This window comes from Mytilus galloprovincialis, chromosome 13 (genome assembly GCF_965363235.1).
Source record: "Mytilus galloprovincialis chromosome 13, xbMytGall1.hap1.1, whole genome shotgun sequence".
In the NCBI taxonomy this organism is placed as follows: Eukaryota; Metazoa; Mollusca; class Bivalvia; order Mytilida; family Mytilidae; genus Mytilus; species Mytilus galloprovincialis.
The window spans coordinates 37,499,291-37,571,379 of NC_134850.1; the positions used below are offsets into that span (position 1 = coordinate 37,499,291).

Consider the following 72,089-nt stretch of genomic DNA (forward strand, 5'->3'; position numbering starts at 1 on the left):
AAATTTTTGTATTAAGCTTCCCGTTAATGATATAGATATCAAGATCGAGGAAAGGAAACATACCTTGTGTAATGAATTGTATTAGGGTACTATAACAGTTTTAACCAATGTCGAACCCGTAGACATGTAACCACTACATTAGGAAAAGTTGGTGTCAGATAATCAGGGTTCAATAATTAATTGCCTCTGGTGTTATGGAGATTTATTTCCCCGAGGGTCTCACCAGCCCAGTAGTCAGCACATCTGTGTTGACTTGAGTTATTATTGATAGGTTCATAATAATAAATTAACTGTCCACAAAACTTTGAATTTTTGAGATTCTAATTAGGCTTTTCTACCTCAGAAATAGATTACCTTAGCTGTATTTGGCAAAACCTTTAGGAATTTTTGGTCCTCAATGCAATGCTTTTCAACTTCGTACTTTATTTGGCCTTTTAATCATTTTTTTTATTCGAGCGTCACTGATGAGTCTTTTGTAGACGAAACGCGCGTCTGGCGCAAATATAAAATTTTAATCTTGTCATCTATGATGAGTTTATATGCAAAAACACATAGTGGGGAAAATGTCAGATTTCTGATGCAGTGACATTTCACACATTGGATTTCCAATCTGCACCAAAGTAACACTCCCAAGAGTTAGTTGAAGTCATCCCTTTTTAAATATTTACTGAGGCCATCATGAGTTGGTGAATCGTTATGGAGTATCTGTATCATAGATGACGACGGATATGTTCATATTGTCGTTAACAGTATCCCGCCTTACCCCTAATACAACATATCGAATAAGACTTTTCACCGAATGGTTACTAACATGAGCTACACTACGGGTGCCATATGTTGAACAAGATCTACGTAATCCTCCTTCTGGAGCATCTGCGATCACCACCGGTTGTTTATTTTATGGGGTTCGTGTTGCTCAGTCATTTGTTTTCTGTGTTAAATGACCTATTGCTTGTCTTTTGTTCCTTTTCATTTTTTTTTTGTTGGCGTTTTCATTTTATTTATTTCATTGATTGATTAATTTGAGTGTCTCTTTGGTATCTCTCGCTTATCTTTTGAAAAGATGTAAATAAGTTTTACGTTGTGGCATTTTTTTGATTATTTAAACATAAAAGCAAGATTCCATCATCCTTAGTCAAATATGTCCTCTTAGTTAAATAATTGGGTTATTCCTATATAAGTATCATATAGCTCTTTAGATGTCTAAAAACTTATACGGCTCTGGCTTTCAATATTTTATGTATGAGCGTTCCTCATGAATAAATCCTGAAAAGCACTACAGACAAATCAAAAGTATAAAGTTTTATTTTGTTCCATTTCTGATCGTTAATTCGTCGTGTATTATATTATGCCGCAACCTTTAACACAAATGACCACAAATAATTAGTTCAAATTTGAACTAAAAATATATTATTATGAAGCCGAAATGCAATTAACAAGAATTTGTATTTTATAATTTGCCTTAAAACAATTTTATAAATGTTATGAATGTACATTGTAGAAGATATTTGCATTGATTAATTAAATATCACATACTATCGATTTGTTCTATAATTAGGGGTTATTTAATAGATGTAACCATGTAAAATCTTAGAAGGAGTATATGCTAGGTATGCCCAATTTTGATAGAGGAAGACTTATAATTAAAAATAATATAAAACAAAACTATATTAGTTCATGCGTCTGCAGCGCTTTACTTGAATTGTCCTCATCGGGAACGCTCAAAGCCGAATATTTGATTTGTACCTTCCTCAAAATGAAGTATTTCACACTTAACATTTTCAAATTAAAAATTCTTCACTTTTATTTACCTTGATTGCATTTTCTTTAACTTTGGAGCTGCCGCCATCCCGTGTCATGCATAGCAAGCACACAAGCTTGTGGCATACTACAACGTGGATATAGATTTCATAATACGACTTAACAAAACATTACTATCAACGACATAAAAAACACAATGTGAAAGAAGTAATGTCCCGTTTAATATACAAATTGAGTATGGATATTAACATTAGAAATTGTACATCAAGATCTAAAACAATGCAGTGGTCACTTAATGACTGTCCCTCTGGTATATTTCGTCCCTCTTTTATGATTATTTGATTTAACAAATATTTACTGTTCAGAATACTCTCAATAGTTGAAAGAGAACATACAAACTAAATATCATCTTGTAGTATTATTGTTGTTTTCGTTTAAGCTTTTTTAAATTTACAAACTAACTTCACGGTGTTAGTTAGGAAGCAAATGATGAGAACCGTATGCTATGAAGCAGTTGTTTCCATTTCAATCGTCTTTCAATCATGTTACATGTAATCTGCTGAATGTCCATTATTAGTATACATTGTCGCTATAAACATATTCGAATGAGTTATTTTAGTATAAGATACTAAAATGTTAGTGTTTACGTCAAATAGAAAAAGTTATAATTGTTTTATGCTTTGTAAGTAGGTCCAAACACAGAACTCTTTACAGTGCTATATTTTAATTCTGCTTAAGTGTAATTATTATTCTAGAAAAACGTCTGTGGAATGCCTGTACCAAGTCAGGAATATGACAGTTGTTATCCATTCGTTTTGATATGTTTGAGCTTTAGATTTTGCCATTTGGTTAGTGTCTTTTTTTTTAAATATTCCTCGGAGTTCAGTTTTGTGCGATTTTACTTTTTGTGAAATAGGTTTTGTTTTCTGTATTACAGGGATGGGGTAATTGAAAATGTAATGGTAATTAAGTGTAATGCATTACAATTTTCCATGTAATTGAATGTAATGTGTAATTGAGCATTTTTTAATTACATGTAATGGTAATTTAATTAATTACATTGAAAAAAGCATGTAATGCTCAATTATTTTTGAATTACATTTGAATTACATGTACTTTTATTGTGTTAAAGATAAGGATGTGTGTTTAATAATATAAATTGTTAAATTATATTTATTTTTAAAATATTGATATCACATACTTTCTTAATATATGAAGTCTGTAATTTATTCTGAAGTTTTTATATTATTTATTTGACCTACAGAATTTTTTTTCTGAATAGTCTTATAATTAAAACAAAATGTGAGAATATTTTTATATGTGTTGTTCAGTTTTTATAGAAAGATCTTTGTTAACTAAATAGATTGATCAGTTATTAAACACCTTGTTAAACAAAACCAAAAAAAATGTGTCGCAGTGATTTTTTTTTCTTATACAGGTAATTAGAATTTAAACTCACTGCACACAATCCTTTTGTCAAATTAGTATACACAAAACAGGGGCGGATCCAGCCATTTTAAAAAGGGGGGGTTCCTAACCCAGGACAAATGGATGGGGGGGGGGGGGTTCCAATAACATGTCCCCATTCAAATGCATTGATCGTCCAAAAAAAGGGGGGATTCCAACCCCCGAATCCCCCTCTGGATCCGCGCCTGCAAAAGGATTATAGAAATAAAAATTAATAGCTGTAAAAACAAACAGCAATTAATCAGATTAAAATGTCAAGGGACAATGCCACTTTTACATGTATTTTTATCTAATTAGTGAAATACATGTATTGCTAATATTTAGACATTATGTACATTGTTTGTACTAAAAATTATTTTCAATATTGTGACAAGCACACTATTTAATATTTTTAAAGTAAAAAACACCAAACTTTTAATTTTTTTATAATTTCTTTATTTTTTATTATGTTTTATTTAAATGATTTCATTTCTGAGATGTCAAAATACCCCTAAATGTAGTGGCAAGTAATTATGAACAAATTCCCTCTCCTATCAACACATCTTCTAATCATGGAACTTCCATGTTACGATCAAGCAACATCTGCCACATAAGCTCCTGTCGAAAAAATTTAGAATTGCTGTCAAAGTGTTCAGACCAGAGATATGCACACTAAATGACAAAACATTTAAATTACTAATGATTATCAAATGCATTGACGTACCGACAAGCATAGTTTAAGCGTTGCAATGCAATGTAAAGCTTAAACTATGCTTATCGGTACGTCATGCATATTTTACACATGGATTTTATATACATGTATAATATTGTTAAAAAAATATTATGATAAAATGTGATGTAGAATTTAATTAATTACTTTAGTAAAGTAATTGTAATTGAATTTATTACATTTCAAAAACTGTGTAATGTGTAATTACTGTAATTGATCATTTTTTCAATGTAATGAGTAATTTAATTAATTACATTCCAATGTAATTGACCCCAAGTCTGCTGTATTATAATATACCCAAGTTAATTTCCATTTGTAGTTTAAAAATTAGGAACATTTTGCACATTTAGTTTGAAAACAAAGTGTGTTGTCAGATTCTTAAGAAAATTATCGCCTTATAAACTTCATTTTAGCAAAGTATAGAATTTGCCTATTAAATATTTTAATCTCTGTAATAGCCGATGCCTGAATTTATGACTGACATTTACGGTACGAAAATTTGATTTGTACTTAAAATCCCATAATTCTCTATGTGAAAGCCTTATAACTACAAAGATAATTGTATTTTAATTTTGTTTTAAACTTGTCCTTCGACAGCACTGTCTTCTGTATAGTTGAACCAAAAGAATGGGATGGTTCGTGCAGTGATCTATTCAACTCATAGAATTGTACTTGTATTATTTTTTCTACAATGAACTGATCGACCAATACGTGATGGTTACCGAATTCTTGTGAAGTGATGCATGTAACTTGAGTAATTTATCCTCACAAGTGTAATGTTGAAGAGCATTGATGACCCATTAATCCAAAAAGTTGTACCAAATACGGCTAAGTTAATCTATGTTTTGAATAAGAATTTTTCTTGATTATTTTTTAAAAGAGGGACGAAAGATACGAGAGGGACAGTTAAACTCATAGATCGAAAATAAACTGACAACGACATGGCTAAAAAAGAAAAAGACAAACAGACAAATAATAGTACACAAGACGTTACATAGAAAATAAAGACTTAGCAACACTAACCTTACTAAAAACTGGGGCTGATCTCAGGTGCTAAAGAATGGGAGGTTAATATTAAGAACATTTCGTTTGGTATAGATTCTGGTTTCACTTGTCAATTTGGCTTTAGTATGTTATTAAAATGCACACATTCTGTAAATTGTGAAACTATAGATCAAGATTTAAAGCAATGCAGATATCAATTTATGATTTTTTTTTAATTTAATAAATATAAGCTATAAGAATACTACGAGATATATAAAAAATCTAAAGTTTGATTTTTTTTTGTTCAATCAATAATGAAAGTGAAATAGTGAAATAACAATTCGTTTTTTGCAGCCAAAAAGGTTCAATTTTGTCAATTTACGCTAAGAAACATTGATAATTAGTTATTCACTTGCAAGTAAATGAGTCGACCTCTTTAAATCCGTATTCATGTGAACTTCAATTTAACCCCTAGCTAGAGATTGACAACGCATGCATTGTACGTGTACTGGTTATTTAAAGAAAAAGAATGTCAACAATGAAAGTGAAACTACGGTAAATCATTTGATTACTAATTCGATGCACATAAATCATTCTTATACTGTTAAAAGCAATGAGAAACATCTATTTTTAATCTATAAAATAAAATCGAACAGACCTATAAGAATCCAATTGCACGTGTTGGTTTAATCTATTCATATCTTTATTTATGTTAACATCGCTTATATGGTCATCTGAGGTCACATCGATAGTTAATTAGATGGCGTCTGGACTAAAATACACACAAAACGAACCTATATATTATCTACCCCATGCTCTGTAAACTGTTTATTTTAGACTTTTGATAGTTTGGATAAATGGTTTAGATTGTTATAAATCAAATTTGAGAATTTGAGTTAAATCGGTGACCATGAATTTGACAGCTACTGCCCCTTTAAAGAGAACATACTATATTGAAATCATCTTGTAATTGTTGATTTTGTTTGGGCTTTTTAAATATACAAACTAACTTCACGGTGTAAGTTAGTAAGTAAATGATTGGTACTGTGTATTATTATTTAGCAGTTGTTTCGGTATCAGTCGTTATTCAATCATTACAGTGAATTTGTAAAATCAGTGATTATATAGAATCCCTGATCTTTCAGGGATTATGTAGAATCACTAAAATCATTAGTGATTATACAGATTCCCTGAAAATTACCAGTGATTTCACATAATCACTGATAATTTTAATTAGTATTCTACAAATTCCCTAATATGATTTCAGTGATTATCAATAATTAAAACACATAATCACTGATAATTTTAATTAGTATTCTACAAATTCCCTAATATGATTTCAGTGATTATCAATAATTAAAAGCTCCAAAGATGATGAAACAAATTAACATAGACAAATTATCATTTTTTTCTTATTCCTTGAAAGTTTCAGTAAACATGCAGTTTCTATTCCTGATCTACTATTTGATTCTTAAGTGATGAGTTTTTTCGTTTATATTTTATCCAAGTGTTGAACCTCATTATGCTACTAACAAATAAGCTCGGCACAGGTGTTGCTTAGGTTAAAGAAAACGTATGCTCAAAAGTTAATGCAAATTGCAGAGGAAAACAACATATATCTCAAACCAATTCCACAAGTGGTTCCAGGAAAGGGAGATCCTTGTTATATATAAATGGACTCCTGCTCGGATCTTTAATATAAGAAATCAGTTTGAGGTTGCTGATTTCCCTTCATTGGTACCTTCAGATGTTTGTGCTGAAAACTCTATTTCTCTGAGACGTGCCGTAAAATATGATTGGATATGGAGGACAAGGTTTTTTAAATGTTGATATTGTGGTGAAAACAAATATGAATTTAATAGATATACATGTAAAAAAAACAGGACAAATGTGTAATAGTCGATGCCATCATCCAAATCTAGTTTGTAAATAAAATGTTTATTTTTAAAATATTGTGCATAAAGTTAACAATTATCAAAAAGATGTCGCGTAAAAATAGTTATGATGACAATTTCAGTTTAATTCATATCTCAACCTAAAAACAATTGCTAAAACAATACGATAAAAAAAATAATCATTATGCCATTTAATCATGTTAATATTTTAGTACTAACTTCATCAATCCGCCCTTGTGGGCTCACTTAATATTATTAATACTGATACAGTAAATATCAAAAAGGGCTCGCTTGATATAATGGCTGATAAAGTCAGTATTAAAAACAAAACATCGATTATTCAATATATATTTTGCTTATCATTTAATTATATTTTGCTTATCATTTAATTATGCCATTTAATCATGTTAATATTTTAATACTAACTTCATCAACCCGCCCTTGTGGGCTCGCTTGATATTATTAATACTGATACAGTAAATATCAAAAAGGGCTCGCTTGATATAATGGCTGATAAAGTCAGTATTAAAAACAAAACATCGATTATTCAATATATATTTTGCTTATCATTCAATTATATTTTGCTTATCATTTAATTATGCCGTTTAATCATGTTAATATTTTAATACTAACTTCATCAACCCGCCCTTGTGGGCTCGCTTGATATTATTAATACTGATACAGTAAATATCAAAAAGGGCTCGCTTGATATTATTGCTGATAAAGTCAGTATTAAAAACAAAACATCAATTATTCAATATATATTTTGCTTATCATTTAATTATATTGTGCTTATCAGTTAATTATATTGTGTTTATCATTTCAATATTTTTGTGTCTTTCATATTAATATATTATGCCTAACGTTATACAATATTAAGGGTATTAGTCTGATATGAGCCAGTCCATGAGAAAAGGTACACCTACAAAAATTTTACGAAATTCTAAAAAGTGTGCATAATTATTGGGTGTAGACTTGTGATTTATAAAACACATTTACTTTTCCTCATATCCTTAAGCTGTGAGCTACACGCACCTGCAAGTGTTGAGACCCCCTTTAGTTTTATCAATTGATTTGCCAATTGATAATGTGACCCCCGGTAGCAGTGGGGATAAGGCTCTCGCTTACGATGCAGATATCTATGCAATCAGACCGGGCAACGGTACGAGTCCCGTGCAACGACGGTTGATTAATATAATATTAAATAACTTAACTTTGTTAACTTAACTTCGGTTGATTTATATAATATTAAATAACTTAACTTAACTTAACTTAACTTCGGTTGATTTATATAATATTAAATAACTTAACTTAACTTTCAATTTCTAAAACACAAGAGGTCATAGTTTTTGTATTTTCCCTCATGTTTTAATATTGTCTTACTTTCCTTAAACCGGTAAAACTGAAGAAAATTATTGACTTTTGTCTCTCTAGAGTCATAAAATTTTAAGTTTCTGGTCGGTATATCTTTAGTCTGGGGAACAAATGATTTACACTTGCTCAAATACCAAAACATTCAGATATTTCTACGTCTTTTGCTGTTTTAATTGACAAATTCGGGAGAGAATTGACAATCTTATGAATGTTTACATTAATGTAATATATATATATATTTTAAATAATATAAAAACATACAGGAACAAATTTTCTGTCAAATTTTAGAAAGACACCTTATTACTACTAAACAAACAACCCAATAATTAACAAAAATAAAAAAATTAAAAAGTTGGATAAATGGGAAGACACCGTTATATATTTTAGTATCATTTCAGTTATTCTGTATAATACCTGACGTTTTTTCTAGTGATTATACATAATCCCTGAAAATTGTAGTGATTATATATAATCCCTCAACTAACCAGTGATTATACATAATCCCTGTAAATTTTAGGGATTCTACATAATCCCCGATTATACAAATTCACTGTAACATATACATTGTCGGTATAATAATATTCGAATTAGTTATTTTAGTTTAAAATACTAAAATATTAGTATTTACGTCAAAAAAGGGCATACTTATTTTCAGCTTTGTAAGTAGGTCTAAATACAGAACGCTTTACAGGGCTATATTTAAATTCTGTTTAAGTGTGATTATTATTCTAGGAGAACGTTTGTGAAATGCTTGTACCAAGTCAGGAATATAATATTAGTTATCCATTCGTTTGATGTGTTTGAGCTTTCTATTTTTTTATTTGGTTAATGTCTTTCCTTCTTGAATTTTCCTCTGAGTTTTAAGTTGCCGTCACGTAAAATTCCCACAATGATTTTTGTCGACATTGTTTTAAATATCTGCCGCATTCACTCGAGATGATGTTTTTCCATTTGCGAATAAAAAGCCTGTCCAAATATCCACTTCTGTTCTACCATTTATTGTGTTTGCACTGTATAATCCTGACCTTCACATTTTTCAAGATAATTTACACTGTAAAACCGCTATCTTGGTTTCTATGAGGATCCCTTATTTACATAACATTCGTTACTCTCCGGTTATATTCTTGTCATTGAAGTGATTCTATTTCCCGCGCTTTTTGCATTCAAACATTAAAGATGATGAAAAACCCAGAGAGACCTGAGAAAATAGACAGCACGTGGAACTCCACAGCAACACTTACGGTAATAACAATGTCGGATTCCACCATACAAAATAATATTGGATTATGTGAAGTCAGGATTATACAGTGCAAACACAATAAAAGGTAGGACAGTAGTTAATATTTGGAATGATATTTTATTCCGCTAATTGAAAAACTTTTTTTGTACGAATGTACCAATTTTACGTGACGGCGACTATAGTATTTTTTTTATGTTACTTTTGTGAAATTGGAACATTTTGCACATTTTTCTTGAAAACAAAGTGTGTTGTCAAATTCTTAATAAAAATATCGCCTTTTACACTTCATTTAAGAAAGTATGGAAAAGCTCTATTATATATTTAAATCTCTCTAATAACCAATGCCTGACGAAATGACTGACATTACCGCCACGAAAATTAAATTTATTCTTAAAATCCCATAATTCTCTATGTTAAAGCCTTATTACTACATAGATAATTGTATTCTAATTTTGTTTTATAAACTTTGTCAATCGGCATCACTGTTTTCTGTATAGTTGAACCACAAGAATGAGACTATTTGCGCAGTTTTATTTTGTTCTCGTAGGATTGTACTTGTATTACCCTTGTTACAGTGACAGTATTCATATCAGAGACAATAGTGAGACTGTTTTGAAGCGCCTTGGTAAATACAAGGTCAAGCAAAGACTTCCTTTCATAATCGAATTATAGTAACTAAATTATTATTGACTTAACATACGGTTAGGAAATATAAGGGAATGATAAATAAGGAATACTGTACAGTTAACTCTGGTTATTTACAACCAATGGGTCGATGCCACTGCCGGTAGAGTTGTAATTCCCCGAGGGTATCAACAACACCATGGCTTAAAAAAGAAAAAGGCAAACAAAAAAAATAATAGTACACAAGACACAACATAGAAAACAAAAGACTTAGCAACACTTACCCCACTTAAAACTGGGGGTGTCAGGTGCTGAAGAATGGGAGGTTAATATTAAGAACATTTTGTTTGGTATAAATTCTGGTTTTTCACTTGTCAGTTAATCTCCAGTATGTTATCAAAATCATAATATTCTGTAACACGTGAAGCTATAAACAAACCCAGGTCTAAAACAATGTAGTTGTCGATTTTTGTTTTTTGATTCAATAAATATAAGCTATAAACTGTTTAAAGAGAACATACTATATTGAACTCATCTTGTTATTGTTGTTATTTTTTGGGCTTTTTAAATTTAAAAACTTACTTAACGGTGTATGTAAGGAAGCAGATGATTGGTAATGTGTATTATTTATCAGTTGTTTTGATTTCTGTTGTTATGCAATCATTAGACACGTAATATGTTGAATGACCATCATTAATGTACATTGTCGCTATAAACATACTAGCATTCGAATTAGTTATTTAGATTTAAATATTTAAATATTAGTATTTACTTTAAGAAAAAAAGACAGAGTAGTTTTCTGCTTTGTCAGTAGATTCAAACACAGAACGCTTTACAATGATATATTAAAATTCTGCTAAAGTGTAATACTTATTCAAGAGGGACGTTTGTGTATTGGTTTTGTTTTATTTTCTAGTCATATATTATAGGTATTTTCCATTTTTAGTTTAAAAAGTAGAACCTTTTTGCGCATTTAGCTTGAAAACAAAGTGTTGTCAAATGCTTAATAAAAAGATTGCCTTATAAACTTCCTTTTAGCTAAGTAAAGAAATTGTCTATTAAATATTTTAATCTCTCTAATAGTCAATGCTTGAGGTAATGACAGCTGACATAAACTCCACGAAATTTAACCTATAATTATAATCCCATAATTCTGCTCACAAGGAAGCTATTAAACCAAGAGTTCCAAATGGTGAAGTTGAAATCATCCCTTCGTAAATTTTACGGACGCCATCACGAGTTGGTTGACCGTTATGGAATAACCGTTTCACAAATGATATCGGATATGTTCCTTACGTCGTAACTACAATCCCCTTCCCTTTCATGAATATGACCTACCGAATTAGACTATTTACCGGATTTGTAATCACTTAAGCAACACGACGGGTGCCACATGTGGAGCAGGATCTGCTTACCCTTCCGGAGCACCTGAGATCACCCCTAGTTTTTGGTGGGGTTCGTGTTGTTTATTCTTTAGTTTTCTATGTTGTGTCGTGTGTACTATTGTTTTTCTGTTTGTCTTTTTTATTTTTAGCCATGGCGTTGTCAGTTTGTTTTAGATTTATGAGTTTGACTGTCCCTTTGGTATCTTTCGTCCCTCTTTTATGTAAAAGCCTTATTACAACGTAGATAATTGTATTCTAATTTTGTTTTATAAACGTTGTCATTCGGCAACACTGTCTTCCGTATAGTTGAACCACAGGAATGGGACTATTTGTGCAGTTTTATTTTTTTCTCGTAGGATTGTACTTTTATAACCCCTGTTACACTGACAGTACTCATGTCAGAGACAGCAGTGAGACTGTTTTGAAGCGCCTTGGTAAGTACAAGGTCAATCAAAGACTTTCTTTTATTGTCGAATTATAGTAACTAAATTATTATTGACTTAACATACTGTTAGGAATTATAAGTAATGATAAATAATGAATAATAAACTGATTTTGTAATAATGAAATTATCGACCAATTTGTGATGGTACCCAAACTCTTGTGAAATGATGCATGTAACTTGAGTATTTTTTTTCCTTAATTATATATAGGACTACAATTATCGTTAAATATATACCACACAGTACAAAAAACCACACTAACAAACTCCACCAAGTTCAGATGGTGTGGAGGAAAGTTCCTAGACAATACACAGAAACTCCACCAACGGTAGATGATGTAGAGGAAATATACCTAGACATTACCAACAAAACTACACTAAGGTCAAATTGTGTTGAGGAAATGTCATGAGCAGTACCAACAAACTCCACCAAGTTCAGAGGGTGTATAGGGAAGTACCTAGACAATACCAACAAACTACACTAAGGTCAAATGGTGTAGAGGAAAGGTCCTGAGCAATACCAACAAACTCCACCAAGGTCAGATGGTGTAGAGGAAAGTTCCGAGACAATACCAACAAACTCTACCAACGTCAGATGGTGTAGAGGAAATATACCTAGACAATACCAACAAAGCTACACTAAGGTCAAATTGTGTAGAGGAAATGTCATGAGCAATACCAACAAACTCCACCAAGTTCAGATGGTGTAGAGGAAATATACATAGACAATACTAACAAAACTACACTAAGGTCAAATTGTGTAGAGGAAATGTCATGAGCAATACCAACAAACTCCACCGAATTCAGAGGGTGGAGAGGGTAGTACCTAGACAATACCAACAAAACTACACTAAGGTCAAATTATGTAGAGGAAAAGTCTTGAACAATACCAACAAACTCCCTCAAGTTCAGAGGTTGTAGAGGAAAGTTCCGAGACAATACCAACAAACTCCACCAAGTTCAGAGGGTGTAGAGGAAAGTTCCTAGACAATACAAAAAAATCCACCAACGTCAGATGGTGTATAGGAAATATACCTAGACAATACCAACAAAACTACACTAAGGTCAAATGGTGTAGAGGAAATGTCATGAGCAATACCAACGAACTCCACCAAGTTCAGAGGGTGTAGAGGAAAGTTCCGAGACAATACCAACACACTAAACCAAGGTCAAATGGTGTAGAGGGAAGTACCTGAGCAATACCAACAAACTCCACCAAGGTCAGATGGTGTACAGGGAAGTTCTTGAGCAATAAGAACTAACTACACCAAGGTCAGATGGTGAAGAGTGAAGTATTGAGCAATACGGACAAACTCCACCAACGTCAGATGGTGAAGAGCGAAGTACCTGAGCAATACGGACAAACTCAACCAACGTCAGATGGTGAAGAGTAAAGTACCTGAGCCATACCAAAAAACTCCAACAAGGTCAGATGGTGAAGAATGAAGTGCATGAGCAATACCAACATACTCTACCAACGTCAGATGGTGAAGAGTGAAGTACCTAAGCAATACGGACAAACTCCTACAAGATCAGATGGTGAAGTTTGAAGTACCTGAACCATACCAACAAACTGTACCAACGTCAGATGGTGAAGAGTGAAGTACCTGAGCAATACCAACAAACTCCATCAAGGTCAGATGGTGTAGAGGGAAGTACCTGAGCAATACGAATTAACTACATAAAGGTCAGATGGTGTATAGGAACGTTCGTAGATAATATCAACAAACTACACCAAAGTTAGATGGTGTAAATAAATTATTGCATTAAAAATTAGAAACATTTTGCACATTTAGCTTGAAAATGAAGTGTTTTGAAAAATTCTTATTAAAAATATCGCCTTATAAACTTCATTTGAGCAAAGTAAAGAAATTGGCTATTAAATATTTTAATCTATCTAATAGGCAATGCCTGAAGTAATGACTGACATTAACGCCACGAATATTTGATTTATACTTAAAATGCCGCAATTCTCTATGTTAAGGCCTTATTAATACGAAGATGTTGGTATTCTAATTTTAGTTGGCGTAAAGGGAAGTTCCAGAACAAGACTTCAAAGATATCTGTTCAATAAGACACCAAACATTTCTTGTGCACTACCTGAGAAGTTTTGTGAACCGAAGAAGCATCCTATAAACAATATTAGAATTCATTTGAGGTCAACTTTAGTTTCTTTGTATTTTTTTTTATCATTCAGTAACTAAAATAGTAGTATGCTATACTGTATGCCGATACCGAGGCACTGACTACTGAACTAAATGTCTTTGTTTGTTAGGTTTGATTTTTACTTAACGTTTTTATTGTTCTCTTCTTCTTATCTAAACCAATGTTTGAATCGATTTTTGTTAAATTGCATATAGTTTGTGCAGAATATCAGAATTATAATTGTCAATGTTATGGTTAATCGCACTATTGAAAAAAGTAACTCTTAGGAAGAAATATTCATTTTGATTAATATGAATTTGGCACAAAATCTGTTCTCACAATTTCTATGAAGCATAAAGGCACAAAAAGATTAAGTAGGGGGGCATATAAGGAGTGAACAGAACTATTTGCTTATAATCGAACAGATAATTATGGCCTGTAATTAGGAATCATTGAAAAATTCATCCAATTTTTAATGTTCTGCGTGGTATATTTACCCATTAGTTATGATTGAAAGATATTTGATGGTGTATCATTGTAAGTGTGTGTAATGACTGATGCATATGTCACAAAACTGGAATCAACTCAGGGGACAACTCTCGCCAGTCTTGTGTGTAATAAGAAACGGAAGTGGTGTACCAATTCATCACCCAAAACTCCTGTACGTACTAAAAAAAAATAACATTGCTTTTATTGCTTTTTCCATCCCATTTCTAGTATATTCTGCTAAAAAAAGCTCGACAAACTCATTGTAAAAAAAGGTACAATACAAACATTTAAGGCGATACAAAACATCTTAACTTAATTTAATTTGGCACGTTTAATTTTCTTAAAATTTCGACAAAAAATTTACGTTTACCCTTTGACAAAAATACAAAACATTCAAAATCCCTGAACCACACACTTTATAGGAAAAATTTCATTCGATATATGGCTGTTTTACAAGCACTTTTTTTTTATCATTGAGAAGCATTATTCTTCCTTAACAATAGAATGTGATTAAAACGGTCAGCTGATATCTACAGAGTTATATCCCGGTAGTGTTATGTACCACATAAAATAATCATAGAGTTGGATAATATCTTTACTTTAATAAATGGAATATCCAGTGAACACATAATAGGGTGACACGTTCGTTGTCGCTACACTCCGTTAAATATAGACATGTCATAATTACATGGCCTGTGGGAAACAATTAGAGAATCAAGGGATTTAATTAACACAATCATATCCATACGATTTGTTTTTTGAAAATTCTGCAACTGCTGAGAAACCTGTTGATTCTAAGGATATTGCAATGCAAACTTTATTCCAACATTTGTATCTAGTGCTTAAATGTTTAGCAGCCTAAATGAAAACTGAAACCAACCTACTTCTTTTCCTTTTCGAAAACGAGAAATGTACGAGTTAAAAAGATGTTTCAAATATGGGTGGCTGCATTATTCATCATGGATTATCAATTACGTGGACGAAGTTTCCTGCTAACATTGCGTTTTGTTCGCTACTGACCAAAACCTCAGACAATTTGTTAAGAAACCAGTTAAGAATTGGTGAAAACCAATGGTGAATGTAAATCTCACGAATAAAACAAAGTACCACCAATGAGCTTTATCATGAACACAAGACTTTACTCAGTCGGCTAGTGGATTAGACGCAAGGACTGATACAGCTATTACAAAACGGGCGGAGAAGATCTGTGATTAAATCATTCAACTAATCTGATAGAAAATCGCTTTTAGTAACCATATGCCGGGTGAACAAAAAGTGCACCAATTTTGATAAAACATAAAGTTTGGTATAACAAGAATACCTCTATAATTTTCAAACACTTATACCCCCACCCCCTCCCCCTAATCCGGCTTTAAGCTCTGGATCCGCTTCTTCTATTAATGAACAAAAACGGACAAATAACATATACTATACACTCAGTGAGGCCACGATTATATGTGTAGTGTTGTTGGGAAGCTTGAGTGTCATTCTTTTTTTACCGAGGTTCAGCATATAGAAACAATCGTTTAAGTTTTGCAACAAGGGGAAATTAATATACAGTAACACAATACCCTTAACATGTTATATATTTATTCATAGATTACCTTAGCCGTATTTGGCACAACTTTTTGGAATTTTGGATCCTCAATGCTCTTCATATCTTATATGACATATGAATAAAAAGTTATCAAAGGTACCAGGATTATAATTTAATACGCAAGACGCGAGTTTCGTCTACACAAGACTCATCAGTGACGCTCAGATCAAAATTAGTTATAAAGCCAAACAAATACAAAGTTGAAGAGCATTGAGGACCCAAAATTCCAAAAAATTGTGCCAAATACGACTAACTTATTGTAATCTATTCCTGGGATAAGAAAATCCTTAGTTTTCTGAAAAATTCAAAGTTTTGTTACAGGAAATTTATAAAAATGACCATATAATTGGTATTCATGTCAACACAAAAGTGATGACTACTGGGCTGGTGATACCCTCGGGGACGAAACGTCCACCAGCAGTGGCATCGACCCAGTAGTGTAAATATTTATCAGAGGTGCCAGGATTATAATTTAATACGTCAGACGCGAGTTTCGTCTACATAAGACTCATCAGTGATGCTCAGATCATAATATGGGGACGGAGTCCCCAATAACAGTAGAAAATTCAATAAAAAAAAATACGGGAAAATTTCCCGAATTTTTCATTGTACTAATGAACTCAAAATCGTTCAAATTTTTTTGTCGTGTTTTGAAATCCCGGACCTGCGCAGAAATGTACAATGTACTTCCTTTTTTCGGTCTCGTTTGTATGAAACTTTGAGTAAAATATATATTTATCAGTCTAGTATAAAATAGGAAGGAACGCACAATACCAATTTCATTTTTAATAATTCCTTGATATGAAAAAACGTTACCTGATGATAGCGTTTCTTTGTTTACATTGCATATGACGTCATAATTTAAATAACGTCACAACTAAATCCCTAACAACAGAACCAAAATCGGAAACGTAACGGTATTTCCGTTTTATTTTTTTTTTAAACAAATATTTAAGTTACAAAAAAATAATTCATACAGACTTCGTCCCCATTTACAGGTAATGCCTGCCTCATATTAGTTATAAAGTCAAACAAATACAAATTTGAAGAGCATTGAGGACCCAAAATTCAAAACAGTTGTGCCAAATACGGCTAAGGTAATCTATTCCTGGGATAAGAAAATCCTTAGTTTTTCGAAAAATTCAAAGTTTTGTAACAGGAAATTTATAAAATTTGTAAATGTATTTACGCCAGACGCGAGTTTCGTTCACAAAAGACTCATCAGTGACGATTGAATACCAAAGAAGTTAAAAAGGCTGACAACACCATTGTTTGTTTTTTGGCAACTCGGCGAATATACAGTAACACAATACCCTAACTTGTTATATATTTATAAGGCATATGAAAGACATAAAGTAAACAAAACAAAATACATTTCTTTTTTTGTCCCTTTTATATTTCAGAGAACATGGAAAGAAATATTGAAACTCTTGAGGTTGACAACAGAGAAATTCGAAGGATTTTAGAGGAGGTTCATGATGAGTGAGGCAATTGGTCAATTCATTATGATTCAAATGTTGATGATGATGATCAGACTGGTAAATACTGTTGCATTTAAAACTAAAATCACAAAAATACTGAACTCCGAGGAAAATTCAAAACGGAAAGTCCATAATCAATACTACATTTTGCGCTTTCCCCACAATACTATTTAAATCCAATCCTGACCCTTAGGGTAGATGAAATAAATAGATTAAATACCAAATATTAATTTTGTTCTGATTCATCCAGTTTGCTGCATAGAAGCGATATGAGATTAAATACACAGTAGAAGCGGCTAGTCAATTGAGTATTTTGTGCAAATAAAACGCTTTTAAATAATATAGGTATTCACACGTTTTGATTAGTCATTGTATTTCATGGCTTTTTTTTTTTTTTTTTTTAGTAACAACACCTACTGCTACATCGGCAACAATGCAAGTCATGAGTCCAATGGCAACAGCATTTACAGCAAGTTTATCAAAAACTATAACTCTTGGCTCTGGTCAGGCTATTGTCTATGACATGATTATGGAGAACTATGGAAACGCCTACAATGAACATTCCGGTCATTTCACTGCACCTGTAAGCGAAATATATCTGATATCAGCCTGTATTGTTGCCGAACCTGGCAAGAGAGTCGCAATTGATTTTTTTCTTAATAGTACATTTATGCTTGTAACCATGTATGTTGATGCTCGTTCCATTTGCTTATTCCTCCAAGACATTCCCAACCTTTTTAACGCAAAGGTGAAAACATATGGCTTCAAGGACGTGCTGGATATGAGGGCAGCTCTGTGTATGGATTTCCGAATTACCTTCATACATATTTCGCTGGCGTTCTCTTGAATCAGATCTAACAAATCTAAATATTTTGTTGATGATTTCTGAAATTTAACAACTTGCTTGAATTAATTGAATAAAATATATACTAGTACTAGTTAATTAATAGGCATTTGATGGTGTAGGTGTGTCTACGCCACTGATTATATTTTCTTCACTCTTTTCTCATGTTGACATGATGTAATTTTATCTATGTATGACAATCATAAACAAATTTCAGTATCACATGACGGTGCCCATGTTTGAGAGTCTCATGAGTAGTCCTTCAATTCTGTATTCTTTATTCTTTAATTTTTAGACTATTCTACTCTATTCTTTCAAAAACAAATTGTCCTTTTTTTTAAACCATAACATCCATTTATTCATGTCTCTTTCATTTGATTTCCCATCATTTGTTATTGTGTAAAGCCAATTAAAACCATCAAGGTTTCTGGCGTACTAAATTATAATCCTGGTACCTTTGATAACTATTTCACATGTTGCTGTTTTTCATGTGAAATTTTATCTGCCATCCATCCCTTGGTGATTTTCGACTTTATATTTTTTCGAAAATTTTCTCCTCTCAAACCTCTGGATAATTTAATCTATCTAGAATTATAACTTGTACGGTATATGCGCATTTAGACAAACAATGTCTCTTAAATGATGTAGAAAATTTAAGCAGCAGATTCTTGTCAAACAGCATTGAACAGTTTTTAGGAGAAAATTACTCTGCCCACAATGCAATAGAGGATGTGGATTCATTAAAAACATTATATGACAGTAAATTTACCTCACTAGTGAAATCTGATGATGTATTTTCCATTTTATACCACAATTGCATGGACTCCTACTCAGACTTACTAAGTAGTAAAATTGTTTCAAGGCCAGTTTGCATGCAACTAGCAAAAGATGGTATATCTTTGAAACACCTCAACTGGCATCTATACGATATGTAAATGAACTGAAATTTGTCTTACAGGACCATAATGTACCACCAAAGAGTGTGAAATGCATTCAGGACTTCTTTCAGACTAAGGAATGAATTTTGTATGGCTGTGTTTTCCTATAACCTGACTGTGTCTACCTTATACTTGTTTTATTATTCTCCCCACACAATGAAGTTGCCAAGGGTAAGATGTTTCAGTCTGTTAGTTTGTCTATACTTTTCGTGTTAGTTCAACTCAATAAAAACCGCACAACATAATTTTATGAAACTTGGAAGGTGGTAAGAATGCAATAAGTGTGTATATTACAAAGTTATATGAGATTTTGATTCCCTGCATTATAATTTCATATTTTGAGTTATGGTCCCAGATCAATTGAAAATGAAAATTAAATAATTTGCCATTTTCATCTGCTAAAAAATGAACGCCAAAGTCAATCAAACGAGTGATTGGATATTGTACCCTATGAAATAAATACGTCAAAAATCATTGCTCTGAAGCTACTTAAATAAAATGAACCAAACTTTAAAACCTCATGAAGGTCAAAATAGTAAGGAACACATCACTTCATGATAATACATCCATTTATACCAAAGATGTAACACCTAGGTTAAAAGGTGTTATTCCTGGTAACTTTTATTAAAAAAAAACAGCATTAAGTTGACCTTTTGGTAAAATTTCAAGATCACATGAAGGTCATCATGGTGTAAGACACACTACCTGATGATGATACATCTACATACCAAAGATGTAAGACCAAGGTCAAAAGACAACAAGGCATGGTAAAGTGTTTATAGTAAAAAAAATTAAGGTCACAAGAAGATCACCACAATACAGGACACTCCATCTCATCATTATACATCCTCATTCTAAAGATGCAATAGCTATGTACAAAAAAAGAAAAAAAAGCATATGGCCTATCAAAAATACATTTATTTGACCTTGAGGTCAAATTACAAGGTCACATGAAGGTCTTCATGATATGTGACACTTTACCTCATGCTTATACTCTAACATGCAAAATATTTAAGCTCTGGGTCAAAAGACAAGAAAACCATGCCCAAAATATGCCAGTAAAATATTACACAATATACAAATGAGTCAAGCGGTAACCAAAATTTTCATTTGATTCTTCATAAGAAATGTTGCTCCTACATTGTAGTTTTACTCCAGTATTATATTTGGGGTAATATGGGTAATTGATTCTCAATAGGCTGTAATGGTAACGTTTTCTTATGTAGCTCAGTCCTTTTCGTAACATTGGATGATATGCATAATGGGTCATTTTAAAGCTGAGACACTTACACAAATGTAGTGCTATTTTCGGGATTGCAAGTGTGATTCGTTTTGCTCATCGGATACATTTTTTAACAATATACAGTCAGGATGATTTAGGCCAAATTTTGTTATGTTTGACCCAGTTGTTTCAGAGGAAAACAATTGTATAAAAGTTAACTGAGGACGACGGACGACGGACGCCAAGTGATGAGATAAGTTCACTTGACCTTTTTGTGTCAGGTGAGCTAAAATAAATTTGATGGTATGAAGCCCATTGAAATTTCTAACAATAATTTAGTATGTAAATATTCAGTTATGTAACGCCTTACGAAAATGTAAAACAAAATTTGATTTCTTCATGTGTATAGTAATAGTATGCGTATTAAAAAACAAAGATAGATGATCTCAAAAACCAAAACTAAGGAAGTTAAAAAAAAATATCAATATGTAATACATATGCATGTCACTGTGTTTGCAATACTCTCAAATACTTTAAGTTAGCGTACCCAGATATGGTAATACTAAAGGAAATAAGAAAATAATAACACTTATCAAATGTACTTTACAAGTAGAGGAAGAAAATATGTGCAGAGTTTGCAATTGGTTCTGTTAAGATATTTGATCATTTCTATTTCATCTACTTAAAAACTTGGATTTGGGAAAATTGAGATCTATGGACATCTATCTATTGACTAATTTAAGTTGACCTTCAGTTTGTTGTTTTTGTCGATAATGTATTTGTATTCCCTTTTTATAGGATTGCTTCGTACCATCTACTTTTGAAACAAAAGGTTTATTTATATAGATTGTGTAAACAACAAATGACGGAAACCAATGTATATTTTACCTTTTCGGAAAGCATCCATAACTTCATGTAGGTTTCGAAAGGGGAAAACATGTATTTTGCAATCAGCAAACTTTATGTTTTTACAAAGAACTGGTACACAAATAACATTTTTGTTTTTGTGTACTTGACACATACAATATCTATTATTATGCTTCTATGTTGAGCGACCGATAATTATAATTTTGAAATTGTTCTTAATGGAACATTACATTTGTGAGGATATCTTCAGCTCAATGGGTAAAGCTGGGGTATTGGAACGATTTATAAAACACATAACCTTAACTTCAGTTCTCCGTTGACACATACATGTATATTAATTATCAAGGAACTAACATTCCAATATTTAGGAACGGAGAATAATACAAAGCATGTCAGTACCAAAGCTTCCTACTGAACTAATGGTAGTATTTTACCCCCATGCTGAGGAATCAAGCCCATAACAGCTAACAAAAACAATGCTTAATAAATAAGCTACGTCCGAAGCGGTTTTCCTTGATTAACATGAAAGCAAAAAAATATAATTGAATGCACAGAATGTATAAATACTGAAAAGAGTAGGAGCTACATGAAAAAAAAATATATCAAAGAATATAAAAATATATTGTTGTGTCAACTTTGTCTTCAGCAGTTGGGACCTTAGATTTTTAATAATTTCTAAATTTCTGAACAAAGAATTTAAATCAGGAACAATATCGCTGGAAGCAAAACGATTACTTTTAGTTGAAAAATAAGTCTAAGATACATATTTGTTGTTCTTTTGCTTAGGAACTTTCCGTATCGAATTTTCCTCGGAGTTAAGTATTTTAATGAATTTACCTATTGCACCAGGTGACGGAATGAGAGTACACATACCCGTTCATATCCTATGATTTGTTAACAATATTTAAATCCTATGTATGTCTTATAATTTGTGTTCGATTAGGTAGGTTTATGTAATGTATCCGGGTTTTTTCTGTAAGTATTTAATACTTCAGTTCTATCATTTATATCTTTTATAAGGTCATTTTATGAAATTTAGTGTTTCCAAAAGTATGAGTTATTCTAAATAATAGGGATGTTCTTGTCCCGAGCAGGAAACCCTAGCCGTATTGGGGACAGCTTTTTTACCTTTTGGTCCTCGGTGCTGTTCAACTTTGTACTTGTTTTGGCCTTCGAACTTTTGTATCTGGGCGTCACTGGTTGGTCTTGTGTGGGCGAGACTCACTTCTGGCGTATTGAATTTTAAACCTGGTGCCTTTTGTTAGCTATTATTTGTGCGCTTCTTTGTCCAATATGTTCTCCTATTTATTTGTATTGTAGTCCTGTGATGTTATGTTATCATTTTAATGTTGTGTTTAACATTGCCATTAAGGAGGGAGGTTTGGCATGTCACAAAACCAGGTTCAACCCACCATCTTTTTCTTTAAAAAATGTCCTGTACCAAGTCAGTAATATGGCCCTTATCGATTGTAGTTCATTTCCTTGTGTGTTGCATTTTAGCGTTGTGTTACTGTTGTGTCGTTTGTTTCCTCTCATGATTGAGTGTGAATTTTCATTACTATAAGACGTGTCACGGTACTTTTCTATCCAAAATTCATGTATTTAGATTTGATGTGATATTTGCTATTCATATCGGATTTTGTCTAACGCTTAGTTCGTTTCTGTGTGTGTTACATTTTATTGTTTTGTCGTTGTATTTAATGCGTTTCCCTCGGTTTTAGTTTGTAACCCGGATTTGTTTTTTTCTATCGATTTATAAGTTTCGAACAACGGTAAACTACTGCTACCTTTATTTATAGGTTGATGATAACATAGACGGGGATAATACGATATTAGACTATACAAGACTCAGCAATATTGAGTTGGAAATTAATGTACACGGGTACCCGGTAGAAGAACGGAACCGTTGGGGTGTTTTATTTCAGGTGAATTACTTTCACTAATTAACCAATGTCATGCTTTCATGGATATATACATATCTTTACGTCAAACATTTTATATTCATTTATTATCTCACATTGAAGTTACTAATGGAACCATGGTCTAGTCGAATATGAGATTGCTGTGAGACTGCTTAGTGTAGTGAAGGGTGGATAACATATATCTTGCAAGATCTGCATAGGATTAACAATTTACAGGTGTAATAGTATGACCAGACAAAAAAATGAATCTAATTTATGTTAACAGAACAATCTAGTAAGTGATAATCAACGATGCTTTTATTTGTTATACACAGAACCTTATATATGCAATTAACTCAGGTGTCTATTTTTTTTTGTATAGGCGACAAGAATATATCACTGTTAATTTGAATGCATTGTACAAGGCTGTGAAACGCACACAAAGATTTCACCAGTCCAAGTCTGGATCATAACCCTTTGCGAAATGATCGCGAATTTCGGTAGCTGTTTCAAATTGTCCAATAATTTACTTAATATTTGTAGATTTTGACTACCTTCAAATAAACATCTGGTGTCACCAGTTTAAAAGCTATCAGTAAGACCTTAACTTTGTTTTTAAAGATAAGATATAAAGAAAACTCTGTAGTATTCTAGTTCAATCGACAAGTAATCTTATTGCCGGTAATTTTCTTTGTAAGATTTCTCCGTCAAGTTAACAACTGTGAATGTGCTGTCAGAGACGAACACATATCTCAAATTCTGCAACGCCTTGGTAAGCATATTTTAGGTTGTACCTTAATTAATATTAGTGATTGGTTGATAATTCATAAGTGATGCCTATAAATCTTTTAATATATTTACAGAACCCTCAACAACATAGATAGTTGAGTGAATAAGCAAGTTAAGTTATAGATACACCTTCGAAATAAAGATGTCTAATTAACTGGCATGTTTTTGATATATAAATTCCCACAAAATCAGAAGTACGTAATATATATCTTGTTCTTAAATTTTCAATAACCTTAAAGTCATAAGAAACGAGTGACCGGTGAAAAATATTGTTCTTCCAATTCTTAAACCAATGCATACAAACATCATAAACTTAGTCTTCTGTGCTCGAATTTATCATTTTTTTCGTGTAAATATCGTATTATCGTCAATTTTTTTTTTCAATCGGTCAGTGTTGTTGTGAAAATATGGCAGGTAATTAAAGTTCGTGTTTTAAAGCCGAAGTTTAACGATTGTCACCTGTTTGTCAACAATTGACGAAAAATAAACAAAAAAGCATGGAAATTGAGCACGTGTTTAACATGTAAATTCAGATAATAGTTTATTTTAAGGACATCCATGCGTATTGTGGTCACCGGATTTTTACGAGATGGGTCACACTGAGGTCATCTTGCATACGGAAAATATATCGGGGGAATTGCTTGCTGGAAGGAAGCAATTCAAATAAAGTAAACTTCTTCTAAATATGAATAAATTAAAGAATTTTCTTCAGAAAAAAGTATATGTACATTAGTTTTACAATAAAAACTATCCATTGAGTTATAAAAAACATATGCAATATTTTTTTTGAATTTGAGGTTTCTTATGACTTTAAACTATTGCATAAATTGGTGGTCTTTTTCAACACTGAAGTTCTTAGCTATCGATATGCAATCAATTGTAAAAGACTGTCATAAATAAGGGAATGGTTGATAATTTATAAATGATGCCTATAAATCTTTTAATATATTTACAGAACCCTCAACAACATAAATAGTTGAGTGAATAAGCAAGTTAAGTTATAGATACACCTTCGAAATAAAGATGTCTTATTAACTGGCATGTTATTGATATATAAATTCCCACAAAAACAGAAGTACGTAATATATATCTTGTTCTTAAATTTTCATTAACCTTAAACTATTGTATAAATTGGTGGTCTTTTTCAACACTGAAGTTCTTAGCTATCGATATGCAATCAATTGTTAAAGACTGTCATAAAGACACAATTTATAATCACAACGCATACAATGTTTTCTTAGTCAGAAGGATCTTCGACACTGATTTTCTAGTCGTGTGGACTATTCAATAGTTTGACGAATAGATAATGTCTTTTTTACCTATAAAGTGCACATTAATTTATTATATAAGTAGTTAAGACTTAAAATTGCTGGTGTAGAAGCGATATAACCGTTTCAACTATTTAATCTAAACTATACAATTTACTTTAATTCGTTAGTTCTGTCAAGGGTCTTTTATATTTTGAAAACATCAAGCTTTTTTATTGGGTTAATTGAATATGTTAACAATAATCATATTATAATACATTTGACCTTACTTGTATACGCTAGACAATTCCTATCTTATAAATATCCAGTGTCCTTGATTACAAATGCGCTATACGCTTCTCGGTTTGTTTTAGTTAAACCTAACAAATCATAATTATTTAAAAAAAAACAAGACATACCTTAACTTACATATGATGCTTTTGGTCAGGAATTATGTTCAAAAAGTGTAAGGTTCATCTATAATTCTAAATTTTACAGATAGTCTTGAAAAGAACGTTGAACATCTCCAAAAAGAAAACATAGCTTCAAAGGACGAAAACCGAAAACTAAGATGTTCTTCCAAACCTGTAAATACACAGAAATTTAAAAAGCTTGATGATCCTGCAGGACAGACCATGAATAGTTATCTAAAATCAATGACAGAGAGTGAAATTCCACACAGACAAAAAGAACGGAACTTTATCTCGAGATAATAACACTGAAATAGCCAATACAATTCAGTTGATAGAGGATAAACGTGTTTACAAACGACTATTACTAAGCAATACTCGTGAGTATACTCAATCAAAAGAGTTAGTGTAAAAAACAAAAAGCTGCTACAGTGCTTTCGCTGAAAATGTGGACATATATACATGGCATAATGAGGCTTATAGTGTAAGGAGGTTGTGTTCTACCAAAACAATATTAACAATGTCGACCAATTCGTCTTAGAAATTTTCCAACATCGATTTCCGTTAATCAGTTGTAAGATTTTTCGCTCGGCCCAAAGTCATACCAATACATTGAACATTGATCGTCCATTAATCATCTGGAAGAAAAATAGAGATTTGTATGAATTTCGCTCTATAAAAAGTACATAAAAAATATCGAACTCTGAAGAATATTTAAAACGGATAGTCCCTAATCACATGACAAATTAAAAAGCTCAAACGCATCAAACGCATGGATAACAACTGTCTTATACCCGACTTGATACAAGAATTTCTTATGTAGAAAATGATGGAGTGAACCTCGTTTTATAGCTAACTAAACATCTCACTTGAATGACAGTCGCATACAATGCAATTATAACGAAAATGATGGTAAAGCAAAACAAACAGTCATAATAGGTCACATATGCTGAAAAGGGTTAATTGCAAATTTACTCCGTTAATCGATTAGACTTTACCTTTCGATGAGAGCTGAATATTGGAAGTTATTGCTTTATCCATTCGGTAGCTAGCTTTTAATTATTCGAAGTTAAATCTTTGTACATATACTCTTGTAATTGCACTAACTCAACTTATCTTTCATTGACCACTGCTTCCATTTTATACAAATCAAAAATATTGATAATAAAAAAATCTATTTAAATAACCATGCATAAGGATATAAGACCTTCTTTTCAGAAACATTTCTTTCAGAATGAAAAAAATCAAAATGACTTATGATTTTTTTGGATGGCTTCATATTTATATTTTTATAGTACCAACACCTATGACTACATAGACAAAGATTGCCTTTCTTGCATATCTGTCCAAAATTATTGGTAGCCTTGGAAGTCATCAACCTATAGAATACGACCAAGTGTTGTTGAATGACGGGAATGGTTTCGATGTACGCCATGGACATTTTACTGCTCCAACTACTGGAGTATAATTATGTCTTATCAGTCAGCATTTACACAGAGAGTCATGTCGAAATATTTTTAGATCTGGTTAGCAATGGTAATCTTGTAATTTCTTTCTATCCGGATGGCAGAACTGACCATGCTTCTCAAACCAAAACGTTTCCGATGCTTCTTAAAGAAGGAGACATGGTCTGGTTACGCGCTGCACAAGGAACGAAAGGTCGCCAGTTGTATGGAATTAAAAGCTATCTTCTTAACTCGTTTTGTGGATATCTGCTTTATTCAACATAACACGTCATTAAAAAATATTTAAAAATATAGCGTCTTCATTGACAGTGATTGTTTTAGTACATTCATAAATATGATAGCTATAGCGCATTATTTATCGTGTTGTGATGGAGCGATTTGATGGTTTGAATGATTTTGATTTACTAACAAAAAAGAAAAATTTCCCTCAAAATGAACTTACATTGTATTTTGCGATTTATCTAGTTTGTCATCATCTACGGACGGTCATGCTTATCTTACTAATGAAATATGTAATCAAAATCATAAAGGAGATACACACAAGATTTTTTCGGGGCTACACAATATACATCGAATGATTTCTTATTTCTAATAGATAATCGATGAATACCCCATTTCCTTTCTTTGTATGTTATGGAGGATATCCCATATCCTTGATTTGTGTTATGGATGGATACCCGTATTCTTTCTTTGTTTGTCATGGACGGATACCGAATCTATATTCTTTCTTTGTTTGTCATGGACGGATACCGAATCTATATTCTTTCTTTGTGTGTCATGGATGATTACCCATATTCTTTCTTTGTGTGTTATGAACGGATACCCCATATCCTTTCTTTGTGTGTTATGAACGGATACTTCATATCCTTTCTTTGTGTGTTATGAACGGATACTCCATATCCTTTCTTTGTGTGTTATGAACGGATACTTCATATCCTTTCTTTGTGTGTTATGAACGGATACTCCATATCCTTTCTTAGTGTGTTATGGATGGATACTTCATATCCTTTCTTAGTGTGTTATGGATGGATACTTCATATCCTTTCTTTGTGTGTTATGAACGGATACTCCATATCCTTTCTTTGTGTGTTATGAACGGATACTCCATATCCTTTCTTTGTGTGTTATGAACGGATACTTCATATCCTTTCTTTGTGTGTTATGAACGGATACTCCATATCCTTTCTTAGTGTGTTATGGATGGATACTTCATATCCTTTCTTAGTGTGTTATGGATGGATACTTCATATCCTTTCTTTGTGTGTTATGAACGGATACTTCATATCCTTTCTTTGTGTGTTATGAACGGATACTCCATATCCTTTCTTAGTGTGTTATGGATGGATACCCCATATTATTTCTTTTTGTGTTATGGATGGATACCCCATTTCCAATATTTGATATAATACGTCATCGTAGACAAACTCATTTCATAACTCACATGTATATGATCAATTTTACCATTCCAAATCCATGGTTTAAAAGCAAAGAGAGATACTCTAGTGAAGGTTTAAGATTAGCTACTCTGATGACGCAAAATAATATATATCTGGGGATTTTAACAATACTTTTAAGTTTGATATCTTTCACCTCTTCTTCGTAATTATGAATTGGGTCACAGGTCAGAAAAAAGATGTGTTTACGAATTAATAAAAAACACTGGAGGAAAAGCGAAGACTTTTAAAAGAACGAACAAGAACGTCACGTTTTAAATCTAGGCGACACTGTAACATAAAACAACTGATGTAATGGCCAACTTTTTAATGATCTTTAATACGACGAAAACAGTTTCACTAGTGGAATTACAGAACAATGGTAAAGCGGCAAACATATTATGCCTGACTTCAGGATATCCATACATATATTAACTTTTGAGTCAAAAACGTGTTCTTATCTTCTTGTTGTAGAAGAACTGGAGAAACTTTGGTATATGACGTATAGATATTGAGACCTTGTCCATCAGCAAAATAACATCAATGTAGTTACCCTTTAGAGCCTTTTATTAAGATGGCATTTATAAAGAGTCATATAACAAAAATATCAAGCTACAAATAAAATTAAAAACGGAAATTCCTTTATCAAATGGAAAAAATCAAAAGTTCAAATACGTCAACTAATGGAGAAATATCGTAAAGCACGAGTTAAAGTGGCGGATTGAATCTGTTTCTTGAATAGATTTTTATCCTTTCTTTTCAAACTTTTGCAGAAAGTTGTGATCTGTATATGTGAAGTCATCAGACATGACGTTACAATAGGTAATTTCAAAAGTAACTAAGTAAAATTTTACGTCTTAATTAAATTTTGACCAATCATTTGCAGAGAGCAGATATTTCACAAGTGAGGAGAAACATTTTTCTCACACCGATCCAAAAAATGTGAAAATAACACAACAATTAGTGAAACCTGGATTTTTAGAAACCTCTGACTTGTATGACAGTCGCATAAAATTCCATTATATTGAAAAAAATGTATAAGCAAGACAAACAGCATTGCCATTGGGGTAAATGACAAAAGATACAAGAAAAACGGGAAAATACTGACATAAATATAACAGAGCACAATTTAATGGCCTATTATCGAAGAAAAAATGTTATTTGTGGAATTACAGTGAATACAAGAGTACAGCGGCAAACATGTTATGCTGGATTTTAGGGCTTCCAAACAAATATTCACTTTCGAATCCAGGACGTGTTCTAACCCAAACCATATCTCCTTTCTGTAGAACAACTGGAAAAACTTTGGTCTGTGATGTATACATATTGCCACCACGCCCATCCGCATGTAGAATGTCAATCTGGATACCATTTACCACAATATCTAGTGCAACCTGTTTAGATGGCTCTGCAAACCCACTGAATGAAAACAGATACAACCCATTAAGTGGAGATATGAAATGTCCATGTCGGGCGTCATACGCATTGCCTACGTTTAATGGAACATTGTCATATTCAACTATCTGGTGTACTCCTAGGCTACTAATTGGTTTAGACGTGTATGCTCTGAATGCAACGTGTTGTACAGCATCTGGAGCTGGACCTGAAACATAACAATATTTGTAAACAAAATATCGTCCTATTAAGTGTAAAGAATAATCGTGCAATTTGTTTCAACGTACAAATTTTAAAAAATACACCAAAACTAAGTAACTATTTTGTATTAAATATTTACTACTTTCTGGTATGTCGTTTCAGACCGGGTGCGAATAAGCGGTGTATCACAACGAGAAACGATATTTACTTTTTTCATTGTAGCTTAGGTAGCCAATACAAAGTTCAGAGGAAAACTAGTCTGAGTTGTTGTAATGAATATGATTGTTTTCCCCAAAGCATAATATTCGAATATCAACAATATCCTTACATTTAAACAGATTTAGACTAAATGAGCTGGCATTGGAATAACAGCCAAAATACATAATTAATGCTAAACATACTGCCCAATAAAAGCCTCTTTTTGAAATCTTTCCCAATTGAGTCAATCCCTGATTTTATATTGACATCTTGTTGGATATCTCTCGGTTTGACCATCCTTAAACTCTGGTTTGGTGTTGTTACCAAAGTGTTATTACTGGATGAACGTTTTTGATTTCCTTGCATTTTGAAATTTGTTTTACCATCTGCACCACAGACGGTACTCAAACACATGTGTAAAACTGTTCTGGTGTGGTCGTTTTCCTTTTTAAGATCGTAATTTTCCTTCTCTAAACGCTCCATCCTCTTTTCAAGAAAATCTATTAAACAATAAAAAATAAACCGATTATTCATCATGTATCTCAAAATACATACTTATCTTCGCTGATAGTAAAATAATTTCAAAAAAGTTTTGTATCACTTTACAGGGGCCTTGTTCTTCTTAAATGCTTGAAATTAATTTGAGTATATCATTATATCATTAGTTGGAGCAAAGTGTTTTGCAGAATTGGTATAATGATATAGGAAGATGTGGTATGAGTGCTAAATATTAACCATAGCGCAATAACGGGATGTATAAGTACCAAGCACATAACATAGATATAACCAACAAATGTACAGAAACGACATCAAGTTTTTTTTATATTCCAATGTGTACTTTAATAATGTACCCATTTTATAATGGATTTGTTTCTTCGACATTAAGAATCTCTATTATGTCTAAATATAACTTTTTAATAATTTTTAAATATTAACTAACGTTTCCGCCCAAAATCAAACCTTGAAATATATAACAATGTGTTTGTGTATTTGTATTTCCACTTATAAGATAATTACTAAACTCAATCTCGAAAATGTGCTATCTTCTTCCCTAAAACTTGATATCCCGATAATATTTTTTTGCATGCACTAGGTCGATGCCGCTGCTGTTGGAGGTTTCGACCTGACAGTTTCACCAGTCCAGTTGTCAGTACTTTTGTGTTGACACGAATTGTCATAGATTTGGTCATAATTATAAATCAACAGTTTAAAACAAATCTTTCAATTGTTCTAAATACTAAGGATGTTCTACCCTAGAAATAGACCACTTTAGCTGTATTGTGCAATACTTCTCAATGTTCTTCATTTTGGTACAGTTGTTTTGCATTTTTTGCATTTTTTATTTCGAGCATCACATGGTGAGGCCTTTGTAAACGAAACGCCGTCTGGTGTATAAAATTTGAATCTTGGTATTTATTGATATATTTATATTTCTTGGTACATGATACAATTGACCTAAGGAAGAACAATTTATATAATTTTTTTAATTTTTTTTAAATAACTTGCGTGTAATGTACATGTACATACCGTGATGTGTTTTGTGTTATGAAGAACGTTATTGGTAGTTAAGGTCGTTATAAACCTCCCTCGTCGTGTTAACAAATTATTTGCAAAATTAAGGAATGGAGGTCAGAACAACATGTATATAAACTCAGACGCATCTTATGTTAGGACGTCCTAAACATATCCTATGTGCGAAATCCTAAATAGTTAAAGTAATTGTTTGATAAAACATTTATTAGAGACGAAACCAATTAATAAATTTGTTTACAAAATTTTGTAATAACAAGTATTTAATGAAAATAAAATGCATGATTTCAAATGTAGTTATAAAATAAAATCAAAATAGGATTTTGATATAAACTGTAAAAAAAGTTGCTTTCTTTAAAAAAAGAAATGCAATCGTAAACCCAAATGCTTGTTTGGCATTATATATAAGAAAATTGTTTAATAAAGACGTATTGTTTTATATTACTTTTGTTGTATAAGAATTAGAAACTGACATTGATTGTTAACTTAATATAACACCGGCGTCACACATCAACGTATAGCTCCGACGTACGTCGGCCGTGGTAAAAAATCATGCACGCTACCAATACGCTAGTAATTTTGGATGCATTCAACCTGTCAATCATATCTGTATCGTGTGCACAACGAGCTTAAAGCGTGTGTTGGGCGTGCGAGAAGCATACCTAAGCGTTTATCTGGCGTTCAGGTGACGAATGTTGGCGTATGTCAGGCGTATATCTAACGTAGATGGAATGTACGCTACGAAGGAAAAAGTATATAGAACGTATTTGAGACGTGTCCCGGTCATATCTGGAACGATAATCCGTGCTTTCGGAGTTTCTGGAACATGATGGGGTGTTTGTTTTAGTTAAAGTCTAACGATTTTGAAGCGTATACAACGTGTCCTTACCGTGTCTCAAACTTATCTGTAGCGTTTTCAAAGCCCTTATAGCGTGTTTATTTTGTGCGTGCATCGTACAGGTGTACGCTTGACACACGCTTGAGCTGATTGAGTTTTTTTATGCTCCATAAAAAATTTTCTCTAGTAAAAGCGTTCACCAAGCGTATACCTTTGCATTTCGACGTACTTAAAACTTATGCAACGCACGTTAAACGCTTGCTTAAGCGTTCCTCTGGCGAGCAACTTAGTTACGTATACGGACTTTACGCCGACCATGTTAAGTCTGCTAAAATTGCATGCATGATTAATTTTAAGGTTATCAGTCGTAATTAAAGTGGCACATTTGATTCATTGTTTAATTGCTTGAAGTATTATTTCTTACATCTGCATGGTCAAATGTATTATGTTAAATATATTTTAGATTTAGATTTCAGGGTTTTTTTTCCATTTTGAATACCTACATGTACATGTACTTATCAGACACATTTTTATGACGAAAAGGATCCAGAAGTTATGTGACCTCATAGTTTTAATAAAAAGTAAATAATGTTGCAATATTTAAACAAAGAGAATAACCTTAAATTTGCAATTTAAATGAAAATAAAAACGGAAATATACTTTCATAATTTTTAACGTTGTTTTCAATAAACGATATTATATTTTGAAAAATCCGCGTTTTTAACACCTATTCGAGGCACATATTTTAGATTATGTATACACGTCTTTGTCTATCATAGACGTAAAATTTCAAGAAAGTGCAAGAAAGACTTCCTTTTAATTTCAGTATGAAAAAAAATAGCCTGCTTTGTACATCATGTACATATTCCCTAGACCCGTAATCTTAAATGAAATGATAATAATTATTAATACTTCTTTTATAGATTTTAGTTAACAAATCTCGTTTCGAATATAAATCGTATTGCTTACATGAAATCTTATCTTATATCTTTACACAGCTGGTTTCAACGTTTGACTCTAATTAAAATAACTACGCATATATTGAAAGTAAATATTAGCAGCTTGTAATTGCGTGCAAGGAAGTATTCAAATAATAATTAAAGTAGCTTTCGTCATTATAAATTATGCATCATATGTAACAAATCTCTATAGCAACTTTAAGATGCTCATGCTTATTCAACAGGTCAATTAATAAGCTATTGTGAATGTATATGCAAGGTGGCCATGGAAAGAACAGATGTATTCAGAATAATATCCGGTGTTCCGAAAGACTACGGACAGCGTCCAATATACGCAACAATTTGTTTTGAAATGAGAATATTGAATTCGTAGTGTCATCGTATCGTAAACACACGAAGTTCAAAGTTTAAAATCATGCACAATTTCTTTATACGAGTTAATAACCGATGGTGTGTCTCTTTTCACGTTCATCTTCACGTAAACAAATGAGAAAAAAGCATGCACAAAGTTAGGATGAAGATATGATGATCTTAAGACACCTAATTAGGTGTCCTTAAACTAGGACGAAAATATGATATATCCTAAGTTAAGAGAGCTTCGAGAACACGACTTAGGACAAAGACTTGTCATAAGATGGTCTTAGGACACGTCCTAATCCTAAGATAGCTTCCAGGACTAATTTTTTTTATATACGCCAGACGCGCGTTTCGTCTACAAAAGACTCATCAGTGACGCTCGAATCCAATAAAGTTTAAAAGGCCAAATTAAGTATGTAACTTACCAAGTCGTTGTAAAATAACATCATTCGCAGTATCTGTAGTAAGTGCATTACAGCATTTATGCCATATTTGGAAAACACACACAAGAATAACAAACAATTTAATCATGTTAGTATGTCTGATCGTCTTCCAATTTTCAGAGATAACCGAATAACTGATTTCAGTTGATAAGGAAGACAAGGTAAACAAGACCGAATTAAAATTTCCGAATGTTGTATGTGATTATCCATTATTTGTGTAGCGTTGGTGAACCGTCCACCCCCTCATTCAAAAAAAACAAAGTATAAATCAAAACAATAGTTACACAAAGAAGAAAACCCAAAATAACAAAACTCCAAGGAAAATTTAAAACAGAAAGTCCTTCCTACATTGTATGGCAGAAAAAAAACCCAAAATCTAACGAATAGAAAACATCTGTATTATTCCTGAGTGCGATTCTACACCAGAGTTGATGTTAATCTAGCCATTCGGTCACAGGACTTAAAATATTTCAATCCTTTTTTGGTTGAATTAACACACACCAATAAAATACAAAAAAAGGTAAGCAATGAACGTGGTTGTTAAATTTGATATATGATTTTTTTGTGTTTCTTTGTTAAATATTTTGTTCATGAGTCGTTGTCAATATAATGGATTTTGATTCGACTGTCATACAAGTGAGAGGTTTAGTGCTTTAAAACCAGGTTCAAGCCACAATTTTCTATATAAGAAAATGCATGCATGTACCAGTCAGGAATAAGACAATTGTTGTCCATTCACTTGATGTGTTTTATCAGTTGATTAGGGCCTTTTCGTTTGAATTTTCTTCAAAGTACAGTATTTTGGTGATTTTACTTTTTGGTATAGGCATCTCCTTACGTAGAAAATGGAAACGACTATATAGAAAGCTGTCAAGATCTTTTCATTACAAATGTACCTCTGATATCATATTTTCAGCTTTTTATTGGAATTGGCTCTTGGGTTACCCTTTTTTCTTCGGGGAAATGACTCATACCTCTATATGGGTTTCGCTTTACAATCTTAATAAATTAGAACTGACAGTTTTCCTGTCGATTGTCGTAGGTTCTCTTCAGATAATTCCTTCGTATTCCACAAATAAAAACTTGCAACCACACAATAGTCAGTATTGCTGAAGGTGGGGTTTAACACCAAAATAAAATATCAATCAATCGATGTAAAGAAGACTGTTGTCTGCTCTATGGTCGGGATGTTGTCGCTTTGACACATTCCCCATTTCCTTTCTCAATTTTATGCGTTGATTTCCCCAAAAAAATAGTTGTTTGCATTTTGGAATGATAAATTCACAAATCGTTCAGTTTGTAAATTATTTTTATTTCAATGAACCATTTCAACCATATAAATGGTTTCTCGTTACTGACAGTAAGAAACCATTGATCAGCAAGTAAGAAACATATATAAATAATGTCAAAACACCAATATTGAGTGCGAGATATATGCATACTTTTGATTCATTTTTTTTCGTTGGAACAGATTTTCGTGGATTGAGAGAATATTGTATTTTCGTAGATATTTGATTTCGTGGTTTTGTACCCGTCTGTTTACAAGCTTAAATTAAATGTGTACCTCGTTGAACATCTATATTCATGGTTAAGATCTAACTGTGAAATCTACGAAAATTGGTATCCAGCAAAATAAAGTTAATCCATAGAAATAAATTAAAAATGTCTATAACCGAAAGGTAAGCATAAGTATGCTAACCAGGGTCATATTTTTCTATTGACCAGGAATAGGGTTTTATCCGCCATTTAACGGAAAAGTTATTAAGACTTTGTAACAAGATGGATAAATACTTAATAAAAACACAAGGTAGTCGAGACAAAGAGGATGCCGAATCGATTAGAAAACTGAAAATGCAGACGGAGAAAAACAAGTAGTTGTAAACAATCGACAATTCTCTTACTACAATTTTATACTTGACATTCAATATAACGTGATATGAAACTAGGCAAGGACCAGCTTGAATGAAATATTAATTTCTTAAAAACCATGTCTGTAGTTCTTTCAGACAAAATTGAAGAACATATAAAAGCTGGAAAGATTCGTATCCAGTGTTAACAAAAAAGAAATGATTCGTATTCATATTGTCAGTACAGATACATCAGTAACAGAACAAGAAAGTGTTTTGGTCAGATATGTTCACCCTGAGACACACGAACTAGTTAAGGAATGACAACTTAACTTCAAAGGAAGGAGGTATGGGTTTTTGTTTGTCTAAAAAGATATGATTCCCAGTTTGATGAAGAAACAAGTGTTTGGGGCAGGCAGATGATAAAGAATTTATTTGAAACCAGATTTTCCAAATAAATCAAAGTGTTAACTATTGGGGGAAATTATTTTACTGAGAGGGTGAAATTTTCGCAAAAATATTTCAGACTCATCCGAAAAACATTACCCTCATCCCCACTGTGAACTTAATGGTTGCTCCCTTACTTCGTCTGCTAGTATTGAAAATATGGGAAATGTAAATGCAGATGGTGTATATGTTCCAGACCATATGAGTATTTGGACCGTACGCGTACGGTCCGGACCGTATACGTATACTCATACGGTCCGACCATACGCGTACGGTCGGACCGTATGAGTATACGCGTATGATCCAGTACGAGCTGACCATACATGTTATTGGAGCATATGGGTTAAATTTAAACGAATATTTATCGCAATCTTTATTTTTAGTTTTACAAATTGTTATTATTACAATTAGATGGATAAAATGTTCAAACTAACAATTGAAATTAAATATTTGTTTAATTGTATATCTAAATCCTATTTTGGTACTCTCGCCCAAGGTGACACTTGCTACCAAGTACAAATAATGTAATATTGTTTTACATTTACATGTTCAGTGCAGTTCATGCATGCATGTTCCTTTGCATTTGCATTTTTCTGTAAAGTTGCTAAATATTCTAAAACAATTGTCCGCCCACATTATGTTTACTTCCGATATCATCAATTTCAGTGAGAATAATTGTCATAATTCAATTAATGTATTACTGATCGAAATACTAAATACAAGAGATTAAAAGATTTAATTAGCGTGGATTTTTTAAATAGATAAAATATAAAGTTTTTATTTCAATTACAATTGAACTTTTTTATATCAATAAGTTATGTTGATCTGTTATATGTATTTATATCTAGTAAACTTGACCAACTTCTTAATATTAATCAGACCGTACGCGTACGGTCCGACCGTATGAGTATTTTGAAAAAGTACGCATACGGTCCAGACCGTACGCGTACGGTCCAAATACTCATACGGTCTGGAACATATATACTACAATAAAGTCAGGTGTGTAAAAGTGTGGCTGACATTGGGTAATAATGAGGTTGAAGGTCACCAAACAATTATCTGTGTAAACATGGATGGTGCAGATGTCAATATAGGGACTAAAATGGTGTTGCCAAACAGATATTACGAGGAAACAACAATGTAATTATTATGAACTGTGTAGCCCATACAAGTTTTTTTTTAATAGAATCTTGAATGCGGTTAAGAACATAAATTAAAATATTTGTAAAAAATGTAAATGAGTGGAAACATGTATGTAAATTTAATTCTAACAATACAAAACGAAGAGTTGAGTCTTAAAACTTCGATTGTTGATGCGCACATAAAAAAATTAAAAAAAAGTCTGTCAGAAGGGCAAGATAAAGTAGCAGGGCTCTTATATCTGTGTGCCAAGATTAGCATATCAAAGCCTATAGCTTGGAAGAAATTTTTAATTAATACAAACAAGCTAAAGAAGTTGGGAGGCAAAAGGATATTCATTGTGACCTGACACATGTGTGCTATAAGTCAGGAACCGGGTGGGAATCTTTATGTATTTTAGGAGAAATATGACGATGAAGCTAAATTTAAATGTTTGATGACAGACTTTCAAATAAAAAGGGGGTCAAGAAGAAACTTCGAACTTTATTTGGCCTTTTAATTTCTTTTTTGATTCAAGCGTCCCAGATGAGTCTTTTGTAGACGCAACGTGTGTCTGGCGTAAATATAAAATTTCAATCCTGGTATCTATGATTAGTTTATTTATACCCCCTTAAGCCAACTAAACGTTTTTTTTTTTATTTTGGACACGGCCTCACAGATTGACATATCTGAGTTCATTTTTCAACTAAGACGTCAAAGCTCTCTGTCAAATTTTCGGTGCAGCAATATCAATATGAATAAAACAAAGCACGAAATGAATGACAAACGTTAACAGTACAGATTTCATTTCAGAAAGACAACTACAGTCTACACATTCATTGTGTATTTTGACCGTTTGAAAAGGCACAAAGACGACTCCCTTAAAAATACTAAGTCCTTATTGAAATAATGCTGATCAAATCTTTACCATTAGCAGCCTGCAGTGTCATGAGTTTTTTTTAAAATTTAAAATGAACAAAATAAGAATCTTCTGAGAAACAAACCAATTCTGGAAAATCTCCAAACTCAAATTGTAGTAAATGGTGTTAGTGTATAGATGACAATGATCCTAAACCTTCAATTATTTATTTGTTAAAATCAGGAAACAGACATGCGACTCACAAAAGAGGGACAAAAGATACTAGAGGGACAGTCAGACTCATAGATTGAAAATAAACCGACAACGCTAAAAAAAAAAAAAAGACAAACAGACAAATAATAGTACAGAAGACTCAACATAGAAAACTAGAAACTAAGCAACACGAACTCCACTAAAACCTGGGGGTGATCTCAGGTGCTCCGGAAGGGTAATCAAATCCTGCTCCGTATGTGGCACAAGTCGTGTTGCTTATGCTATTAAAAATCCGATAAATAGTCTAATTCGGTAGGTCCCATTGGTGACAACGGAAGGGTATTGTAGTTCTGGCATAAGGAATATATCCGATATCATCTGTAAAACGGTTATTTCATAACGGTCAACAAACTCGTGATGGAGTCCGTTAAATTTAGGAAGGGATGATTTCAACTTCACCATTTGGAACTCTTGGTTTAAAGGCGTCTGTGTGAGCAGCAATTCTCTATCAAGGAAATAATGATAGAAAATACAAGCGCTTGAATATCGTATCAAATGGGGGACATATACTTCGTAGTCAACATAGTCACCAATTTTTGCGTTATTTAGTGAGAGAACATCATCTATACAGCAAAACGTAAAGTTTTAGGAATTTTGGTCCTCAATGCTCTTCAACTTCGTACTTTATTTGGCCTTTTTAACTTTTTCGTCACCGATGAGTCTTTTGTAGACGAAACGCGCGTCTGGCGTATATACAAAATTTAGTCCTGGTATCTATGATGAGTTTATTAACAACCACTGGGTCGATGCCACTGCTTGTGGAGATTTATTTCCCCGATGGTATCACCAGCCCAGTAGTCAGCAATTTTGTGCTGACATGAATTATCATTGATATGGTTATATTTATAAATTAACTGTTTACAAAATTTTGAATTTTTGAAATACTAAGGCTTTTCTACCTCAGGCATAGATTACCTAAGCTGTATTTGGCAAAACTTTTAGGAATTTTGGTCCTCAATGCTCTCAACCTTGTACTTTATTTGGCCTTTTTAACTGTTTTGGATTCGAGCGTCACTGATGAGTCTTTTGTAGACGAAACGTGCGTCTGGCGTATATACAAAATTTAGTCCTGGTATCTATGATGAGTTTATTTATAGGATATTGCTAACTTCTTATCTTTCTTCCTAAGTAGTCAGCCTCATACATTTTTTTTTCTAATAACAAAGAAACAATTCAGCAAGAAGAGGGGCACAATTTTACCTATTATAAAAAAAGAAGACGAGGTATGATTGCCAATGAGACAACTCTCCACAAGACACCAAAATGAAACAGAAATTAACAACTGTATGTCACCGTACGGCCTTCAACAGTTAACAAAGCCCATACCGCAAAGTCAGCTATGAAAGGCCCCGAAATGACAATGTTAAATATTTCTAACGAGAATACTAACGGCCTTATTCGTGTACAAAAAAATGAACGAAAAACAAATATGTAATACATAAACAAACGACAACCACTGAATTACAGACGCCTGACTTAGGACAGACACATACAAACTTAATGTGGCGGGTTTAAACATGTAAGCGGGATCTCAACCCTCCCCCTAATCTGGGACAGTGCATGTATTGTTTTGTTTGCACATCGTTGACACAAACTTCATGGATCTTCATGTAATAGCAACTGACGACGCTGTTGCTGGTCATCCTTGAGAAAGAGATGTAAGGCCACTTTTGCAAGTCTGAATTAAGTCACTTGAATGAGCAGAAGCTGCAATTTAAAAGACAAACTAAAAAAAATTGCTAATAAAAGATCTCACTGGATCAGATCAGTGATGATCGATCGAAAAAGCTTTATATTTTCATGACTCTTAAAGAAACAAAATAGAAATTATATTGACATTTTAGTGTATTCAATAAAATGTGTTGATTTATTTCAAATAACATTATTCCAAATGTCTTATTTTTAGACTAATACCAAGTATTTGACATCATCGGTCATCTCAGTACAATGTACCAGAATCTATGATAAACGAGACGATTTTTTTTTGGAAATTATCAATTTCCCCACCTTAGTAGCAATATACCAACTTCACCTGCATATGGGATATACATTTCCCAACTTATTCGGTATTCAAAATCTTGTAGCTGATATTCAGACTTGGAAAAACGTCATCAGTGTCTGAGCAGAAATTGATGAAACTGGGTATGTCAAAGAACGTCTCGTCCTTTTACCAAAAATGTCTATCGGAAGAAACCAATACCTTGTAAATAAATATATTCCGTATCAACGTCACAAATAATACACAATGGTCTTAAAATATATATTCTATGTACTGACGTTGTTTGTTGTTTTATTAACGCGTGATTTCTTTTTATTTGTCTTTGTAAAGCATTACCTTTTCTGCTAAGTCTACTATTGTTAATATCCATTTGACGAAGCTCGGTTCTTATATATCACATCATTGTGTTATTTTGCTATGTTAAATTGTTGTATTTTGTCTTTCGTTTTTGCTAATGTGCTTTGTCTCTATGCCGTTTTGTTTTTCTTTGTTTCATATTTCTTATCTTATCGTGATTAAGATAATAACTCAATGCTGACTGCTGTAATCCTAGTTTTTAAATTCTCCCTCATAAATTCGTCCGAATTTAAAACATTTCTAATCTATCTACATGGCGAAATAAGAGGCAAGACAAAATGTAGGTTTGGTTTGCTCGCAGTAACTTATTTTCTGTGCGATACAACATTTAATTATGCTAATAAGACATTACAAATATATCCCAGCAAATACAAATTTAGCTATTCTAAACTTAATCATTATAAATAAATAAAAAATAATATACTATGCAGAACGTGTTGTTACTTTGAACTTACTGTGATCACCTCGATACAAATTATCCAAGTATCGGACTTATATACCCCACCCGTATTCCTGCCTATGAAATGCTCGTGCAGTACTCACTAAAGACTTATATATAGATACTATCCAACCAGTTCTTCAAACTTGTTTTACAAACTTGTTTTACAAACTAGTTTTACAAACTTATTCTACAAACCACAGTTACCAAAGATAGAAATAGATAAGGGAAAAACCCAAATATAAAGGACTAGAAATAAATTGACATGTTTACCTGTAAGTCCAGAAATTATAGCATTCATTATTGCGATTTTGTTAGTTTAGACTCCAACGCGAATTTAATTTTTACTGTTTTGAGAAAAATCCTGTTTAATGCATATAACATATTTTTAAATGCGAGTTTAAAATATTGCGTTTACAACTCTGTCGCATTTTTCGCAATAATAAAAACTTCGCAATAATTTCTGAATTTACAGCATTATGCCTGTTTTGCTTTATTCAAACATCGTTGTCAATATAATGGAATTTTAATGCGACTGTCATATAAGTGGTAGGTTTAGCTAGCTTTAAAATCAGGTTTTATCAACCATTTTTACACAATAAAAAGGCCTGTACCAAGTCATGAATATTAGAGTTGTTATTCATTCATTTGATATGTTTTGAGCTTCTAATTTGCCGTTTGATTAAGGAATTTTACGTTTTGAATTTTCCTCGTAGTTTTTTTTTTAATGTTCGAACAAACGTTCGACATCTTCTTGTACAAACAGATATAGCCTCCATAGTATTTCGTTATAGTTAAAGTTGCTAGCCATAAAAAAAAAAAGCCGATAATACACCAAAAAAAATCAGGAATAGCCGAATAAATTGGATAATACATGAGGCCAACCCAACAACCAACACATAACTAGACGTACAACAAACAACTACGAAAGACACACGTTTCAAATAGCTGCATTTGGTACTGGTATGAATCTACTCATAAACATGGTATTGTAGATCTCATTTAAAATGAATTGGTTTAGAATAGTATTTATTGAAATAAACACACCATCAACAAGTTATTTGTACTTTCAGTATTATCTTTTTATTGTTATTTTGTTTACATAAGTTCTTTAGATGACTTTTCATGCAAAGTTCTAAATCAATATCATTTGACTAAATTCGTTTTATATTTTGTCAATACTGTGAATTAGGAAAAATAAGCATTTTTAATTATCTTTAAAAAAAACCATTTCAAAACTTATAGAAAAATTTCGGTGGATTCCGGTTTTACTCTTCATTTTTGATACAATATCCAGAGAATGTATTGTACACTCCTGTTGGTTGTCCAGCTGATCCGGAAAGTTTGGCAGCGTCCGTTTTACTTCTGACCCAAACAGAATCACCCTTATTTAACATTAGAATTAAAGTTTGTGTCATCGCTGAATTCTGATGTCCACTTCCATCCAGATACAAGTCTACCAGCGAAATGTTATTTTGTACAATTTCCAGAGTAGGTGACACGTGATAGAAATTAAAGGCAGTAGCAGTAATCAGATATAATCCTTTTACCGGTGCAGTAAATTTTCCGCTTTGTAAATCGTAACCATTTCCGACATTGGTCAAAACCTTATCAAACACTAGGGTCTGTTGTGCATCAATAGTCAAGGTCTTTTGTAATGCCGTTGAAAAAGCCGCCGGAAGATTGGGTGGTGTTGAATTTTCTACAATACAAATCATTTAAATGCGTCAGATATTAATCATGCAACCAAATTCATGCGTTTTCTTGTGCTGAAAAAGTTCATGGCCATATTTGAAATACTACATTTCTAAAGTTTTTTTTTGATTGAGTCCTCTCTATATTTTGTCAATTCATTAAATATTGGGTAGTGCGTAGGATGAAATAATTATGGTGTACCCCTATAACAGTTACTGCTCCGACTATTAGTACTTCAAAGCATATCTGTTCAATTGAACTCACAAAACGCGAAAAAAAATGTAAATAGGAAGTATTCTACCTGGGGAATAAATATGTAATCAAACTATGAATTAAACCTGCTAGCTGAGCTTAAGTTTTTTTTTTGCTGTGTAAAACACTCATGCCATAACATTTTATTAATATAGAAAGTCAAAAGGTTTCACATTTATTTTGTATTTCAAATTAAGATGTGATTAGATCAAAACGAGGGAGAGAGAGAGTGTGATACTAGTAGAGAGAGAATTAAAAGTAAAAACTATACTGAATAGCTTTAAAGATTTTATATTTGTATTTCAATTTTTCGATATTAAGTGGGCACGTTTTTGTGCTAATATATAATTTCGACATTTGTGTATGTACCTGTCCCAAAGTCAAGAAACTTATCGGTGAATGTTTTCCTTATTTAGAAAATCGGTGATATGGCGGATCTGCTTGGTCTCAGTTTGAGTTTGGATTCCTCCCCCATTTTGTCAATTTATCAGAACTAAATACAGCTTGCATACGAGTTGGCGGATTAGCTAGCTAAAAAAGTTTTCCCATAAAATGGCATCATTTCTAGGACAAGCCCTGCCCTAAATCAGCAATGACAGTTGTTTTCTCTTCGTTTGGCTGATATAGTCGAGCGTTTGATTGTAACCTGTTTTAATGGACTTCCACTTTTTTTTTCTTTAATTCAGTTATTGGCGATACAGAAAACCAGTTAGGGATAGGGACACATATTCTTTATCAATAAACAAATAAATGAAAAGTATTCGTGGTTGTGTCCTTTTACTATTTACCAAAAAACAAATTCCACAATCATTTCTTTACATTCTACCGGTAATTATTAAATTCTACTATATCTTACCAGAATTTAGCTCCAAGAAAGCCTGGCCATATTTCAACATGCAAATTACAACAAGCGGTACATAAAAGATTGACATGATGAAAGCAATTTAAAAATAATTCCAAATAGATTTAACTTTATACTAATTTTATCTCAACACCTGTCAACAGAAATACGTACAGATAAAAGTGACAAAAAGTTATCAACTTACAAGTAAGAAAATGTTTTATCTTTCAGTGTTAGACTAAATAAAATCGATGCAAAACATCTGTCTTGTCAATCAATTTAAAAATAAATGATGTGGAATGATTGTCAATTTGAAAACTTCCAACAAGAGACCAATTGACAGTAATAATTTAGAAACTATAGGTGTATTGGTACAGCAACCAACCCAATTTGGAAAAATCTTACGTTTCAATTGCATGATAGATAATAAATTACATCCATATCTTTTAGTACCTGTGAACCAATTCTCTATATTCTCATCGGTCAATTTTTTTTAAATTTTGGTCTCCGGAACTGCAATTTCAAACCAGTTAAAACTCTTTCCGAATGATGATAGGAACATTATGTATCAAGAAATGTTAAAACTGATCGAGAATCACACCTGTTACATGTAGAAGCTTACCTTTTAAGAATATTTGAATTCACAAACCTTTCTCTTCAATGTACCGTGAAGAACATTTGAATCGAATACGGTAGCACTAATGTGTGGAAGATCCTTAATACAAATGATGATTATAAGAATCATCTTTATTAACAATTCCCCTTTCAACTTGTCAAATAGCGTTCATAGAAGCTGCAGTGGCACGCATTGTTTTTTTAAAGACTATAAGTAATCAAATTTTTATCATTTCCACTTAATGCATTTGATAGTGGATATATGAGTTTGAATGTCCATTTGGTATCATTCGCTTCTCTCATGTGCTTTGAAATTCTTTTCAAACAGTAATTATTTCTTCCAAATATTACCACAAGGTTGTTTTTTTTTTTAATCTTAATTGGTCATTTTACAAATATTTGAACCTTAGAACGAAATCAATGCCTTAATCCTTTCAAACTTTGTTTATCTTGTAAAATTTTGATTGTTGTCATTGTATCATTGGTATCAACTATATAATTTTCAATATGAAGCGATTTTTTTTATCAAAACGCTGAACTTATTTTCTCAAATCAAATCTTCTTTGGCATGGGAATGTCTTTTTCTGAACGAAACTTCTTTTCTCGTCCTTATGAATTTTAGTGAAATGTTGTGTCATTGAAAGGCATTTTTGAATTCAGCTTAGTCATGTTGGAAGAAAATGAAGTTTGATTTCACAATCTGTTCAAGAACCAGGAATGATATTCTCAGTTCGTTTTCATGACAAATATTAAATGTTGATATACTAGGTGTGAAAAATAATGGCAAAAGATATGTACAGATAATTTATCTTTTATTCAACATTTTTAGAATTTGACAAAATGATAAAAATAAAAAACGGCATCAAGCCTAGGGTGCACATATTGTTCTCTACACTAAGGCTGATCGGACTGCGCTTGTGTACCGATTACAATAAACCCAACCAAGTCACGTTGAAAGCTAATTTTTAATAATCGCAGATTGATAAGTCGTTGGATGCAATTTTGGGAGAACAGTATTTCCGTACCGCCGACCTTGAGAATAGTTTTCTTCAGAACTCGGTTCGTGAAAAGACTGCTGTTGTCAACCACAAGGGTTTATTTCATGTAAAATAGATTCTGTTTTGTCAGGTTAACACTCTGACAACTTTTAAGAGATCAATGCGAGCTATTTTTGTCCTGACATTACGAAACATGTCTCGTCTATCAAGAAGACTTATTCCTATTTGCAAAACCTTCTCACAGAAATTAGAAATCCAAAGATCTATATTTTGTAGAATCAGAAAAGCAAATGAAACTAGAATTGCCATTGCAATAGCGGATGTCACCCTGGTCCGCCTATTGCCACTAAACGGCAGCCATTATGAAATTTATCAACTTAAATTGATTGCACATTAATGTAATATAATACATTATTCCGTTGTTTTTCAAATTTTCAGAAAGTTTTAGGCTTTTTGCAAATTTTCATTTGAACCGTTTCTATGGCAACGGCGGCCGTTTTGAAAGTTCAAAAGATGGATGGTATGTCTTTACATGCCAAGTATAGTAACATTTCTTCAAAGTTTGATTCAATTTGGCAGACTTTCTAATTTTTCCCATTTTTTCTGTTTCCATGACAACGACAGCCATCTTGGAAATGCCAACACCCGATTGCACATCTACACATGGGGGTTAACATTATGGTAAAGTTTGGTCCATAAAATTCCGAGAAATAGTCTGACCTCCGTCAGGGTGACATAAAAAACCAACATGCATTTATCTCCTTTCACTGATATATACCAAACAGGTTGGTAAACGGTGTTGTTCTGTGATAAAATAATTGCTATAAATTTCTGGTATATAACAATCAATGATATATGAAATTGTTTGATTGATTGATTGTTGGTTGCTTTTAAATTTACCCCCAGTTGTAAATATATCAGAGAAATTTTGGACGAGAACAATTTAATAATAAATACAAAACTACGTGAGTGCTGCAATAAATGACGAAGATCATTCACAAAAATACGGAAACAGATGATGATCATGTATCCCTTTCATTAGCAATTATGATTCCATAATGTTATTTGCGTATTTGCCTGCAAAATTGGCCGCATTTGTTAAACTTTTGACGTAAACAACACGATCCATAAAGTACCTTCAGATTTCGTTGAAATCGGTTATCAGTGAAACCATAGATAAAGGGATTAGCTACATTATTGATCAAGATCAATCGAATCCCAAAATGATACAGGATTTGTTCATGATCACTCATTTTCGTTTTGAATGAAGGTTGGCTGCTAATATAGGCAGTGAGAATCACAAAAGGCAGGAAAACTATTACAAAAAGAAATGAAATAATCAAAAGTGTTTTTGTAGTCTTCAAACTTCCCTTAAATGAAGACGGAATATTTGATAACGCCAAACTTGAATTTGATTTCATTTCTGAAGACATCACTGTTGATGTTATCCTATCGGAGTCGAATCTCATAATACTATTACGTCGCTTTAAAATTGTTCTTATGATTAAAGCATATGCAACGATGATAATGGCGGCAGACATGACGAATCCGAAACATAACATTGCATATGTAGCGATGAGAAAAGACGAATCCCTGTATTTGTCGGCAATGAAACAATCCACACCGGTCACATTGTGTTCAAATTGTATCTCATGGTTGCCGTTCAACATTAACATCGGTATTGAGAAAATAATGGAAACAAGTATCGCATATGAAATTATCCATTTGGCCTTACTTGTTGTCATTTGTAGGGTTAACGGTCGACATATTCTATTATATCTTTCAATAGCTATTAACACTAGAACTGCTATAGAAGTTGTTAGTAATACAATTTGATTAAATCTAAATACTCTACAACCATTTGTAATGAACCAAGAGTAGGGTACCAGCAAGTCAACAATTTCTAATGGCATATGAACAACACATGTCACTAAATCAACTACTGCTAATATTTTTACGAAAAGCGGGTAAGTTGAATTCCTATCTGAAATGTTCCGAAAGACAACCAGAACATGAAGGTTACCAATGATTCCGACTATGACCAAAAATGCCACAAATATTACAACAGGCATACGCCGCTGTATCATCTTCTCGATCACAAAATTCATGATGTCCGTTGAATTTGTCATGGTAACAAATAGGCAGAACAGCACACTGAAAAAAGGAAAAAAACATTCGTATCTCGATTTTTTTAACAATAATGTTTATCATGGAGAGCGTAAATGTATTTCTTCTGCAATTACGATCGAAAAAAATCACTTCATAGTAAGTAATTATTAAAAACTGAAATTAAGGTCATACAAATTGGGGGACAAATCTTTTCACACTCAATAAAAAAAACATTTACGAAAAAAAAAGGATCCAGGTTATACAGAAAATTTCTTCTTTTTTTTTTCCTCTGGAGATTAGTAAACATATTTGTTGGCTCATCTATTGATTTTTTATTTATAAGTGCGTGTACCAAGCCAGAACTATGAGCGGAAATAGCCACTAATAATGAGCAGCTTTTCAAAAGATTTAAATGTACATATTCTTTAAACTGTCAAAACGAATAGAAGCCTCAAAATGATGATATGTATCGTATTATATGAAAATAATAGTTTAGCTCATTATTGAAAGCCAGATGGTGGCACATCCGAAATGATTATCTGGATTTACTTTCATCAGGACACTCAAACCTGAAAATTATTTAATTTATCAACGAAGAAGTTATTGGAAAATATGATATATACGTCATGTCAGTACTGAATATACTACTGAGCTGATGATACAATCGTGGAATAACAATCCCACTATCTAAGTATCTACTTACTGCTAGTAAATGGAGTTAACACTTTATATATTGCATGCGTCTAACGTACAAAGTTAACAATAATAGGCCAAAGTACGGCTTTTAACGTGGAACCTTGGCTCCCAGCGAACAATAAGCCATACAGAGTCCTTAAATAACTAGTGTAGTAGTTTAAAGAAGAAAGTAGTGTTCCTTCTTACAAAATATTTTTTTAATATAGTCTTGAATCACACTGTATAGATATTGACAATACTTTGAATAACCATATAGTAGTAAAAAGAGAAACAACGAGCTTCAACGAAAAGTACCTTAACTAATAGAAAAATCAAAACCTCAAACACTTGAAAGGAGCGGAAAAGAACTGTCATACTCCAGATTTGGTTCGGACATTTCCTTTGTTCATTTAACCTGTTTCCATATGGATCGTTATGATAAACTTTAAAATAAATATATAGTTGTAAAAATAAAATAAATTCTTACCTGCATATCAAACTTTACTTTGTTAGGAAATACTAAATTTGATAACGCTATCTTGAACATAACAAGATCTGCATGCTAATAAATTATAACGAGGAAGTCTTTGCAGCTGACATGGAGCGTTAAGTGGACAGATACTACATGTAATTTTCAAAGTGCGATTAATATTGTGCATATAAAATATAATTAGTCTAGTGTTAATCTGTATCAATATTTGATATCTAATAAAGTTATTAAGCTCTAGTTAGCTGTCATGTCATGTCTTCGCACACCACGTCGTTCGCGTATATCAATAATTAAGCTGAGTCGGATAGCAATCAACCTTGTGCAAGATATTGGTTGATTTTTACCCTTCACGTTTAAAATATAACTAAAGGTAAATTGGGCCTGTTTTGTATGGTTCACTTAACCTCTTAATTTTCACAGACTTCCTAACAAGTGTATTGATATTCATTTCCACTTGTTCTATCTGACGCAGCGAATAAACATGCTTGCTAATATTTAGGCAAATCGAAGATAATACTGTTGTTTATATATATATATGCGATGATCACACAAGATAAGATAACACAGTAATTACAAAAGAAAGTTAATAGATGAGAAATATACTCTCTGAAACCACAATTATCATACACAAATTGCGTATAGAAATATGTTTAATGCTAAAACTCCATAGTAAACGCCATGCTAAGAGAAGCTTCTTTCTTGCCTTGGAAATATGTGTACATACGCAGCCCCGTCCATTTTTTTGAGGAAGTAATACATAGATAAATAAGTAGCCACGTCTGATTGAAATGCAAACGTTTAATTATATGCCTTCGGTGTAAAGAGAGTGCAATGCACTCTCTTTACACAGAAGGCATATAAATTAACGTTTCCATTCAAAAAAGTAAAGCAACTAGTCACTCAATTGATTAAGATGCTAATAAATTATCACTTTCAAATTTACGTTATCAAATACATAATTTGAAATGAATGACCTATATCTATAACCGTTATGAAATTGTGTACCTTAGATGCTAACAAATTGTGTTATATTTGTCATAGCCAGAATCAAATCTTCTCTTCATCGTTTATAATTATCTGAAAACCAATCGCAACCTCAAAACCAACATTTATCGGTGATCTGTCTTAATAAAACCGCAACTGCACTCCTGTTCACTACTCTATAGACTTTCCAAGGAGTTGTGGATTACTACACTGCTCATGCTAAATTATCTTTTTCTTTAAATGTTGTTGTATACATAAGGATGTTGATTTTCTCTTTTGAATAGTTTTGCTGTTTGTTACAACGGAGTTTCACTTTGCAAGTTGAAATTTGCTTTGAACTAAGTTTTCGGTAAAAACAATCACTTTATGGATCGATACACTATTGGATTTTGTTGTTGTTCTGATTGCCGATATGATGTGTCCAGCCTTTTCCCTACGAGTTTGAAAGTTTTTTTTTTTGCTTTTACATCATTGCCCTAGGTTAGGACATTCGCTATATGATGTCAAAAGTCAGGAGCCTGTACTTAAGTTTTAGCTATTGGTTGATGTCTGTCATATTTGTTTTCCGAGTATTGGTTTATCATTAATTATGCCATTGGTTTTTCTCCTAAATGTTTACAATGCTTTTCATGCCAGGGCTTTTTAAAGCTTAACTATTCAAAATAGGTTCTATTCATTGTTGAAAGACCATAATGCGCATGTCTTTTATGTGTTCACATCCTCATCCAGTGATCCATAGTGGATTGTTACCCGTCTCATAAGCCACATCACCTTGCTCTTGTAAAAACGGTGGCTTCATTTGCTTTATCACTTATTTCCATTTTCATTCAATTTTAGAGCGCTTTATTTTCTATAGCTCTTCATATGTTCAGGTTTTTATACACCCTTTGCTTTTATTGTTTTGGGTATGACCGTTTCTACAGATCGAAGGTTATAAATAAAAAAGGAGCTTTGAATGCAAAACAAAATGTATTAATTGTCTTACTTTGTCGGAACACACAAATTAAATCCAGACTTTGCTTTTAAAAATTCTTTACCTATCGTCAACTCCAGCTTTTGTTCCTATACGATTGTACACAATTTGTGTATCATTTACAGACAAATGTTTGTTTTATAGGCGACGTATTGTATTTGTGCAGGCGAGTGAAAACTTTGGTCAATTAAAATCCGAAAAAAAACGAGTTAAAAGCTGGACATAAAAGTCATTGTTTTTGACACAGTGGTAATTGTTTTCCAGTGCATTGCCACTCATTGCAGAATTAATTTTGAAACAGTTGAACGATTTTGATGAAACTGACACTTGCAATCGCCAAATATAGTTAGTTTTTCGAAAACTATGGATTTTCTTATCCCAGGCATATATTACCTTATCCGTATTTGGCACAAGTTTTTGGAATTTTGGATCCTCAATGCTCTTCGACTTTGTACTTGATTGGCTTTATAAATAAATTGATATGAGCGTCACTGTTGAGTCTAATGGAGACGAAACGCGCGTATGGCGTATTAAGTTATAATCCTGGTAATTTTGATAACTACTTTTAGATTTTAGCGATATCTTTTAACATTGCCATATAATCAAAAGGTTTGGCGAGCCAGAACACAAGGTTCACCCCACTATTTTTTTCTTAAAATATACTGTACCAAGTTCGGAAATTGTTAGTTGTTATCAAATAGTTCGTTTCCTTGTATGTTTGGGTTGTTTTTTGTTGCATTTTAGTGTTCCTGTTGATTCTATGTTGTCCTCTTATAGTGTTACTCTCGATTTTAGTTTGTAAACCAAATTTGTTTTCTCTCAATTGATTTATGACTTTTGAATAGCGGTAAACTACTGTTGCCTTTAGTTGAATACAATTTTATTCTACAACGTCATACAAATAACAACTTTGTCGCAATACATTAAAAAAAATTTGCTTTTGTTTGATGGTCTGTAACTGTCTTGGAAATAAATAAGGTTATACGAAGATTATGTCAGAATGGCAAATAGATTTTTCATTTCGAAAAGCCATATGTATATTTTTTAAGATAGCAAATTCTCAATCATTTAGTTTTAAAGTTACAAAGTCTTATCATCATCCTAACCATATTTGTCCAATGAATAACATTCTTTTATGACACACGGCACCATTTCACAATCAGTTTTAACCAATCAAACTACATGTTCATGTGTCCTTGTAATTTGTTTCACTTGTTTTACCCAAATGGTAACATAATTTCAACTTTTGTTTAAACCTTTTATCCGTGAATCCGTAAACAAAAGGGTTTGCAACATTATTTATTAAAATAAGTCTAATGGCAATTTGATAAATCGTCATTTCTATGGTATTCATGTTATCCTTGAACGTTGGGTCACTTGATATACAAGCAGAAAGAACTACAAAAGGTAAAAAAACAATGATAAATAGACCAGTTATTATTATCAATGTTTTCGTGGTTTTTACAGTCCTTATACGTTCATGCCCAATTACACATGGTTTGGTAACTACTTCGGTGCAAGAAAACTTGATTGGATCATTAAAATCTATAACTTGGGATGAGTTCCTCCTGCTATTAATATTATTACAATATTTCGTTACAACTTTTCTTTTTTTCAACAAAAATTTCAGAATGAAAATATAACTAACGGTTATAAATACAGCTGATACAGCAAAACATAGTAACAGAACTGCGTATGTAAAATACAGAAAAGTAGACCCTACGTATTCATCCGCAATAAAACACATCACGCCAGTTACGTTTCCCGGAAATAATATAATATGATGACCATGGACGAAGTATACCGGAAATGTAAAAATTAAAGACATTGCAACCACCAAAAATATTATCCGCTTTGCCTTGGTTGGATTAAGTTGTTGTTTATGTATTCTACATACTCTATTATATCGTTCATACGATATTAGCGCCAGTAAAAGGACCGAAACAAGAAGAAGAAATGATTGGTTATAGCGGAATATTTTACAACCATTCACAATAATATAGGTGTAAGGTAACATTAGGTCCGTGATTTCCATCGGCATGTGAACGACACATGTTGCTAAATCACTAAAAGCTAAGGCCTTCACAAAAATAGAATATATAGATGGTTTGTCATCAATTTTCCAAAAGATTAACAACACGTGTACATTTCCAATAACTCCAATTAGCATTACTACTCCAATGAAAATTACAACAGGTAGTCTTTGGTGTATTGCTTTCTCTGTCAAGAACTGTAAAATGTGTGTCATATTGGTACTGTCCATTGCAACCTGAAAAGATAAATTAGGACTTCGTTGATCAGTTATATGAAAATCATCTAAAAAAACTGTCGTCCTGAACATGCATGAAATATTTGCCACCGGACTCTAAGCACCCAACAATCAATCACTCTAAATATATGCTTTAAATAATAATTTTAGATTTATGCAGTCAATGTCTAGTTGATACCTTTACGATTTCATGTACACGAGTTTGCTACTTTCCAATTATGATTAAAGGCAACAGTAGTATGCCGCTCTTCGGAAGTAGTCATAAATCGATTGAGGGAAAATCAATCCGGGCTACAAACTAAAACCGAGGGAAACAACATCAAACACAAGACGAAAACAACGAAACAACAGAAACACTAAAGTAAAACAATAAAACATACGATAATGTAACACATAGAGAAACGACCTATTAGATAACAACTGTCATTTTCCTGACTTGGTACAGGACATTTTAAGAAAAAATGGTGGGTTGAACCGGTTTTGTGGCTAGCCAAACCTCAGGCTTTCATGGCAATATTAAATATAACACTAAAAGGACAATATTACATGACAGGATTGCAGTACAAAAAAAATGCAAGAACATTCAGGACAGAGAAATACACAATCTATCAATACAATAATACATTTCGACATGCTAATATTCATCAAAGGTACCAGGCTTATAAATATGTTATGCAAAGAAATATTCATCGAAATAACCATACAAAATATTAGGGAAATTCTTTAATATTCACACTTTTCTTCAGTTAATTCAAAAACAGTTTTTACTACGAGGAACAAAAGGTTATAGTATTCCTTACCTTTGGTTTCATGCGCTATGCTTTTGATTAGATTTGAATTTATTTCTAGCGATTATCATTCAAGATATTTAGCTATAAACTAGTTAAGAACTGCCATCTGTGGTAAAACAAATAAAATCAAGATAACTGATAAATGATTTTTTCGATTGAATTGAGTAGATGACAAATAAATGGTCGGCTTCATTTAACAACCAGTGTAAATAAATATGAGCTAACATGAATCTGAGTGTCATAAGCAGACTTGGGGTCAATTACATTGGAATGTAATTAATTAAATTACACATTACATTGCAAAAATGATCAATTACACTAATTACACATTACACAGTTTTTGAAATGTAATTAATTAAATTACAATTACTTTACTAAAGTAATTAATTAAATTACACATTACATTTTATCATTATATTTTTTTAACAATATTATACATGTATATAAAATCCATGTGTAAAATATGCATGACGTACCAATAAGCATAGTTTAAGCGTTGCATTTGATAATCATTAATAATTTTAATGTTTTGTCATTTAGTCTGCATCTCTTTTTTTTCTACTTTAAAAATATTAAATAGTGTGCTTGTCACAATATTGAAAATATGTTTTAGTACAAACAATGTACATAATGTCTAAATATTAGCAATACATGTATTTCACTGATTGGATAAAAATACATGTAAAAGTGGCATTGTCCCATGACACTTTAATCTGACTAATCTGATTAATTGCTGTATGTTTTTACAGCTTTTAATTTTTTATTTCTATAATCCTTTTGTGTATACTAATTTGACAAAATGATTGTGTGCAGTGATTTTAAATTCTAATTACCTGTATAAGAAAAAAAATTAACTGTGACACATTTTTTTTGGTTTTGTTTAACAAGGTGGTTAATAACTTATTAATCTATTTAGTTAAAAAGATCTTTCTAAAAAACTGAATAACACATATATAAATATTCTCACATTTTTTTTTTAATTATAAGACTATTCAGAAAAAAATTCTTTAGGTCAAATAAATAGTATAAAAACTTCAGAATAAATTACAGACTTCATATATTAAAGAAGTATGTGATATCTATATTTTAAAAATAAATATAATTTAACAATTTATATTATTAAACACAAATCCTTATCTTTAACACAATAAAAGTACATGTAATTGAAATGTAATTCAAAAGTAATTGAGCGTTACATGCTTTTTTCAATGTAATTAATTAAATTACCATTACATGTAATTTAAAAAATGCTCAATTACACATTACATTCAATTACATGGTAAATTGTAATGCATTACACTTAATTACCATTACATTTTCAATTATCCCATTCCTGGTCATAATTGGTTTTTCTTTTTGCTAAATTGAATGTCTATTTTTTATATTTCTTTTATCTTACTCCATTTAAAAACTGTATTGTATTTATTATCGTCTGCATTTTCTTTAGAACCTTAAGCCATGGTTCATTTTTGGACTAGTACTACAAATATGACTTAAGGAAGCAATGTGTTTTGACGTGTCCTTTCCAGTATGAAAGTCAAATCTGAAGCAGAAGTATTAGTTAGTGTGAGGGATATATAAATACTGAATTACAGGATCCTGACTTAGGACTTGGCGTGCACATACATACAGAATGTGGCGGGGTTAAGTATTTTTCTTAACACTTATCTTTACAATCATTTGTCATCCCTCTTTTAATCTACGTGAATAAGCTGTATCCACGAAAAAAGTATGGCACTTTTCCTTTTAAAAAAGCAGTTCACGTATTCATTGTAAATTCTTGACCTGTTCAGATCCTAGATCTACGAATGTGCCTCTTTTGATTTGTTTTATCATAGAACATGAGAATCCATGTCTTGGATTGCGCATCATAATTTTATCAATATCTTATAACATCTATATTTTTTAAGTTTTGATTGTTTCCAGTAAATCATTTTAAATGGACGTACGTCTCGAAGAATACTCCCACTGGGTCACGAAATATCTTCCCTTCCCTCTCTATTTCTAAGAGATTCCTTTGCTCCTAAATGGTGTTCGCTTAGTTTGTTGTTTTTTTTTTTAAATATTTTGACCTGCTTTTTTTGCCAATTAAGATTATAAAATGATGGGGATTTTTTTCACTTATTTCGACAACAGAACTAGGTCTCGAAGAATACTTTCACTTGGACAGACAACAATGGTTCTGACCGCAGTAAATCGGAGGGGTAAGATAACAAAGGGCCAACCAGTAACACACATGTGGAAGTTTTCAGGTCTCAAAACACCACTTAGAATATCTCCAGCACCTACTTATTTGTGCAAGATAGTTTCGGTTTTAATTCTAGCTAATAGTTATCAAAGGTACCAGGATTATAATTTAGTACGCCAGACGCGCGTTTCGTCTACATAAGACTCATCAGTGACGCTCACAAGCCAAACAAGTACAAAGTTGAAGAGCATTGAGGAGCCAAAATTCCAAAAAGTTGTGCCAAATACTAATACATTTTTGTAATACTAAAATAGCTAAAAGTTTCAAATTATATCTTATTCCAGAAGCCTTTTGCTTACCAAGTTTGTCAAATAAACTTTTCTAAAATGCTTTAATATTTTGTGACTTTGTGTCCTGTATCATTCCCTACCCTTTCTGTTTCCAAGAGAAATCATTTCTCATTAATAGTGTTTATTGATTCCTGCCTTTTAAGCCAGTTCAGATTTTTACAAATGTGTTTTTCTACACTTAAACAAAATATGGTTCTGACAGCAGTAAGAGAGAGAAGAAATTAAATTCTCCCTCGCCCAGGTCGTCCGAATATAAAGTATATTATCTCTAAATTCAATAGGATATAAACAAGACACACGCAGATATAGGATTAGTTGCTCGCAGTAACATGTTATTTTCTATTGCGATACAATATTTTATTTTACTTTATTGTACAGATTTTTTTTTATTTAAACAAGTGTGGACACATATGAGTGTGGATAGTATGTTTGGATGTTTGACAGTGTCTTATGACAAAAGGAGTTCTAAGTTTATCCTATATGGTGTTATTAGTTGTGTTGCACGATGACAAACAATCTGAGCATTAGGAGTGTTTTTTATTTATTATTTAGTTTTTATGTTCAAGACGGGCATGGAAGAGACATTAATTGCATTAGTTACCAAATGATTATGATAGAATATGTTCCACATCTTTGATTTTGGATACATTTTGTAGCTAGGAGAGCAACACATAATACATTTTTCTAGCTTCATTTTTTCATGTGGTTTTTTTTTCTAAATGGGAGATGCTATCTAGATTTGAGAACATGATATAAGGAGCCTGTAATTCAGTGGTTGTCGTTTGTTTATGTGTTACATATTCGTTTCATTTATTTTTTGTACATAAATAAGGCTGTTAGTCTTCCCGTTTAAATTGTTTAACATTGTCATTTCAGGGCCTTTTATAGATGATTATGCGGAATTGGCTTTGCTCATTGTTGATGGCCTTATGGTGACCTGTAGTTGTTAATTTCTGTGTCATTTTGGTCTCTTGTGGAGAATTATCTCATTGGCAATCATACCACATCTTTTTTATATGTATTTGCTTACTATTTGTATGGTTCTATTTATATTACTTTGTGGAGGATCGTCAGTATAATTAGTAAAAAAAATTGTTAAAAGGTCGAATTGTTCCTCAGATTAGAATACATTTATTGGTTTTTAGTAATGACAATGCCTGACAAGATGCTAGGGGCTAGATGAGCTAGGAAGTAAACTTCTGTGCTGATTTTTATCGATTCCTTGATAATATTTCCTCCAAAGCTGGTCGAAGCAAAAAAAAATTGACAAATATGAAAATGATTTCACCAAAAGAACTTTTTTGAGCATGCTTCAAGGACTCAAAACTGCTCCAAAAGTAATCTAAAAGAATTTCAAGCATGTCAAGTGGATATTATCAACATCTACTTAATTAGTCTTAATATGTCTAAATATCTAAAAAGTTATAGTATACAAAAGGTATTGCAAAATTATTCTTTTTTCATTTTTGTTTGTTATATAGATACAAATATAAGTGATACATGTACCACAAATACAGTATTTGTTGTGGTATGAAAGTGTAGTAATTAACATTTACTGTTACAATGTTAATTCACACAAATTTATTAGAAATAAACAATTGAATGAAAAATGTTGAACATGTACAATGAAACATAGTTTTAGAAATCAATTAGGCAAGTTACATGTAGGCCTTATAATTTTTTTTAAACATAATCGAATGACCATTTACACCCAGGACCAAGTCATCAGTAGGCAGTACAGATGTATTAAAACAACCTAGCATCATATTGCTAGTAGCGGGAGTAGCATTGTCGGGTAAATTTGTTCTTTTTATAAAATTTGGTCAAAGAACATATAATGTTTGGTTCAAATCGATATATGCTTTTTATCTCCCTATTACTTACATTGAAAAAAAGAGGTGATACTACTTTGACAAAATAAAATCCTTGTACATGAGAGTTGTCTGTCAAATCTTTATTTCACAAAGAATGAATTGCATAACAATGAACTGAGCTCAAAGCAAAGTACTTTAATAATACACTTAGACAAAGAGCTAAATCCAGTGATATACTTTGTACTGCAGGTTCTTCATGAACATCCATTGACCAAAACCATATCTCAATAAAATGCCATATACTACATGATTGGATCAGAAGTCCTGAAAAAGACATGTTTTTTATATCGTATTTTAAGTATGCACAGGTTAAAACTTTTTTGTGGTATAATCATTCAGTATCTAGCAACTATCAATTTGCTACATGCACAAATTGATATAGGTTGAGCGCTCCTCTGTTGGAAATAAGAACTCCTGGCTCCACCTAATTTAAGTCAACTGATGAAGAAACATTCAAACTTCACAAATTGATATAGGTTGAGCGCTCCTCTGTTGGAAATAAGAACTCCTGGCTCCACCTAATTTAAGTCAACTGATGAAGAAACATTCAAACTTATAAAATGTTATCCAAGACTTTTCAGTGTCTATTTACCATTGCCACTGAAACAGTGATATATTTGTACACATATATAAGACCAAAACTGATATTCGGTTTTTACTACATCTTCATTCCCAAAGTCATTTTCAAATTTTCCAAATTTAGCTATATTTAAGCTAACTACTCCTCACACACATGTATAGATTATCAGTTTTTCTACACATGAGTATCGTAAGATATTTGCTAGTCAGCCGCAATGAATATTTTTAGCGAGTGAGCCCAGCTAATGAGCTAAAATGAATCAAATTGTGTACTCAGAGTTGTTGATATTTTAAGGTATCTTTACAAAGAAAACCTGCAAATCTCAGTGGCAATTCAGCACTTTTCATAAAGGGGTGGCCTCTGACTTTCCAAAGGGCTGCCCACTCCTCTCAAGCTTTGATGATTTCCTATATAATCAACTAAATTTTTCCCACCAATAGGAGGATCTAGAGGGCAGACCCCTCCCCCCCTTTTCGTTGGAAAAATTTTGTTGATTATATAGGGAATCACTGAAGCATGACTGGAGCGGGCCCCACCTTATGAAAAGATCTGGATCCGTCACTGCCACCCCCTGGGTCTGTCTATGCATCTGTTTATGGTTCTGCGTAATAGTACCAATACTGGGTTTTTTTCACCTTCCTTACTGGGCCCTAGACAGTTGCTTATCTGGTTAAGGTTCTATCACTAGCTTTCTTTAGACTAGAGATTTCATGCGTACAAATTAAACCGGACCTCAAACGCATGTACTACAGACGAAAAGAGACAAATAATTTTATATAATAACCTTGAATTTACTTCGACTACTGATATGCAAACCAAAAAACAGACACAAAAATATCATAAAATAGCGATTGAAAGATTGATTGCACTTTGAATGTACAGTTCAGACTGAGACACGTGTTACATGAGGAGCTGGTTTGTTTACAAATAATAATGTCACGTGATCACTCACTGACGTCACAATTTGCATCGATCTTGCATTACACTAGACAGTTCGCTCAAACAGTACCCATTATCATGCAACGCAAATGTGATTGGTTATCAAATAATACAGAAATAATGCATGTACAGTTTTAGAAGAAATTAGTTCATCAAATAGATTAGATTTTCACTTTTGACACGAATAGGTCGGGTTGACATTTCTGTCATTGGGGATAATATGAGATAAATGGGATTAAACTGACCGTCAAAGATGTCTAGAGAAGCACATCTGGAGAACTTTAACATAAATAAGCCATACTTACCAAAATTACTCTATATTAATAAACCCTATGTCAGTGAAATTTCACAATGATTATGATAAACAATTTTGATACTGACGATGATGCTGGTCACGGTTAAATTGGCGCAAAAAATATTCTTACTCCTATTGCTTTACGTAATAAAGTTTGAATAGAATTGAATTTGACTGAAGTTCAGCATACAAAAAAACGTGGATATGCAGAAGCATGACAATATATTACTGATAAAGTGTGTATATATTTCTGTAAAGGAAGTTGCCTGTATACTTCACTTGAGCGAAAGGATATCTCTATTTGTGAATCGGTTTATTAACCCTTTGAACCCAGGGTCGAAGTTCAAGATGTTAACATATTAACAGAAATGTTTTGGGTTGCTTTTACATCATTGAGGCTATCTATTTTCATTGCGGGGTTTCACATATTTCAAATGGAATTATAGAAAAAATAGAATGTTGTTAGCAGAATCAAAACAGAAAATGATGAACACTTGATTATTTTTAGCAATACATAAATTGGATTGAGGGTCTGTGTATTCACATTATTTGTAAAACTCTCCTTAATTATTCCTGTGAAGCGTGTGCTTTACATCGAGGCTTGCTATGCTTTACATCGACGCCACAGTGCTTCAACCAATCAGGGAATATTTATTTTGGGCATTCGACCTATTCCAACTCAGATTTTTGCACATTTTAATCCAAATTATAGAAAAATGGAATATTGTTAGTACATATAAAATAGAAAATGATGAAAACTTTTAGTTAAAGATGAATTGGATGGGGGTTCTGTGTATTCACATTATTTGTACAACTCTCCTTACTGATGCCATATTTTGGAATTTCCGTGACCTAAATGGTTCGCGAAAATTAATATTTTTATATATATAGTATAGAAATTAAACTTCAAAAAGTAAATCGGTTCAATTGAAGTATTATACGGCGGATTCACTGTTGTGTCTTTAAAATACACCTATACTGCACGTACAAACTATGCTAGAGGAAAAACGATGATTTTTCAGTGTTATTTTCAACACTTTTCAGATGCATAAAGCCTTATATTTAGGACTATTTGAAAATGCCCTTAAAATGTATGAAGGTCAAGAATAACTGTATTTATCAATTTCATTCACAAATTATTTCTAGAATGGGTTTGTTGTGACGCCTCCGGGTGTGGGAGCTTCTCGCTGCATTGAAGACCCAATTGTGGCCTTCAGCTGTTGTCTCCTCTATGGTCGGGTTGTAATGGGTCTTTCCCGCATAAGCAATTTCACACATCAAAATAAAATGAACATGTTTACTTTTATATAAAGTTTCTTTAATAAGGGAGTTTATTAGTAAATTGATTTGTTTTCGCATCACTTAAGTAATTACATGTAATGAACTAACATAGGTCCAAGTAATGTGCAGTGGCTGATCCAGGGGAGGGTTTTCAGTTGGAACCGCCCCTTTTTTTGGGGTGATCAATGCATTTGAATGGGTACATGGTTGGACCCCCCCTTTTCACAAAATGGCCTGATGTGTTTCAGTTTAGATTAGAGTAACTGAGACAGATCCAACCATTTTTTAAAAGGGGGACCTCACCCAGGATAAGCAGAGGCGGATTTAGTAATTTTTCAAAAAGGGGGACCTATTTAAATGTAAATTGAGTTTTTTCGCATCACTCACTAAATAACATAGGTCCGAGTAGTGTGCAGTGGCGGATCCAGCAGGAGGGTTCCCGGTTGAAATCGCCCCTTTTGTGGGGTGATCAATGCATTTGAATGGGGACATGGTTGGACCCCCCTTTCAAAATGGCTAGATCTGCCACTGATGTGTTTCGGTTCTGTCTTGACTAGCTGAGACAGATCCAGCCATTTTTAAAAGGGGATCCTAACCCAGGATAAAGGGTCAGTTCCAACTGATATCCCTATCCAAATGAATTGATCGTCAACAAAAAAGGGATGTGTTCAACCTCCGGAATCCCCCCTCCCCTAGATCCGCCACTGACCAGAGACTTAATGTGTACAAACCTGACGTAAAATTATGTACTATTGAATATTATGTACTATTGAATAATAAATAATATCACATTACCTCCAAAAATCAATAACTGTTACAGTACATTTCACATGTTTCAATAATCCAAAAACGATGTTTATGTAAGAAGTTCCCGCGCAAATGTCGTGTGTTACCGAAACGGGACACACACAAAAGAATTGTAGGTGCATTTTGTCATTCGCATTCCGATTAATTTACACAGTTCAATAAAATATATATGTTAACATTATCTATATTGGTTTTGAATTTAGTTACTAGATCAGAAAATGATTTGTTTCTCGCAGACAACACAAAATAATATACATATTAACTCGACACTTAATCTAAACATCCCTACAACAAAATGGGACGACCAAACAGATTTCCTACTTTTGATAAAGGTGAAATATGTAGAATAAGATTTGTGCTCTCTAGAATAAGATCATAAATAAAGCCCTAAATAAAGTGTAAACCAAAAAAAATAATGTATGAAATCATTGTTTATTACATCTGCTTGCATAATAATATTGAAGTTGAAACTAACAACGATCACGTGTATCCTGTCAACCCCTGAAAAACATAATATTGTCTTCTTGACTACTTCCGCAAACCGTGGTCTGGTTAAATGATATATTGTTATAGTGTATGTTAACAACATATAAATACATGACATAAAACATTGTTCCTCTTTCTCATCGTTTCTTTTTCCTCGGCTTATACCTTTAAAGCCTGTACGTAAAATAAACATAGCAGCAACTGTATATATACCAACGTGACCAACTTCAATTCGACGTAACTGCGAGTACCTTCGATACTTATACATTTAAATGCCAAACTTTATATAGTACCATTAAACCCCGCCCTTAGAAACCGCCAAAACTGTCCTCGTGCCTTATGCACCTAGCATACTACAAATAACAAACGGGGAAAACCCCAATTTCAAACGAAATGAAATATATTTACCAAAAGGACAACCAATAACAAACATGTGGAAGTTTTCTGGTCTCAGAACACCACTAACAATATATTCAGCACCTACTAATTTCGGTTATAATTCTGGCTAGAAGCCTCAAATTGTATATTATTCCAGCACTTCTTTGACCATTAAGTTTATCAAATAGACTTTAAATATCACTACGTCTGAAATTCTTATATCTTTTGTGACTTTGTGTCCTATTCACTAATCATATTTGTTATTTATGAATATAAATCTTTTTTCATTGGATCAAAACTATTAATTGATACATAATTTCCTTAAAGTAAACCCTTTCCAGCTTTGATAATTTTTTTAGTTGGATATGATCTTCCAATTGTTATTGTCCGCCTTCTAGAACAAGTAAGATCATTCTTCTAAGAGGACCATATAGCTGGATTAATGGCATTATGTCTCGTGGTAAGAATATGGTGTATCTCAATTTCAATGCCATGATTCATGATCTCAGTTGGCGTTAAACCTCTGCGATAATATTCATTGTTAACCACCATTAAAAATTCTTTTTGAAATTTAAACCCGTCACAGCCTAAAGCTCTATAGGTTTTATGTCCAGTCACTTTCATAAATAACCTTCGTTTGATCAATTCGACGATCTTCACTAAATAGTTGTTCGTTCATTTTAGTTTTCGTTACATAGAGGCTTTAATGTGGTTAGGTGCCATCAATTCACTGCTCTCAAGTAAATTTATAGTTTCTATGTTTTCTGATCTTATCACGTTTCTCTGCTGTAACTTCCTGATTTTTTAAACCCTAGAAGACCTACTTATGCGCCTGTTTTGACTTGATTCCCCACAAAACACGAAAATACATGTTTTGGATTCCTCATTATGATTTGGTTTATATTCAATTGTTTTCTCTATATTTTCATATACGGTGTTTTCTCCACTTATTTCAACAATAGTTCGGACAGCAGTAAGAGACAGGAGAAAGATATCAAGGGGACATCCAGCAATAAACATGTTAAAGTTATGTGGTCTCAGAACACTAGTAAGATCAACGCCAGCATCTACAGACTTTTGTAAAGAGAATTTCAATTTTAATTCTAGCTAGAAGCCTCAATTTGTATTTTATTCCAGCAGACTTTTGTCTATCCATTTTGTCAAATAGTCTTTTCATAAGTCTAAAATACTTTTATCTTTTGTGACTTTTTGCCCTATTTCATTGTTTGCTAAACGTTCAGTTATGTATAAATTGAAATCTTGCCTTAAAGTTGAGAATATTGTTTAATACACCAGCTCCTTGTAGTAAACGCTTTCCAGCCTTGATAAAGATTTTTGCTGGATCTGATCATCCAATTGTTCATTGTCCATCTACTTGAACATGAACTGCCGTGTCTCCGTAGCTCAGATTTATCATAAAATTGTAAACAATAGTTATCAAAGATACCAGGATTAGGCATATAATCAATAGTTTTGGGATGCCCTTCAGTTGGTCTCTTGGCAACTTTTTGTCGCTGAGCTGGCTGTTGTCTTAAATTTTTTAAAACTTTTTAAAAATTTAAGTAAAAATCTAACTCCTTATTCATTGATTTCAATTTGTGTTTGTGTTTCATTTTTTTCATGTAAAACGAAAACTTTTTTTTTAATTTATTTGTCTGGTTGTCTCAACTGACGAACATCATCTTGTGAAAACTGTTCTACTTCATCGCAAAATAGCGAAAATACGCCGTTGTTGAGAGGAAAACGACTCCCATTCATATGCATAAGATGTGAAAAATGGTTAAAATCTCACCATTTCCAGCTTTTTCCATTTGCTCGAAAACAGATGTCAATATGATGATAAGATATTTTCCAGATAAGGAGCTCTTTCTTTTACTCTTTTTAAATGTCATGTGGTTAAAGGAATTAATCGATTCCGGATAAATAGATCCGAAATATTACTTGAGTAAATCCCCGGTCACAAGAATAATGAGTTTTATACTGCACTCGTTCTATTTGAGCAGTCAGGTTGTTGTGTTGACTGTATATTTCTATGTCATATACAGTCACTGACCCGATATCACTTTTCCTCATGAATACGGTCTCATAGGGGGTCACCACGTGACGGTGTTAAACCAATCACAACGTGATATTTTATCCGTGGATCGATAATATAAGTTATATGGTTCTCTACCTCACTGACCCCATACGGATCCATAGAGGGTTAGAAAAATCCAAAGGGGTGAGGCATTAGTCTTAAATCCTAGGATTCAAGCTTAAATCCTGAAAAATATGTGCAGAAATTAAGCTTAATGCCTAAAACATAAATGCGAGTAAATAAAAGACATTTATTCATTTAAATAACAATATATTTGTAAAATAATAACATTATGAGAACTGGGGCCTGCTTATCGAAACTGTCCTAAGATCGATCCTATAAGATATTCCTAGGACAGAAATTATGATAAAATTAGGACCGACTTGCGACATGTCTCAGCATGCACATTGAAGCTATCTGAGGATTATCTTAGCTAGGATGTCCTAACCGCGTATTGACGTAAAAAATAGAAAATGAAAAAAAAATAATATTGTAGCAAATTTAATTTAAAAACCGACTAATTATTAGAAAATAAATATTAGTTTTAAATTATAATAATTTGTACATTGTAAACTCTATGAAACAAAACATAAGTAAAAAATATAACTACGTTTTATATTAGAATTGAACAAACGAACTGCAAATAGTTAAAATTTTACATATAATCAGTAAAATCATGCTTTGAGGGAGCTGAAATGGAAGTGTCACATCACCTCACAAGAGACTGGAAATAAAATCACTAATAAGATATGTTATCTATATTAAAATAATAATCTAAAAATATGAAAACTGGATAAAAATTTGTGTTCAAATAATTTTGTTATCACAAGTTGTGAAACTGGTAATAAAGAAAACTTACTTATCCTATAAAAAAATTGAAAAATGGTGTGAGCAAAAAAAATCACATTTTAATTTTGTCTACTTTTGACCAGTTTAAAAAATCAGCTCGACTATAGTGAAGTGAAAAAAATTTCAAATACATATTAAAATTATTTTATACAACCTCCCCCTTCGATAATTAGATTATAACAATCACTTTTTAAAATCTTTAATATTTAGTAATATCACAAAAACATGAAAAAAGTATGTGTAAATTCTGTTTTTTAACTGCTAAAATTACTAAATAAACTTACTAAATTTGAAGATCTGTCAAATGAATGTATATTTACACATGTTATGTTAGAAATAAATTAAGTAACTCCTTTATATCAAGAATAAATCACCAAATATGCATTAATTCCAGATTTCACTTATTGCCTAAAATTATGTTCAGCAATAGGATGAATAATCATCATAAGATTTCAGGTAATAAGCTTAATGCCTGAAAATTTCAGGCAATAACTTAATGCCTAGGCGTTAGCTTATTGCCTAGGATTTAAGCTTAATGCCTAATTTCACTTATTGCCGCTAACATATACAACGAAGCGTGGAATGACTCAAACCGTAATTTCTTTTACAATGTTTGGAAAAAAATATTTCACTCGTTAATATTTTTTGTTTGAAACCTATAGATCATTTATCTTTTATGCTTATTGTTGATATTTTAGTCCATACTCAATCGTTCACCATCGATTGCGTGTTTCAACAGGTAATGTACATTTCATTGCGCTGTATATTTCTCGACTTGATACCGGTATGGGGCAATTTTAAAGGGGGATTTTCCCAATATTTAAATCAAATTAATAACATTTATACACTAAAAACAATTGAAAACGTTATTTTCTAGATTGCAATATAAAGACAATAATAGTGCATTGACTTGACATATCAACGATATGTCAAGTCAATGCGCTATTATTGTCTATTATATGGTTTTCTGACAAACTCAAAGTTCAAAAAGGCACGTAAGCACTATATGTATACATTGTGCACAAGTCATATCATTTGTGTGGTCCTTTTAAATCTTCCCAAGTAACGGACCCATATCAGTATTCTGACAGATTTATATATTAAATATAGCTGTATGCCTTATAAAATATATGTTTATGTATTTCTGAATAGTTGGGTGGCCATGTCAAATTCTTTTTTGAAGTACCATAATGTAATTTAACGGCGATTATATAGTCTGGTGAATGTTAACTACACATTATATATCAAATAAATTAAAACAAGAAAAGTTAACCTAGTAACCATAACAAATCCGTTTATTATATGAAGTTTTAAGCAATACGAGCTATAAATATTGAAAAAGAAAATGTGGTATGTGTAAAAAAAAACACAACCCGAACAAAGAGCAGTGAAAGGCACAAGACCATCAATGAATTTTCAACACAGCGAGAAAATCCCGAACCCGGAGGCGGCCTTCAGCTGGCCAGTTTTTGAGACACAAACTTTTTTTAATTTTAGGAACAGTTTTAAATTATAATTACTTAGTATTACTATCGATTAATCCGGCTTTGACAACTTTCTGTGATACTGAACTCATAAAGTTGTCTCCTTGGCTATCATACCACATCTTCTTTTTTGTATTCACATAGTCTGAAATAAAATTTAAAAAAAAACATATTCAATATATGGACAATTTGACACATGCTCATATTTTTGCGCTATACTCATTTCACATATCATTTGTACAAATGAATAGAACGTGTTTTTACTACTGAAGGAAGAGACCGATTTCGTTGAGCCGCATCTCCTCAGGCGCCATTCAAATTCGGAAATATTTGTAATATGACGTTTAAATTAGTGTTGTCAAATCGTACATGTTTGCCTAACCGGTTACTCTGATAATCGTTCGACCGATTAACCGGTTAACCGGTAATTTAAGTTGGTGTTTAAAAGCCTTATCAATAGAACCCTACACATAGATATAAGATGTGGTATGAGTGTCAATTTGACAACCTTTCATCAAAGTCATAAATACGCTTTTAGAATTGAAGTGTTTCCTTTAGCATTATAAGGCTTGTCTGTGAAGATTCCTGGCGAAGTTTGACTTTGCATAATCAAATACACCGTATCAACTATAGCGTTTGTACCAACTTCAGATTTTTAAATAAAACATTAACTATTTAATGATTTGATTTTCAACACAAATGTATATCAAATCTATCGAAATTGGAAAAAGTCCGGTTAACCGGTTAGCGTTTTTTGGTATTCGGTATTCGGTCGTTCGACCGAATAACCGGTTAACCGGTTAACCGTTGACAACACTAGTTTAAATTTAGTGTTTTTCTTCTTCTTGAATTTTTCAATCAATCTTTTTTCAACAGAAAACTCTAATTTTTTTAGAAAATATCCTAATTCAGAGACTGTGTTTTAAACGCTTTCGAGCATGCTCAATCGGCGTACTGCACGCGAAATTTAAAAACTCTTTGTTTCAACATTTTCCCAGTTGAATCGAGGTTGCGGGCATCATCTAGTTGATACTATGTAAAAATGTGTTACAACTGAATGCCACTTGTGTCAAGTATCTAGTGAACGATGATGAAAGACTTAGGTTACATTAGTTCCTCCTGTGTTTATTTTTTGGTGGCAGATGTAAAATTTCTACGAAACATGGTGTTAATGAATTTAAAAAAACTCATCATAGATATCAGGATTGAAATTTTGTATTTGCGCTAGACGCTCGTTTCGTCTACAAAAGACTCAGTAGGGACGCTCGAATAAAAGTTAAAAAGGCCAAATAAAGTACAAAGTATAAGAGCATTGGGGTCCAAAAAATGTTGTATGTGTCTAGACAATATATTTCACTGCTTTCGACAACTTTTAACGCGTATCACTGTGCTTTAATGCATAACTTATAACTGTTAACGGAAATTAACGACGGCTAGCTTTCTACAAACATCGGCTTTTTTCTGGAGAGTTTATAAACATTATCTATATAATATTGATTAATATTTTGGGATACATATTTGAAAAAAAAACGAAATACAGCAAAAGGAAGAAACCACTTTCAGGAAATTATTTGTTGATGAATAAAAGTTAACAGAAAAATGCAAATTGCACAGAATAAAATTGATAAACATTCAGATTATTGCGTAAGTGTCTGTATATTTTTGCAGCTGTTTGTCTCACACGGTATATAACACAAATTATGTAAATAGCATGTCGCACTTTCATTGTCTGCGTTATACCATTACAATGCCATACCGTCAACTTATAATGTATATTGTGTCAGGCGTAGTTAACTTGGTTTGCAACGAGGCATGTACTTAAATATTTAATGTTCTCTGTCAAAACTATTAGTTTTATATGCCCGCGTCAATGACTACGTATGTCGGCCTATCTGTTCGGCCGGTCATTCGGCAGTCTCAATAGCGGATATAGGGGGGTTTGGAGTGGTTCGGACCCCCCCCCCCCCCCGGCTTAAATATTTTAAATTAAATTTTGTGAGCAGATTTCATTCCAATCAATTTATACATGTTTGTAGACGTACATACATATGTACATGTATCACACTTGGGTAAAATGGTCAGAATACGACAATTATCCACAACAGACTTTTTAGGATTATTTTGTAGATTAAATGTATGCCATTTTCTTTTATTGAAGTATTTTTATCTGTAATGAAATAATTAAACGAATCTAAAAGGTTTATTTTGAGTCCCCATATACCGGATGAACAAAAACGTGTGCCAATCATTGAAAAACGTAAGGTTTGAAAACTTCTATAATGTTTAAAAACGCAACCCCCACCCGCTGTAGGCTCTGGATCCGCGCCTGAGTCTGTCAGTGTTATGATTACGTTTGTAAATAAAACAGTCATATTTATCAAATTACAAGCGCTTAAAAGAACACTAAGGAGCATACGGTCCTGTTAGACGTGTATGGAAAAAAAACTATTTGAAGCTAAACTAATAGTTATACTGACTTAATCCAATCATATTGCTGAAGATTCAATACAAATTACCGGTCCACATCATAATAAGTAAAATGGGTAGGGAGAAAATTACAGATGTTCTATAAAGTTCATTTTATGCAATAACGAATTTTATTCGTCAACCAAAATGTTTGGTATAATTTCTAAAACATATCATTCTGTATTGGTATAGTTTAAGGATATGTCAATTGCGTATTTAAGGCAATGAAAAATTTGGGCTTCAGAAGTCTTCAAAATTAATGACTTTACACAGAAAATACGCGGTTTTAATAGATAGAATGTTATACAAATAATACATGGATACAAATTAAAATCATTTCTTAAAACTCTGCAAAAATTCCCTCACAAAATGTTATCACATACTATTAGTTGAATTGTAATTTATTTGATTAACGGGAAATAATCCCATTTGAAATAGTTCAATCGCTAACTAATTAGACATCGTGCATTCTTTTTTTTTCAAAATTATTCAAGGTTTCTACGTCTCTGATACGTGTTCCCTTCTTTTATGGAAGTCCCCACAAGGCTTCCAGTAATAAAAAAAAACGAGTTCAAAAATAATTTTAACTGCGCCACATTTTTTATGTGTCTGTCATGAATCTGTAACTTTGTCGTTTGTTGCTGTTACGGTATATCATATTTATGTTTCCCTATTGTTTTGTTCTTTAATGCACATTTTTTATATAAACAAATAAAGAACTGTTATTTTTTTCCATATCAGTCTCGTGCATTCCTGTCTGGTTTGACTCAATTCATGGTTTATGGTCCTCCAGTAACCGCAACAAAACAATAATTCGGTAAACATATAATTATATTCATCCAGTGACAATTACTTGGCATGTTCGCCATGATCTCTAAATTTGAATCATGCAACTTTTACCACACGATTTAATGAGCAATTCTTTTACGTTTTTTCATAACTTTGCAGTTCATGGCATACATTTATGCGTCTAAGTGGTTGTGCCATCTTTCTCTGCATTTGTTTCACCCGGAAAATCACTATATGAAGTTTTCTTTCTTACTCGAATTTGAATATGAAGGAGTCTGCATCATATCTTTAAACATTTTTCAACAATTTTACACATTTCAATAAAAATCGGAAAATTAGCTAGTGCTATATGTTGTTGTCTAAGGTATTGCAAATTTTACATGTTTTTGTAAAATTGCATCAAAGGACGTCCATAATCAAAGTTGAATTCATCTGTCTCCGAAATACAATGAATACAAACAAACATGTAGCTGCAATTCCAACAGGAATTTGGTTTTGGTTACGGATGTCTATTATATATGTACAAAAAGATAATGTAGCTATAAATTACTCGAAAATTGCCAACTTGAGCCATCTTCGGGCG

At 32.4% G+C, this 72,089-nt stretch overlaps 1 long non-coding RNA gene across 1 annotated transcript; it reads left to right on the forward strand.

The window, feature by feature from the left end:
- The first annotated feature begins 11,746 nt into the window (after nt 1-11,746).
- LOC143057851 (uncharacterized) lies at nt 11,747-18,536 on the forward strand. The gene is made up of 3 exons (XR_012972835.1): nt 11,747-11,873; nt 17,516-17,650; nt 17,998-18,536. It is a non-coding gene; the product is annotated as an uncharacterized LOC143057851 (long non-coding RNA).
- Nucleotides 18,537-72,089: the final 53,553 nt, after the last annotated feature.